Source organism: Erythrolamprus reginae, chromosome 3 (assembly GCF_031021105.1).
Source record: "Erythrolamprus reginae isolate rEryReg1 chromosome 3, rEryReg1.hap1, whole genome shotgun sequence".
NCBI lineage: Eukaryota > Metazoa > Chordata > Lepidosauria > Squamata > Dipsadidae > Erythrolamprus > Erythrolamprus reginae.
This window is the reverse complement of record NC_091952.1, coordinates 195,500,527-195,572,615: the sequence shown is the minus strand read 5'-3', so window position 1 is coordinate 195,572,615 and position 72,089 is coordinate 195,500,527. Positions and strand designations below refer to the sequence as shown.

Below are 72,089 nucleotides of genomic sequence, written 5' to 3'. Positions count from 1 at the left end.
CATATAATTAAATTAGGTCTTTTGTTTTTTCCAAGTGATAGTAAATAAGTTGCATTTCTCATATCTCTTTGTTAATTCTGTTCTCCATTTTTTTCTTCTTTCAGCTCTGGTGAATGTTCTCATAATACAATTCCAGCCATTTACTAAATCCAGTCTGGGTAGCTCCATTGTTCTATTCAGACATTTTCTGATAGACCACTCATTTTCATGACATTTTGTAGGAAATATATCCATAGTTGGATATATTTCCAACTGGAAAGTCCTTGTGCTATCTTGAAACAGATCAATCACTACACTATCATTTCTTCTCTTTGTATGGATGAATGGAAATTAGACTTGCAATACTGATGCATTATTAAATTTGCTTGATAGAAACAATTACATTTCTGTTTAAAATAATAGGGATGGAGAAGGGGAGATGAGGTGCATAGAAATTGCTCTGCAATATTCCTTTGAAATATATGAAACTCTTATTCAATAATACTTGTGTTTAAAATGAATTGCATCCCTCCCTTTCTGGGGGTAGCCAAATGTACTTGTTCCACAAGATGTTGCAGTAAAATCAATAGATTTTTAATATTTTGTTTATAACAGCTACCTTTCATGCTTGGTCAATTTAAACATAGGTTTATAATGTACTCCAATAGATGAGTCATGGATTTAATTAATAGAAAAAACTGTTAAGAATGCCTGTTTATTTTTGACGACTTGGGGGAATTTAGCTTTTCACTGCAGAAGCATTTTTTAGTGTGCATTAATTATTTCACCTGAAGTCAAAATCCTATTATTTCATCTTTGTGATATATGTTCTCTTCTTATCTAATTTCTTTTCTTTGGGTAGTGTCAGATTTGTCTCACTGTTCAGAGACTCTTTATACATTAACGTTGGCTGAATTGTTTTGATTCAAGCTTTTTCATTCAGGATTTTTTCTTTTCTTATATAATTCAATCTTGGTATGCATGTAATCGTTACTTCCTAGTTCAATGTATAGATGTTAAAATCATTTGGTAAAATTAGTGTCCTTTAAAGAAATCAGATTACTATAACCTGAAAAAACTTCCAATATAATTTCATGTCTGTCATTTTGAAAAGTGTACGCTCTCTATTACTTAAAAGGTAGTATAGTCTAGGTCAAAGTCTAGCAAAGTTGGCTCTTCTATGACTTGTGGACTTAAACTCCCAGAATTCCTGAGCCAATCATGGCTCATAGACAATTGCACCTGGTCTAGGTGCAATGCTCTATGGTTTGAAAAGGAACAATGTGAATTTCCTCTTTTGGATAGATTTGAGGGAATTAATATTTGACTAGATAGATAAGTGATGACTTGTTTTCTGTATAAAAACCACCTTCTGAAATATTAAATATTAAATAAATGAAACAAGACCCTTATCAAGGGTGTTACAAAAAAGTACACAATTTAATCCACCTTAAAGACATTCATATGAAGATAAAGACCATTATTAACAGCATATTTTGAATTTGCAATAGAAGAAGAACTTTAAAAAAAATTAAAATTAGTTTTATTTCACTTTGAAGCTAAAGTCAAACAACAGAAATACCTGGGTGCTATTAAAAAGAATTCCCATTAAAAGGATGGAAGGGCTTATACCTTTGGAGAAGGTCAATGACTTCAAAAATTAAATTCATATTTGAAATTATCTTGTTCATCTTTTGTCCCTTTCCAATTATGCTTAACAGTTTTGATGAACAATTTCTCCATCAGGTCACTGAAAATACCTAGATAATTTTTGCTATTTTTCTGATTATTAACAATGCTGTTTTGACTTATATTTCTTTGGGAGAAAAAAGACATAAGAGGGAGAATCAATGTCAAACTGAAAAAAGTGATAAGGCTAGAAATGAATGAATACATCATTTTGTTGTGTAAAAATATATTTTAGGCATATACTTTGGAGAGAAAGGGAAATGGAAGCCAAAGGAAATGAAAGATGCAGTATCTTGAGTATCAAATCAATAGTAAATATTGTCTGTTCTCATTTTGTCCCTTGAGGATTAAACTATTTCAGAGTTATTTGTTTTGTTTTCCTAATAAAGTTTTTTTTATTACTTTGTTCTATGATCCAGAAGCACATTTCTAAAATTTGATGTCTTTATTTCCATTAAATACTTTGCTAAATTTATCTTAAGATTTTTATATTCCTTAAATAACTTGCAATCCTTCGTTTGAGAGTTCTTTTTTTACCTACATTATTGAAACATGAACTTTGCATTATATCTATGATATTTATAATAAATTCTGAACTTTATAAGTGATGTCTCTGCCCATCTACTACATTATTAATTTACAGTAGACTGGCATACCCAGAAGGAAAATGGCCTTCTGTTTGGGAAGTCTTGTGGCAATTCAGTATTTTGGTAAAATGTTCCTTACGCTAAAATCACTTCCAGTCTAAAGTGTTTGAAGTAGGGAAAATGGGAAGTATATTTCCCTTCATTGAGAGGCCACAGATGGAAAGTTAAAGGGGAATATTGAAGGTGAAACCAAGTAATCATGAACTTCAGAATGTCTGTGGAGATTCTCGGTCATCCAGGTCATGGTTGTCAAGGCAACAGAATTTTGTTTCTTCCTTGAAGACATTTGGCTTCTCACCTAAGAAACGTCTTCAATTCTGGAGAAGCTTCTTGGAATTGAAGTGTAATGTCTTCAGAAAAAAGCTTGGATGAGAAGCAAAGCATGGTCAAGGAAAAAGTAAAGTCGTCAGGTTGACTTTTGAAAAAGCTTCTTAGTAATGACCTTTAGAAGTTTTTTTAATTAGAAAATACTTATTTAGAAATTGATATTACATCCTTGAGTGCTAAAAACCTCCATCAGAGAGTTTGGGGCAGAAAGTGCACTGACTGAGCTGACTGTTACAAATGCTTCAGCCCTAAACTTTCTTATTTGGAAGTGAGCCCTGTAAAAATGGGGTGGTGGTGGAGGAGATTTGCCTCCAGGTAATTGGATGGGAAGTGATTCATTGCTATTTTGAGGCTGCTTTGAATAGTTTATGAGATTGTGTGGAGACAATGTGGCATGTGTTAAGGACATTATGGACATTCCTGGGCTTCTTCCTTACGCTCTGCCTTCCCAACCCTTTTTGTGAATTGGCCTCTTATGTTCCTCTGGGGATATTCTACACATTAATGCATGCATGTAGATGAGGATGTACTGGGAAGGATTCTGCATGTTTTCTAGTTTCTAAAGTAACTTAAGAGCCTTTTGCTCAGCAGACAGAGTCCCTCTTCCCCACTGTCTGAATCAACAATGCCCATTGAAGTCAATGAAAAAATTTGAAGGGGTCTTTGTTGTGCCTCATTTAAAATGGTGCACTCTCTCTCTCTCTCTTTTGGTCGCTTATCTCCTCTGCTTTTGATATTTTAGGTGCTCATGAATATATTATGCACATATTCTACCCAATGGGTAGAACAAAATGGAATCCATTTTTAATATTGTAAAATATTCTGCTGCAGAGAAGATAGCTGTTTGAGCACAAAGGGACTTACAACTTGATAAACTGCTTGTGCATGGTTTGTTTGTGTTTTGTAAGAGAATTTGCAATGGAATGCTTTCAGAAAGTGAGAAGTCCAAATATTTTTTATTTTATTACGAAATATCCAAGTGATATAAGGCAAAAGCAAAGCCTGGAACAAACTACTTTCAGCTAATCTATACACAATAATTGATACACGAATCTTTATTTATAAGGAGATTTTTGTGAGTATGTTTATATTGACACTTTTTTAAAAAGTCAATTTTAACTGTGGGTAGCTGCTAGCTTAATTTTTTCCCCTTCTTAATAAAATTGGACCAGTATGCAATCCATTATTTATTATTCCCTATCAATCTCAGAATGGACCAGATCTCATGAGCCATTGTTTTTTAAATACCAACATTTTTAAAAAAACTATATTATGAACCTGGTATGCTGCCCCGAGTCTTCAGAGAGGGGCGGCATACAAATCTAAATAAACTAAATCATCCCTGAAAAATATAAGGTGTATAATTTTACAAAATGAATTTTTTAAAAGATGTCATTTCTACTTTTAAAATTTTCAAAGTGGTGTTTTTAAGGAGTACATGTTTGTATTTGGTGTACATCTTTTTACCTATATACTGAATGTTACAATACATGTAAAAATGCACTCAAAATAACATTCAGCATTCATAGCATCCCTGAAATGATATGTATCTACATTGCCCATTCCATGTATTTGCTGTTTTTTTATTTGATACACAACACTGTCATATTTATGTGTCTTTTCCTATAGTTGTGAGTTTTTTTCAAAAAGTTTGTTCGAATACTTTAAATTAGAATGACTTCTGAAGAACGTGGATTACAATTTTTTTGTATTTCCCTCTTTAGGTTCTCTCATTTCCTGGTTGATGACTTAAATATTATAAATATTATCCTACCGAATCAAAGTTACATATCATATTACATATCAGAAAAACACTATTCTATTTGGCAGATACTGATCTTGGCATGATTGCCTTGGCAGGACATGTTTGCCATCTGTCCATGCCAAGGTCTGTTTTGAGGTCTTATCTAGATGAGCAAAGCAGATAGTTCAGAAAAATAAAGCAGATTTTAACACTGAAAACAACTCAATGTCTTTTTCCCCTTTAAGAAGCTCATTCAATATCCCATGATCCAGCAATGGGAGACCTCTTCATTGAAACATATTTTATTGAACTACTGGTCTTATTTTGAATCTGATTTAACTCGGCAGAACTCTCCTACTCTGCCCATATTTTAAAATGAGTTCCTAGCTGCTACAATTTGGAACCATAAATTAATGAATCAAGCCACACACATACTACTTTTGTCATAATTGGTAGGCTACAATTCCCCCCCCCCCCTCCCCAATACCTATTCATAGTTTGGCCATCTCCTGGATTCAAGTACATCAAATTTTTAAGTACATGTGTTAAGAATAGTAGAATTTGACTGCCATGAACTGAAGTCATCACTCAATTATTTGTGGGAAGGATTGATCTGAAGATGAAATAGTAGATGGTCTTCACAGGGCAATTATCATAGTCAAAGAAGTTCAGAAATATGTTTCTACTCTGTTCTTACTAGATAATCGGTTAGAATTATGGCTGGAAGAGATCAGGCTGGGAAAGTTGTATTGGCTTACCTTAATTTTTATATGTCCTTTCATTAGAGTTTTGCTAATATCCTCATAGGTAGACAGTACTTATGCCCTGCACTAGGTTATTAACTGATATACAGCCCTCCCTGTAGTGAGAAGTTTTCAACTACAAATGGACTGTTCTGTTCCTCTTTTTTTGCACATGTGATGCTATTAGGTTCACCAAAAAGAATCAAATATGCCTAATTGGTATTAATTAAACAGGGAGATGAAATACTAAGTTTTATTGGTTTGATGTATTGCTCAGTTTTGTGTTTATCCTGTATTATGGCAATGCTTTGCACTGTACAGTAAGCTTGGATCTGAGTGAATGTTATGCCAGGTGCCCATTGCGAATTGCAATAACTTTTGCTGTGTATAGCCTGAGGACCAAACAAGATGCTGCTCCTTTCAGAATTGCTAGCCTGTGAAGCCGCAGTGGTGGAAGGCATGACAGAGTGTACTGTTAGAAGTCATTCATATTTTAGGGCAAACGGAAAGATATACATACATTTTTTCAAGGGAAATGGCACCCAAGGCCTATTACACAACAAGCAAAGAGATATTTCAACAGAGTAACCATCGTCTTTATCTCTAGTACAGAAGCAATTTGCACATTGCCAGCCAGTGACTTTTAGGTTTAGTTGACACTGATACAGAAAATGTCATAATATTTACAGCGTCTGTCTATTATCTATTGATTTACTTTCACAAAACAAAAAGGCCTTACATACATTTTTGTGGGAAGGATATTTCTGTAGGAAAGTGGTGGTCAATCTCCATTTAATTCCCCTCCTGCAACGATTGTGTTGCCTCTCCATAAAGTCTCTTAAAGGCATTTTAGATGGCTTAGAGGCTACTAAGAAAAGACAGGATCACGAGCATCTTTCTGCTTCATGCCTTGCTTTCAGCACACTGTTTAGTTACATAGTAATGCTAATTTCCACATCTAATATATAATAGCCCAATGCTGCTTTTCCCCAATGGGTCATATTTCTCTCTCTTTTTAAAATCTACCCTGGTTGCTTGGTATGTATTCAGTTTGTTTCAAGAGTGTGTTTTTTTTAATGACAATAAAGTACAGCACTATTCTTGATATTTAGCCTTTATTTTAAAGTTACATTTTTAAATGTTTTCAAAAGGGAAAATAAGTTGTGGCTTGTATTGCAACTTTGCAAAAGCTTGTTTATGTGAAGTTACTTGATTCTTGCTTTGCTTTAAGAGACTTTCCTTTTAACCCAACTTAATCCCAATCTGGAAACTTCCTGCCTCCGCCCCTCCCCCAAGCTCTTAGCATGGATAACAGGAACTATAGTCAACCTACCTTCAAGGCACAAGATTGGGAAAGCACCTTTTATACTAATCAGATTGCTATTTAATTTTAATGTAACTTGTGGTTATATGCAGAAAAAGACTTTTAACAGTTGTGTACCTGCCTCCTCCTGAATAAATGGTGATGTTTTAATTCCTAGACCTAAGGTCTGTTCTTGCAATACTTTTAAGGGAAAATGTTGCTCTAAGTGCTATTGTTAGTTTTAAATACAAATTTTATGCTTGTTCTTAAGAATCTGTAGTCAAACTGCAGAACAAAACTATTAAAAAATGCAGCATTAATTGGTCTCTTGGTTTTCTTCCCCTCCTTTTTGCTCAAATAGATTATATTGTAAACCAGTCCAGAACCACCTAAGAGTGTTACTGATAAGCATTCCTAGTTCTTGGCTGAGGAATGCCATTGCATTAGGAATAAGAAGGAGGGAAAAAATTGCTTATTTGCAATTTTAAATACAGTATGTATCCCTTCTATTTTCCAGGAATAAGATGGTATACATTATACACTGCTCAAAAAAAATAAAGGGAACACTTAAACAACACAATATAACTCCAAGTAAATCAAACTTCTGTGAAATCAAACTGTCCACTTAGGAAACAACACTGATTGACAATCAATTTCACATGCTGTCGGGCACATTCAACTTTGTACAGAACAAAGTATCCAATGAGAATATTTCATTCATTCAGATCTAGATGAGTGTTCCCTTTATTTTTTTGAGCAGCATATTTTCTCCTCTAATTTCTACATATAAGGTCTCTAATCTAGCAGTTCATGTGGTTTCCAAGAGATGGTGGCCATTGCTGTGTTTCTCAACAATGTAAACTTCCCATGGCGCCCCTGAAGTTTAATTGTGGCACTCTGGGGTACTAAAGTGCACAGTGAAAACTTCGGCCTTAAGCATAATGTGGCAGTCAGCGTTCCAATTAACATCTAAGTTTAAATCAGAGTCCAAGGCAAAGACTTCCTCAAAGTTCCAATTTATTCTTAGAGCCATCTTGGCACGTCCCTGGGGAAACCCGAATCTTATTTCCCCAGGATTTCTACTTCCATTTTACAACTCATTCTCCTGTCCCACACCCACAAGTTCATCACATGGACCACTAATCTTATGCCATCAAAACCGTACGTGCCCATCTTCTTCTGGCCTGGTGCTGACAAAAGATGACCTTGAAATTCTAAAAGGAATTTATTTTGTCTACCTCTAACTCATCATGCAACCACTCTTCCCAATTTCCCACAGCAAGAAAAAGTCCAAAAGAACTTAGCATAAAGTTGCAGGCCAAGACCTCCAAGCATTCTGGATTTGGCCTGATGGGCTTTAGCCAGGTTCACACTGTGGTTGTGGAGGCAAGCCTTGTAATTGCAATGCTGTTGATTTAAGCCTTCCCCAAATTATTATTATTATTATTATTATTATTATTATTATTATTATTATTATTATATTATGTCAGTACAACACAGCAAACGAGATCAGTAAAGCGGCCTTTTGCAATTGACAGATGGAGATTTTGTCAATTCCGATGGTTTTCAAATGTCTGCTGAGATCCTTTGGTACTGCGGCCAGCGTGCCAAGTACCACTGGGACCACTTTCACTGGCTTATGCCAGAGACATTGCAGCTCGATTTTTAGATCTTCGTATTTCACTCATTTCTCTAGCTGCTTCTCCTCAATTCTGCTATCTCCTGGTATTGCGAAGTTGATGATCCATACTTTCTTTTTCTCCACGATCACAATGTCTGGTGTGTTATGCTTCAGAATTCAGTCAGTCTAAAGTCGGAAGTCCCACAGTAGTTTTGCCTGCTCATTTTCGACCACTTTTTCGGGCTTATGATCCCACCAGTTCTTTGCCACTGGTAAATGGTAGTTCCGGCACTATTATTATTATTAATAATATTATTATTATTATTATTATTAATTAGATTTGTATGCCGCCCCTCTCCTAAGTCAACAGCACTTTAATGCAGGGATTGGGATGCTGCCTGCTCGTCTACCATGAGGGAGCCAAAACCTGAACAGCATGGAACAAAATTTGGTTCATGGGAAGAAGATGGCAAAGGGATGACACATAGCCAGAAGATCCACTTTGAAATGGTGAATGAATTCTAGAAGCCATTCACTGCATATGTTACCCTATCTTGCTCCCCTGGGATCTGGGGTGTTGCATAGCCAGTGATGGGCTCCTTGGGGTACTATAAGGTATGCAGAAGCAGTAGAATAATTTTGAATTATTTTCTTTTTTCCCCTCCTGGGCTCTGGGTATCTTTTTTCCTATCGCAGTAAATGAGGTTGAATGTGTATAATTTTAGAAGAGCTCTGTGTGTGTGTGTGTACATGCACATACAGTTTATACAGTAGATAATGTATATTTTTGTGTGCCTGTGTGTAATATGTATGTACACATATGACATATATACATAGAATTAAATAGTATATTTTGGATATTCAGTAATAGTAAATAGGGAAATTTTATCTTTTTGAGGCCAGGCACCCTAACCCAAACCCTTGACGTGAGTGACGACAAGTTACCCATCTTTAAGCCAGTCACACGACCTTTAAGCCACCCCCGGCCACATGATTGTCAAGCCACTCCCATCTGGTCACATGGCTGGCAAGCCACACCCACAAAATAACCCACGCCCACAGTGTGGTAGTAAAATTTTTTTGCAGCCCTTCTGTGCATAACCCTAATGATTTATATTGCACAGAATTGCTGGTGTAAAAATAGCAAAAAACCAAAACAAAACAACCCCCCCACACAATATATCATGAACCGGTTTTTAATTACTAATTCTCCCAAATTTGTCAGGTGTTTCTCAGAGCACCCCTTTTTTCTCCCCTTCTTTCCATTCAAGTTATGGGTGCCATAAAAATTAAAGCTAATTTAAGGGTTGAAAAGCAGCTACTTACAGCTATTTAAAACCCTGGTCCTAAATCCTAGATGCACAAGCGGATCTAAAGCTTAATTTCTGAAAATGATATGATAACTTCTCTCATCCACTTCTGACTGTAATTACTGTTTGTTTGGAAATACGTACCAAAGGTTTGGGATGTTAATACTGCAGGGATTACTAACAATGGCAGACATGTTGCTACAGCTAATCCCAAACCACATGTTTAGATGGACTAATCATGTAAATTTCCATACGTTTAAAAAAAACACACCAGTCTTAATGGCCCCTTTTTCTTTCTGCATCCTTCCTGCTCAGGCTGCTGGGCAAAATGCCAGAATGCGAGAGCTTCTTAGTGACAGACGCACTAGTTTCCCTCCTCCACAACTATAAGCCTCTGCAACATTCAAGAGCTCAAGAAATCCTTGTGAACCAGCTTCATCTCACTCGCAATTAATTTAACTTTGCAAGTTATAAGCAAAACATACACAGCAGACAGCACTTCAGACAGCTTGACCCACATTTAACCCCCTGCGCTTCAAATCTCTTTGTCAAGCTCAGCTAAAATAAACCATGTTCATTCATTGTTGGATTTTTCTGAAGCTTGTGCAGGGAAAGGCATTACCCCTCATGATTTTCCTGTTTCTCGTTCACCAATCGTGCATTTGTTTTCCATTTTCTATCTTGTAAACTAAAATTGATGCACACTACCTCTGCACCGTTCTCCCAATTTTTGTGCACACGCCCTAATTTGAACACTTTTTAACAGCATAATTCAGTTTAGTTTTGCCTGAGATTTTGCTACAACAAAATGTGCACTTATGTAAATGTATACGTTTTGTGTACACTTTGTAGATGCAGACTGCATTACAAAATGGAGACAACTACATATTTTGATATGCAAAGGACTACCTGTGTGGCTCTCTGAACCACACCAGTATGAATCCACCCCTGCTGGTAGGTGAAAACAATGCCCAAACAGGCAAACTAGAAGTGCGTTTTCCGGTTTGTCTGTTGGGGGATTTTTTTTGCCTCTGGGGTTTCAGGGAAGCTTCCCTGAAGCATCCGGAGGACGAAACTGCCTTTCCAAAGGCCAAAATCAGCTGGCCAGCACACACATGCGTGCTGGAGCTGACACGGGACAAAGTCTTGCATGCCCTCCCATATGGCTCAGCGTTCCACCTGTGGCATACGTGCCATAGGTTCACCATCACGATTCTAAGACTTGAACTGCTGGGTCAGAGACAGGAGAAAGGAGGATAATTAGCACAACACCATGTTCCTTACCCCTATTTCTTGAAGCTGGTCCAGAAGATAGACCTGATGTTCAATGGGCTTGAACTCATCCAGATAATCATACAAGACTCAACCCCTGTACCCCTATTATCCCTGCATGAGGCTGGAACGCAATGCAGAGTGAATCCAAGTGACTTTATTCACATATACCTGCCAGCATATTCCTCCCAGCAACCTGAAGACAGACTTCAGAATTACTCCTCTTAGGAAGGGCCAAGCCCTGCATATGGCTATATGCAGATACGAGAAGGCAGAGAAATAATTTATGATTTGCCTCCTTTATTCCATGAAATTGGCTCTAATCATGTCTCTAGCTTAGATCATCTTAGCTTTTTATAGATTGCCAGCACTGGTCTAGATGTCTCTTAACCTAGTTGTTTCTCTTAAGACATTGGATGCTGAACTACTTGGGCTGGTGGTAGTGTCACATAAGTAATTACCATGCCAGAACCTTGTTGGTTATTGGAATTATACAAATCATTTCACCAGCTAAGAACAAATATGGACCATTCACACAGACTCAAGAAAGATCCAAGTGAATGGATCATTTATGGTATCCAGTCTAACTCCAAGTATTTGCAGTTAAACCTATTTAATAGTCCCTACAGTTAGCAAAGTATTTAGATTTAGCCTGATTCAGATCCATTTGCATAAACAAGATTACACAATTATGCAGATAAGCCCTTTAATTTAACTGGGTTGAGCATCATTTGTTATGTTCTCAAAGTCAAAATCTTACTGGACTGTATTTACCAACTGAAAAATAAATGTGATTTATTGTGCCAGTTTAATGCCATCACAATATGGCACTATTTGCATCACAAGGGAAAAGTAATAGCAGCATAGAAACATAGAAGTCTGACGGCAGAAAAAGACCCCATGGTCCATCTAGTCTGCCCTTATACTATTTTCTGTATTTTATCTTAGGATGGATATATGTTTATCCCAGGCATGTTTAAATTCAGTTACTGTGGATTTATCTACCACGTCTGCTGGAAGTTTGTTCCAAGGATCTACTACTCTCTCAGTAAAATAATATTTTCTCATGTTGCTTTTGATCTTTCCCCCAACTAACCTCAGATTGTGTCCCCTTGTTCTTGTGTTCACTTTCCTATTAAAAACACTTCCCTCCTGGACCTTATTTAACCCTTTAATATATTTAAATGTTTCGATCATGTCCCCCCTTTTCCTTCTGTCCTCCAGACTATACAGATTGAGTTCATTAAGTCTTTCCTGATACGTTTTATACTTAAGACCTTCCACCATTCTTGTAGCCCGTCTTTGGACCCGTTCAATTTTGTCAATATCTTTTTGTAGGTGAGGTCTCCAGAACTGAACACAGTATTCCAAATGTGGTCTCACCAGCATTCTATATAGCGGGATCATAATCTCCCTCTTCCTGCTTGTTATACCTCTAGCTATGCAGCCAAGCATCCTACTTGCTTTCCCTACTGCCTGACTGCACTGTTCACCCATTTTGAGACTGTCAGAAATCACTACGCCTAAATCCTTTTCTTTTGAAGTATTTGCTAACACAGAACTGCCAATACAATAGTCAGATTGAGGATTCCTTTTCCCCAAGTGCATTATTTTACATTTGGAAACATTAAACTGCAGTTTCCATTGCTTTGACCATTTATCTAGTAAAGCTAAATCATTTACCATATTGCCGACGCCTCCAGGAATATCAACCCTATTGCACACTTTAGAGTCATCGGCAAATAGGCAAACCTTCCCTACCAGACCTTCCCCTATGTCACTCACAAACATATTAAAAAGAATAGGACCCAGAACAGACCCTTGTGGCACACCGCTTGTAACCTGACTCTGCTCAGAATACTCGCCATTCACAACAACCCTCTGGTGTCTATGCTTCAGCCAGCTGCAAATCCATTGAACTATCCAGGGATTAAGTCCAATCTTCACTAATTTATCTATCAGCTCTTTATGTGGAACCGTATCAAAGGCTTTGCTGAAGTCCAGGTAGGCAATATCCACGGCACCACCTTCATCCAACACCTTTGTGACATAGTCAAAGAAATCAATGAGATTAGTCTGACATGATTTGCCTTCAGTAAAGCCATGCTGATTTGGGTCCAATAATTTATTGTTTTTTAGGTGCTGATTTATCCTCTTTTTCAGTAGAGTCTCCATCATTTTAACGACAACTGATGTCAAGCTAACTGGCCTGTAGTTACCAGCTTCTTCTCTACATTTAATCTGCCTAGCCCTCATATAGTCTAGCTATAATAACTTTCTCTAACTTGTGCTAATTTACATGTTGAATTCCTACCTCTCCCCCAGTAATCTATTTTTAAATCACATTTCACTTATGGGATATAATAAATACTTTGAATGCAACCTCCCAGCGTCATTCTGCTAATTCTATAGGGATAACCTGAGGCTGGTAATTCAGCTTTCTTTAACCGGCCTCTATCCACTATTTCTAGCAGTCTGTTTCACATAAAAAGCTTCCTGTATGATGTTGGAGGGTTTCCCCATTAACTCTTTATTTTATTTAAATATATCCCATCTATGTGTACATGCACATTTTGCCCCCTTAATCACACTTGGTCTACCACTAATTTGCATCTTTTAAATAAACGATTAATTATTATTCCCTCTTCAACTTTGAAAAAGGAAAAAGACACCCAACCTCATATTAGCACACACAATCTCTTGCATTTGTCTGAGTTATTAATTAGTCTGGAAAACATATGCAAAATTACTCTTGTGGCTTTTACAATCAAGATGTGTTATTTCTACTTAAAGAAACAGCTTTATCAAAACTGTCAGATAACTGCTAAAAGTAATTAAGTTGGTGCAATTGTTATTACAGCTGATAGGAAAAATATATCAGAAAGAATGGAGGGTTGTTTTTTTTAAGTAACTAGTGGAGTTGTAAGAGGTGCAAAATATTAAACAAAATGTGATTCTCTGCTCCACCCCTGCCATCATGAGAAGAAAAATATGCAATTTGAAAATGGCAGGGCATGTGATGTGAAGACCTTGGGCATATATTAGACAACATCTTATTATGATGACCTATGGCAGGAATGGTGAACCTCTTCAGAAGAGTGCCTAACCTGGAAGGTGTCCACGTGCATGCCCGTGTGCTGGAGCACCCAAAACCTGAAGACCAACTGACCAGCCATCTGGTCTTTGGGTTTTCAGTGCTCATGAAAACCACCTGTCCGGCATGCATGCACATATTTAAAACCATGCATGGTGGACGTGTCCCGAAGCAAAAAAATACTGGAAAAAAATTGCATAACTGGTTACAGGAAATGACAGCAATTAATATTGAATTCACCCCGGAATTATTTTTTATTAGGGATCATTAAAAAAACCTGTTCAAGAAACATAAAATATCTATTACTTCATATTGTGACAGCAGCGAGAATTGTGTTTGCAGAAAGATGGAACGATTCCAAAATACCAGAGGATAGAGAAATAATTAAGAAAATATATGATTGTGCAGAAATGGATTGGCTAACTATGGCAATAAACGACAAAAAAGATTCAGACTATTATAACATCCGGACATTGTGGTACAAATGGATAGAAAAAAGGAAAATGGACTGTATATGATATTAGAATATAGGTATATGTGTATATATATAGGTATACAGATATACCTATATTCTAATATCATACACATTTTTATAAGTCCATTTTTTAAAATCCATTTGTATCACAATGTCCAGATGTTATAATAGTCTGAATCTTTTTTGTTTTTGCTGAAGTTATATTATGTATATAATCTTATAGCATATGGATAAGAATAAACTAATTTGATGTTAACTTATTAGAAAAATAGCTGGATTTATATTTGTGTTGACGTTTGTTTAAATGCTGTGTTTGTGTTTATTTTTTAATGTATAAAATTCAATAAAAATTATTAAAAGAAACAAAACTAAACCAGAAGAGCAGCTGGGGACAGCGTGCGTGTCCACAGAGGGCTGTGTGTGCCACCTTTGGCATACATGACATAAGGTACATCATCATGGACATATAGGATCAATGGAACATAATATAAATTTAACTTTGACAAGAAAGTCGTAGTACCAAGCTAAACTAGAACTAGATCCATTTTCTCGATTGGCATTTTTCAGAATTCAAGATAAAAATCTTGGTGGATTCTCTCCTCAAAATGTCTTTGACTCAAAAGTTTTCAAAAACTATTGACCACCCTCCAACTTTCCTGTTTTAGGGGAAGGCTGCTATATATTGTATTTCTTCTCTACTATATCCTCTATAACCTTCATTGTGTATTATTGTGTATTAGACAAAATAAATAAATAAATAAATAAATAAATGAATAAATACAAATAAATAAATGCAGCTGAGAATCTCAAAGGAAATATATTATCATTCTAGACCTATTTGTCTGGGATAGGTTCAGAAGTGGGTTTCAGCAGGTTCTGACCAGTTCTGGAGAACTGGTAGCAGAAATTTTGAGTAGTTTGGAGAACTGGCAAATGATTGGCCCCGCTCCCATCTAGTCTCTGCCTCCCGAGTCCCAACTGACCGGGAGGAAATGGGGATTTTGCAAATAATTTAATTCTAAGTTTCATTTTAGCATTCCTCTCTGAGTCCTTCGGGATTGGGTGGAATAGAAGTTGAATTAAACAAACAAACAAACAAACAAACAAACAAACAAACAAACAAGTAAATAAAGGTTTAGAATGTAGTAGATGCTCTGAATCTACTAGGGTAAAAGAAAAATAGCTGAAGTTTTCAAATCACAAAGATGGTAAGTTACCTTTAATAACTGAGTAGCAATATATTTTATAGAGGCAAATCATGGATGTATATTGGCTAAGATAATGTCCAACTTTTATCAAGCAACTCCTTGATAGATCAGAAAATATAAGCTTTTGTGAATACTGTATATTTTTGCAATACTAGAATGGCAATTGGCAGTAAGATTTGCCGAGCACAACATTTATTAAGATTACAAGAAAGCATAATGTACAAAACTTACCTGCATATTAAGCATCCGAAACGTATTTTACAGGAGTAAAACTGTGCTTTTATAATGTATTATAATGTAAATATAGTACGGTTTTATTTCATGGTTTCTTATAAAATTGACTTCATGGGACACAAGAGTGCTCAGCAATGCTATCATAAGAGTATATAACCTCACAACCAATTCTCAAAACCCTATTACACAGGTATTATTTAGTAATATACTGTGCTTTTATGATATTAATCTTAACAATTAATATATATACGGTATATATTCTAAACCAGGAATCTCCAACCCTGGCAACTTTAAGCCTGGCGGACTTCAACTCCCAGAATTCTGGGAATTGATGTCTCCCAGGCTTAAAGTTGCCAAGTTTGAAGACCCCTGTTCTAAACTACTCCTGCTTTATAGATAGGCAAGGTTGATTTTGGTAATTGGCTCCTAGTCATCTCTTGGGTCTCTATCACCTCAATAACCCCTTCATAGAAACATAGAAGACTGACGGCAGAAAAAGACCTCTTGGTCCATCTAGTCTGCCCTTTTACTATTTCCTGTATTTTATCTTAGGATGGATATATGTTTATCCCAGGCATGTTTAAATTCAGTTACTGTGGATTTCCCAACCACGTCTGCTGGAAGTTTGTTCCAAGGATCTACTACTCTTTCAGTAAAATAATATTTTCTCATGTTGCCTTTGATCTTTCCCCCAACTAACTTCAGATTGTGTCCCCTTGTTCTTGTGTTCACTTTCCTGTTAAAAACACTTCCCTCCTGAACCCTATTTAACCCTTTAACATATTTAAATGTTTCGATCATGTCCCCCCTTTTCCTTCTGTCTTCCAGACTATACAGATTGAGTTCATTCAGTCTTTCCTGATACGTTTTATACTTAAGACCTTCCACCATTCTTGTAGCCCGTCTTTGGACTTCTTTATTGCTTCCTGAATAAAGAGTTTCTAAGACTGACTAGTATCAGATATTTTGTTTTAATTTAATAGAACTAAAAGAAGCAAATCAGATAAAAAATATACAGTGCCCAAGTAGCTGAACACCAACAAAGTGTTTGACTTACATTAATGTAAAGCACTTTGAAAGCATGCCTTCAAATCTAAAGGTCTTTTCACTCTGATCTTTTCATCTTTATACTAAGGGTCTCCAAACTTTGCCATTTTAAGACCTGTGGATTCAACTCCAAGAGTTCCTTAGGCAGCAGGAGAATTTTGAGAGTCGAATTCCATGAGTCTTAAAGTTGCCAGGTTTGTAGTTCCTTGCTTATTCTGTTACCTGCCTATGACATCTTCTCATTACGGGAGAAATAGCTGGAATGTCAATGTTCAGAGCTGTGATCAGCAAAACAATACATGGAAATTATAGCCTCTTGATCTCAGCCATCTTCCTCTCCAAATCCCAAACCCCACCTGAGATGAATCTATAGGATTCAATAGTATAATAATGTTGTGTTTAGCTTCTAATAGCAATATTGCAGGATTTTCTCCAAAATTTTATTTATTTATTATTTATTTATTTCATTTATTGGATTTGTATGCCGCCCCTCTCCGGAGACTCGGGGCAATGTTTCTCCCCCCCCAAAAAAATTGGCTAAAATGTTTTAAACATTTATTCCATGAACAAAGATAGATCTATCTCCTTTCTTTTTAAAGCTTTATCAGTAATGTGAAATTTAATACTTATTTTAGCCTAAAGAAGAATCAAAATCCATTTTGCAATATAAATATGCAATTACATTTAGTACCGTGTCATTGAGCCTCACACATCAATTTAAGTCAAGTTTTTATAAAAGGAATATGGAACATAACATAGCTTTCTAATTACCTGATCTTTCTAGAGATAGCAAGATTAATTAATATACAAGTATTGACACAATTTCTAATATTCAAGACACTGTTTACATGAACAAGCCATTTTAATACTTTGTTTTACAACAAGGTGAGTGATGCCAGGTAAGAATATCAGCTTCATCCAACATGCAGAGATTCATTCAAGTCACTGATGGGACGGCCACAGAATATTCTCTAGCAACTGAGCTGTGGAGAAAACTGTTGCATTTACTACATCGTACATTGGAAAATGTTGGATAATTTTTATTAAGGCCAGTGCAAGTCTTAAGCATTATCTTTTTAAGCTTTCAAATGCCTAGTCAGCCTGTAACAAAATAGACATGAACAGTAGCAAGAACAAACATTTCAGATATTGTAAAGGATTAAAAAAATATCACCTCTCACACTAACTTTCCTATTCTTTCTTCTTTATAAATGAAACTTTTTCTTTGGTTTCTTGTATTTTTTCTGTTATTCTCTCTTTTGTTTCTTCCATTTTCTCAGTTAATTTTTCTTTTGTTTCTTCCATTTTGCCACTAATCATGTCTCTTGTTTCCTCCATTTTTCCCGAGAGTCTTTCTTTCGTTTCTTCCATTCGGTCTTGAATATATTCCTTCACTGGAGGTGGTGTGGACATATGTCCCTGCTTGCGAAGATACTTCACAGTGATGGACGTTCCTCCTAATGTCACTGTGTATCTGGCTGGAGTTGCAATCTTGCCAATAAAAAAATAGTGTATGTAAAACATATAAAAACATTTAAAGACTCTAGTGACTTTAAATTCAATTGTCCAATAACATTCACCGGCTTGGCTTTAGCTACAGCTCTTTAGACACTGACTCTGCTAGTGTAGTTAAAGTACTGACATAACCCTAGCAAGGAAGTCCTCCAAGCTATTCAAAGCATTTCCTAAAGAGCTAGAGGCAGATCTATGCATTTTAATAAGTCATTCAATCACTATAAGAACAAGCTGCTCCCATCCGCAACATCTGTGCCTCCCAAAATCTACTCTGAAATGTAGAATACATCATCTGCAAAGTACTTTAGAGAACTGTTGAAGATGAAAAAGCTGAATTTAGTCGCATGGTTAATCTGAATTATTTTATAGCTCTTAAAGCTTTTATAGTTGAGTTCTGCAGTTTCATTTGAATAAAGTTAAAAATAAAATATAATCACAGAAATTGCATTTTCTATGGGGAAACAATGAAAATTTTCTCTAGAAGGATAATTCTTAGAGACCAGATGAAAATATTTAAAGAAAGAAAACATTATTTCTGTATGAATTAAATAGGACATTTATGAAGTTTTTACGTCTGGGCATTTTTGTATTATTTTTAAGAGATGATTTTTAAAATTATGAATAATTACACAAAGCCAGCACTTTCAATGTTGTTAAATGGCATTGATGATGATAGTTTAAAACCACACAGAGTCATAGACTCACAGGCGGATAAGTAAATAAAACAGTATTGCTTTGCAATGAATTTTGCTCTTTTTTATTTATAAAGAAAGGTCAGGATGCATTGCAAACAAAACTATTAACATTCCATTATCATTCCACCGTGTGGCACTAATAAGAGTGCCAGGGTAGTAATGGAGAGACTGATGGGAAAGCAAGTCTTTGCCGTGCCAAAGGCTAATAGAAGGAAGGTTCCTGGATCAACAAATCTAATCTTACAGCACTTGTTAAGGCCTTTTGAATGTTTGAAAAATTAATTAAGTTTGTGACCATCCAGATTGTGCAAAAAGTCACATTTTACTAAACAAGAAGGTATAGTATAAAAGTTATGGAAATATAGAAAATTTAAATGGAATGTTTATTTAGATAATGATACACTATCCAAGAGCTACTGTCAACCCTTGAAACGACTTCAGCCATGCTTACTTTCGTTTCGTTTCTCAGTTGCCACTCTTGGAGGGAGGAGGGAAGTCAGAAGGTATTGGAATGTGGTGCTATAACCTGCTAGACAAAACATCCAGCAGAATCCATGTGAGAGCCAAGGTCACGGCAACGAACATCTGCAGAGACGGAGCGGGAAGCTGCTGACAGACTAATTGGATAACGTAACCTAAGACACCTGAGAGGGGAGGGGAATTTCTATTCTTTTAACTCCCCTAAAGCTCGGGAATTACTGAGAGCTAGATTTAAATTTTTATGTGCCAACACGATGTACTCAATAAAAGGTCTTTTGAGCCTGACTGATTCATTTGGGTTTATTACTTAGAAACATAGAAACATAGAAGACTGACGGCAGAAAAAGACCTCATGGTCCATCTAGTCTGCCCTTATACTATTTCCTGTATTTTATCTTACAATGGATATATGTTTATCCCAGGCATATTTAAATTCAGTTACTGTGGATTTACCAACCACGTCTGCTGGAAGTTTGTTCCAAGGATCTACTACTCCTTCAGTGAAATAATATTTTCTCATGTTGCTTTTGATCTTTCCCCTAACTAACTTCAGATTGTGTCCCCTTGTTCTTGTGTTCACTTTCCTATTAAAAACACTTCCCTCCTGAACCCTATTTAACCCTTTAACATATTTAAATGTTTCGATCATGTCCCCCCTTTTCCTTCTGTCCTCCAGACTATACAGATTGAGTTCATTAAGTCTTTCCTGATACGTTTTATGCTTAAGACCTTCCACCATTCTCGTAGTCCATCTTTGGACCCGTTCAATTTTGTCAATATCTTTTTGTAGGTGAGGTCTCCAGAACTGAACACAGTATTCCAAATGTGGTCTCACCAGCGCTCTATATAATCACTACCCCTAAATCCTTCTCTTCTGAAGTTTTTGCTAACACAGAACTGCCAATGCAATACTCAGATTGAGGATTCCTTTTCCACAAGTGCATTATTTTACATTTGGAAACATTAAACTGCAGTTTCCATTGCTTTGACCATTTATCTAGTAAAGCTAAATCATTTACCATATTACAGACCCCTCCAGGAATATCAACCCTATTGCACACTTTAGAGTCATCGGCAAATAGGCAAACCTTCCCTACCAAACCTTCCCCTATGTCACTCACAAACATATTAACTTATAACAATGACATCCACGCAGCAGAGTCTATTGCAGAAGTGCATTTGGACAATGTGATTTTCTAAGGTTCTCCTCTCGCTGCCTTGCCAGTTGCACCCCAAATCTCCTCTAGAGCAGTGTTTCCCAACCGTGGCAACTTGAAGATATCTGGACTTCAACTCCCAGAATTCCCCAGCCAGCATTCGCTGGCTGGGGAATTCTGGGAGTTGAAGTCCAAATATCTTCAAGTTGCCAAGGTTGGGAAACACTGCTCTAGAGGATCACATGTAGGGAGGAAGGTGGCAATCTGATGAGCAGAATGATGCCACTGAATATACCCAGTGTCTTTTCTTCCCCCCCCCTTTCTTACAAACTGCTTTTAAAATATGTTTACATTCAACTAAATATTTTGTCATAAAACATCACATCATGTAAATGAATTTTAACATATTCTCCTTCGTCACCATATAGAGAATTTATTTTATTAATTATAACATTAGTGTATCTATTCAGAGCCTTCGTGACAGAATTTATTCCTCAGTAATTACATACCCAATTGTCTGCTTTGAATGCAAAATCCCAGAGGCTCATTCGTAATTTTGTAGGGATAGTGTGAGGTTGATGGATTCAATTTTCTTTAATCCACCTCTGTGCAAAAATTCTAGCAGTCTGCCACACACCAGAATACCCCAAATTAAGGTGGTCTAATTATTTAGTGTGATTCTTGGTGCTTTGCTGTTTGCCCTGCTAATATTAGTGAGTGGTGATGGTTTTCCCCAATTCCTTGATTAGAGTACTGTTTTCTGCTTGTTTGTCTGGTGCTAATCCCTGCTTATTAGGGTATTTTTGCTGGAGTGGATGTGTTCTGATCTTTTTATTTTCTTCTTAGCTTTAAAATACAGTGGTACCTCATCTTACGAACACCTCTTCTAATGAACTTTTCAAGATACGAACCCAGTGTTTAAGATTTTTTTGCCTCTTCTTCTGAACTATTTTCACCTTACGAACCCAAGCAGCTGCTGCTGGGATGTTTTCTTTTTTCCCACTTTTTTGAAGAAAGAAAAGGGGGGGGGCAGGTTGGAGGGAGGAAACATTTTGCAGAGAACAATGTGCTTGCAAAGGAACTGAAAGGGTGTCTTTTTAAGAAAAAAAAGGGAGGAGGAAGGGGCAGCTTGGGGGAGGAAAGGTTTTGCAGAGAACAACGTGCTTGCAAAGGAACTGAAAGGGTGTCTTTTGAAGAAAGAAAAGGGAGGGGCGCCCCCCTTGCCTTTCTTCCCACTCACCCTTTAGCCTAGCCTTGCTTCTTCCACCCGCCCCCTTTAGCTGCTCCTCCCTGCCCTCTGTTCGCCTCCCTTCTAAAGTTTGGGATTTTCCTGAAGGATTTGCACGCATTATTTGCTTTTACATTGATTCCTATGGGAAACATTGTTTCATCTTACGAACTTTTCACCTTACGAACCTCCTCCTGGAACCAATTAAGTTCGTATCATGAGGTACCACTGTATTTCTTTTGAATGGTTTGTAAATGTGGTTTATCTATGTGTCTATTGATAGCTTATTTATTTAATGCCAAATTTCCAGGAAATTCCTAGTGTTTTTTTAATTTAGTTTTCTGTAGGATGCTCAGAGTTTTCCAGTTAAAATAATGGTTGAACTGGTCCATGTGTTGTGAGATTAATGAGTTTTCATTGTGTCTTCTAACTGCTAGTTATGTTCATGGATACATACAAATCCCACATTTACTAGTGAGATAATGAAACAATGGCGAGCAAACAATAAAGTTCAGAGAGCATCAAAGACTTTACAGTTTAACTCTGAGCTATGGATATTCTCTTCTATTGTAACTGTACATTAAAATATTCCTGCGAGTAGCGTTAAGAAACTCATGGATCTACTTACCTTGTACAACGCATACGCAGTTAATGCATTTCCGCTTTGAGAATGCTTTAGGATGTTTACAACGCTTTCAGGCAACCCTATGAATTCAAGAAATGGAACGACATTTACTCCCCTGTAAAATGAAAACATATTAAAATAAATTACATCATTCTTAATTGAGTAAACTTTTTTTGAAGAGTTATAATAAAGAAGGATTTTTATATTTGATAATAAATTACTTATTTTCCCCTTAACTAATACAGAGTAATGAATGAATTGTCAATAGGTTATAAGAAGTATATCAAGATATATATGAAGTATATCATGTACAAGATTTCCAGTTTTGAAATTTAATTATATTCTAAAATAATGATTTACAACCTGTGTTCCATGCCCTAGAGATCAGGGATGATACAGCTTTACATGATACAGCTTTCAAATTAAGTGTGTGTGTGTATACTGCTCAAAAAAATAAAGGGAACACTCAAATAACACATCCTAAATCTGAATGAATGAAATGTTCTCATTGAATAATGGAGTTATCTTCTGTTGTTTTAAGTGTTCCCTTTACATCAAATGGAAGGGATCAAGCATACCATAGTATCTGCAGGGGCCAGGTTGATGATCTTTGACTAATACAGTGGTCCCTCGATTTTCGCGGGTTCGAACTTCGCGAAAAGTCTATACCACGGTTTTTCAAAAATATTAATTAAAAAATACTTTGCGGTTTCCCCCCCTATACCACGGTTTTTCCCACCTGATGATGTCATACGTCATCGCCAAACTTTCGTCCACCTTTAATAAATATTTTTTTTAATAAACTTTAATAAATAAACATGGTGAGTAATAATCTAAATGGTTGCTAAGGGAATGGAAAATTGCAGTTTAGGGGTTTAAAGTGTTAAGGGAAGGCTTGTGATACTGTTCATAGCCAAAAATAGTGTATTTACTTCCGCATCTCTACTTCGCGGAAATTCGACTTTCGCGGGAGGTCTCGGAACGCATCCCCCGCAAAAATCGAGGGAACACTGTATAGTGGTCTTCAAAACTGATGATGTAGCGCTATGCATTAAAATGTTAGGATTTATTTCTCTAAGCTATTCAGACATAACTGACTGTTAAGAGTTATTTCACTATTGTCTTTTTTGTGGTAACTCAAGGCCAAGATGAACGAAAGTATTAGTCTTCAGGGCAGACTATATGAATCACATTAAAATAATTTTGGAATGCTTGACTCAACCATAAAAGCTAATATTGAAGTAGTTTTAAAAAAAAATCAAAATTCTATCTGGCATATATCAACATCTTGTCTAAGCAAGCTACACAATTAGTTAATATGTCTTAAGAGAAAAATATAGTAAGGTTCTTCTGAAAACATGAACTAAACATTATTCTGAACATGCAGTCTCCATTAAATTATAACTGAGTATCAAATGTTAAGTTTGGTCCATTTGTACCAATAAACTTTAGCTGATTTCAAACAATATCTTAATCCGTGCCTTGAAGAGTTATTGTTGGAAACTTTACTGGATATAACTCACAATATGAAAAAGTGAAATGTCACAGCCGGACATCTTTCTCTGAGAAGAAATTCAATTACTCTATCTTTAGGGCTTGGTTAAGAAACATTGATCTGTCGACTGGAGAAGTGGGCAGTTCGAAACCCAAGTACTAGGTGATAGGGTGGGCTCCCATTCTTCCCTAGCTCCTGCCAACCTAGCAGACTGAAAGCATGCAAATGTAAGTAGATAAATAGATACAACTTTGGTGGGAAGGTAATAGCATTCTATGTGCCTTGGCATATAGATACGCTGACCACAAGAACACAGAAGTATCTTCATACAACGCTGGCATCCTTGGATAGGAAACACCAAGCCCATAGAGCTGGACACAACTGGGCAGGTCTTCTAGTACGACCACCTGCTTAGGCAGGAAACCCTTCACCACTTTTGATTGGCAGAAAGTTTTCAAGGTCTTGAAACGTGATTTGTTGCGATAGAAACTTATCTGCTGATCTATTTGGAAAGGGTAGTCATTTACTCTAGATAATAGTAAATAAACAGCTAACTAGTCAATTACTGACAATGTCGAAGTGAAGATTTATCCATTTTAAATAGGTTACAATTTGTGGTCTCTCATAGAAGAGGTAGAACAATGATAATTAGTGAGTTAGAAGGACAAATGTCTCTGACATTAAAAAGGTATTATAACTGTTTTAGCTATTCTAACCAGATGGCATTAAGTGCCCTTTCTAAAAGCAATGGGTCTAAATGTCATTCTAAATTTATCCCTTCTCAGGGTAATCAACATCCAAGCTGTTTAAAATTTTGTTTCTAGATATATATTTATCTTCAGATATTAAGAAAAAATAAGTAGCTGGTTTTGTTAGATATTATAGACATTAATTACATTTACTTCTTGATCATGTAGCTTGATAGTTTTAAAGAAATCCAAGGATCTAAATTGGGACTCTAGAATATTAATGTTTTGGATTATTGTTTTTAGTTATCAACAAGATATCGTATTTTAAATCTACATTTCAGATATATTTAGGATCCTTCTTACAGAATTACAAAATTCATACATCACAGAGCCTTTAAAACACATTTAAAGTGCTAGTCTATTCATATGTACATATTAATCCCACTGAACTTTGTCACACTTTTGTGTATATGGCAGGGGTTCCAATTTTGTAACTTAAGCCAGAGATATTTTAAATATTCACTAGTAAGGTTTAGAGCATGTATGAAAGCATGCAGCAGAATTATTGAGCAGAGATTCTATACTATATATTAAGTTCACAGCCCTAAGAAGATATTTTCTTAAATACTAATTAAACCTGTACTAATTATTCTAGCTTCATCATTAGCATTTTTGCATATTACACTATACAAGAAACTGCTCACCTGTTAGGATTAAAACAGAAAATAAAACATCAGAACTGCTATAAACACAAGTATAATTTCCAATTTTATATATAGTCTCCTTCACGCTACTACTTTTTCATGACATCCTATTATCTTATTTTTACAGGTAGTTTTTGATTTATGCTTACAATTGAGCCCAAAATTTCTGTTCCTAAGCAAGATAGTTGTTCACTGAGTTTTGATCGGTTTTACAACCTTTCATCATAGTTGTTCAGTGAATCACTGCAGTTGTTAATAACTCAGTTAAGTGAATCTTGCTTCCCCATTGATTTCGTTTGCCAGTTGCCAAGCATCTGAATTTTGATCATGTGACCACAAGGATGCTGCAATGGGTGTCATAAGTCACTTTTTTCCAGAATTGTTGCTTCCAACTATCACTAAACAAATAGTTTGAAGTCAAAAACTATCTGTAATGCAGTTACCTGTTTTAAAAATGTGATGTTTTATTACACAAAGCAAATAAATACTTAAATGCTGACTTTGCAATTTTTTTTTTTGAAAAGTAATAGATAACCATATTTAAAAGTTGCTGGGTTTTTTTCTTATCTCGTAGGCCAGGAACTAAATTTGGAGCTTTCAATAACCTAACAGAAATTGCATGGAAATAAATTCTACTTCCTGCTAATCAATAAAATGGAACAGAACAAGAGTAAGGGACCTCCAACAGAAAGAACATCACATTTGACAGATTTAGATAAGAAAATCACAATGCAATTTTACAGAATTGTATTAAAATTCCGAGTTCAAAGTACTATTATTAGTATAAACATATAACTTTAGTTAATCAATTTTATTTTAGAGTATGCATAGGCACTTTATGTGTATTTGGGCTTCTTACTCAAAAAAGTTACAACTGCTTGTCTTGTACATCTAAAGCATTTATTTTCTCATACAAAATCAAATGGTTTCATAGCAGTTGTTCAAGTATGATCAGATTCTTGATAAAATTCTAAGATTTTTCTCTAATTTCATATATGATATGCTCCAGGGTCTTTAACTCTACTCTGCTTGGGGAATCTTCTAAGGCTTTCAATAAGCAAAACAGTGTTTGTTAAATTCTCAGTCTTTAATAACTATCCTGTGCTAAAGTTGTTTGCTCCATCCTTCATTGAATGACTCGCCAATTAAGATAATACACATTGTTGTTTTGAAATGATTAAGGTAGCGCTGGCTCTTCCCTTTCTCCAGGTCCATTCTCCCCAAATTTATGTATTTTTTTTTAATAAAAAGTATACAACATGAATTACAAGAGAGAAATTATCATCGGTGTTCTGCATATATAATAGCTCTGCACTTACTTTAAAGCTGCATAGTAAAAAGTTCCAAACCATATGCTGGAGGTCAAAAGATGAACGGGAATCAGAACTTTGCCATACTGTTTAAAAGTTCTCTTGAATCTTTGCACAAGACTAAGGGAGTTATCTTGTAAAGGGTCAATTTCTACAGAATTGGGCTGTATAGGTGTTCCCTTTGCAAAATGACCAGCCGATGTGTTAAGGTTTTCTCTCTTCAGTTCTTTATTTTGAGGGTCCTCAGGTTGGGAAGATGTCTTGCCCACCAAGCCCCCTTCTTTGGAATCCCAAAAAGGAGCGGATGTATGCAGATATTGACTTTGGCAGCTCAGCACCTGGGACATCGTTTTCTGCCTTATTATTGGATGTAAAGATGGTTTCCCTTTTATGCATGGAGAAATACAGGAGTGATAGGATAGCAAACAGGTCCTATATGCCAGCTGAAACGGCTTCTGCATTTTGGTCGATCGTGGCAGCATTGTGCTGATAGTTTTGTATACAGCTCCTAAGAAATATTAAGAGTTGAATTGTTAAGTGAAGTGAAGAATTATCCCTGCTATCATCATTACATAGAAAAATTGTGCCACTGTATTAGTCAAATTGTAAGTTAGTATAATCAAAGCTTAATTTGCAAATCTGATTTATACAAAATTCTCATATAGTAATTTAGTAAGGTGAACAGCTCCTTTCTCCAAGAATTCAGTCTTCCTGCTCTGGGTTGTTCACCAGTTATATAATTCATGTACAAATAATCTAATAATACTACTCTTTGTTCATATTTCATATAGTCCATAATACAAAATCATAGTAAAATAGCTTCAGAATCCATCCAAGCTTTGTAGTGAGAACTAAAACCAGCACATTGATTGAAAAACTTTTGTATATCAAAATCTTTCAGTTCTTTCAGCTATACGAGTGATAAAAGAAGCCCAGGTATTCATAGAATACCAAAAATATTAATTGCATTCTATTGACAAATGCTTATGTTGCACATTAGTTGCACATTAGTATTAGTTGTACATTGGTACAATGCGTTAGACATAGAAATCTGAAGTCATAGCCTGCCCTCTAATGTATCATTTTAGCACTACAAGAAGCGTTGCGAACAACTGATATAACAAACTTTTTCCATGCAAAGATTTTCCAGTGGTCAAATTACAGTATAACTGTGGTTTTGATTTCTCTTTCCTAAATAACAATTGCATAACTTTTTCTGTGAGTTAACTCCATACATAATGAAATATACTAAACACTCCGATCAGTTTATTTAATTAAATAACTTTCAAATTAAAATGATTCCATTTTCTTAAGTGTGGTTTTGTCATATAATACATAAGAAACAGGTGTGGCATGTTTTATCTATTTATCCAATTGGTTGACCAATATCAGTTTATATATGCAATGTGTTTTATGAACTGATCCATAATGACTCTTCACCTGAAATGTTTTCTATTTATAAAATATAAGAAAAAGGGGAGATTTTGATATAATTTTATTACAATGCAGGTTATGTGAAGGAACTATTATTTATCAAATACTGTATACCAAAGCAAAACTCCCAATTTGAACTTTAATTCAGATCAAAGTTATTTCTCAAACTGGATTTAATTTGCTTTATAGACTTGAGCAGTAACAGAATAACAAACTTGAGAAGTAAACTATGACTGGACAGTCAAGTTCAAAACATACAGAAAATTAAAATTAAAATCTTACTGTACCAATAGCACTGTGAAACATTACAATATTATCAGTACAGTATAGGACTTATTATAAGGATTATAGATATTACAAAGACAATTTATAATGTTTATACCAGATCAAAGTCAAATGATTTTTCTGTAATAAATTAACAGCACAACCATATCATTAATGTAGTGGCATACAAAAAAGCCATTTGAACTTCAGAAATATTGCACTATTTCAATCCATTTTTATTAGCTATACATGATTCCAGCTGGTCAAATCACTCACTTTTAAACTTAAGGTTAATACTTAAAGCTTCTTACTGAATTCAAATATGTGATGTTATTTAAGGCTCATTGCCACTGAATGCTTGTTGCCAATACATAAAACACACCAAAAAATCTGTCTTCAATTAGATACCCATAATAATTGTCTCTTTAACAAGGATAACCAATAGAACCACAGAACCTAAAAATAGTTTGTTAATAAGCAGCATCACCTATCATTAAGAATAAGTTTGGAACAAAAATACCATAACTTGAATATTTGAAAATCTTGTGCTCCTGCAAGTAATATTTAACTAGAAAGCATATACATATTCACTTGAAAGAGAACATATGCTATGGTGCTTTTATGTCCAAGTAAGAGTATCAAATAAGTAATCTAACTTGACAACAGTTGTATAAAAGCAGCTATTGTAGTAAGGAGAAAAAAAAATCCTCACCAGTTTACAGCACTCTTGTAACAAATTTGCCACTAGGACAAAACATTACAGATGTATTATACGTTGGAAGAGAATCATGATCAAGTCATTGTCTTCAGGTATGTCATAAAACCTCACAACGAATAGATCTAAATATTCCTCCAAACAAAAGGACCTTTAGCTTCCAGTAAGAACAAAACCTACAAAAAAGATTAGATATTTTAAAAACTGAGACAATAATATCCACAATATTCCTGTAATAAATTAACTACCTTGGCTTACATTATAGATTGAGACAGACTTAATGTCAATTTCTTGGCATTACACAGCATTATATTATGATTATAAGCTAAGATAAAGTGTATTTTTGAAGTTATCCAAAACTTAAATTGTAAACAAAATCTTCATAGTCCTTAAAATAAAGTCTATTCCTTGGAAAGCCTAAGGACTCAATGTAGTTTCAGCTTTGATTCAGTCAAGGATAAGGGGCTGGATGCGATTTTTAATTAAAAAAGAAAGGCTAAGAGGAATTTCCTCTTAGAAGGAATCACGCAGTGATTATTTTTGAATTTAAAATAAAATTTCCTTCCCCTCCACCTACATCTTCCCCTTGCTTATTTTGGAAATTAATTCCAATTAAGATTAACTTTATTGAACATAAGAATCGGGGCATCCAGGGTATCAAACACGTGTTTCTCCTGTAGTAGCAGCAGTAGGAAAGTTTATCCCTTTCCCACAAAGCAACATCTGTATGGATGGTTTACTTTTGTTTGGAACTTCAAAGCTAACTTTAGTGTCATTATCTACCTTCTTGCACTATGCACACTGCATTCTCCCTTTCCTTTAGCGAGATTCCAAAGTGTACCTAAAGATTCTGTACTGCACTGTTCAGCTTGCTACAATCAGGTTGTCTGTGCACCGTGTTTTTGGTTCTTCTGGATATTTGCATTCAGGACACCAGTGAAATAACTATGTTGTCTTCAAAAGCCCCCCCCCCCCCCCAAGTTCAATAACCATTAAGATTTAAAAGCAAGTAGAATATGCATTTGTATCTAAATTCATTATCTTTTGACCCCAAATTCTGTATGGATGGACCACACTTTTGGAATTTTTGATTGTGACCCTGTAAGATATACCTGAATGATCTAAGTTATACATCTTCACCTGTGACAATATTAAAGTGTCTAAAGACTTTTTACAGATCGACCTTCTGTATGGGAATCTGCATTGTAATTCTGTCTATGGTGTATTCTGCTGAAAAGACATTGGATTTTCTGATTTCATTTGTTTGCCTCAGGGTTTTTTTAGTAGAAATTTTCCTGGAGTATGTATTTTGTAATGTGTTCTATCAACCTTGTGATTTATATGTAGGAAGCAAATGATGGTAGCCAAGTAGGGACACTTTGAAGGTGTATAACTTAGATCCAGGCTAGCCCTGTCTTGGATAATTGTCTTTGCTTATGCTATGAGATAAATTAGTTTTGGCAGACAGCCAGGGGATAAACTCTGCAGATAAACCTTTAAATACAGTGGGGAGGAGGGATAATAGGTCACCTTTCTGTGAATGCCTGCATTGTTAGTTTCAGGTATAGATTTTTGTTTATGTCATTGAATCAGTCTTGACTTCTGACCACCACTTGAAGAGAACCTGTAGTTTTCTTCACAAAATTTCAAAAGTAATTAACTATTACTTCCTTTCTAGGGGTGAGAGAGTATGACTGGACCAGAGTCATCCAACTGGCTTCATGCCTAAGGCAAGACTGGAACTCTGATTCCCAATTTTCAGCTTGATGCTTTCACCACTACACAAAGCTGGGTTCTTACATATATATTAGAAAATAAGGTTTATTTTAAATATTTTTTTAAGTAACATTTCAATGGATAATTTAATATATAATGCTAGGGTGTCCTTCTATACTCTGAAAAGAAGCAATTGCTTAAAAGGATTGTGTCTAGAGTGAAAAAATCAAGAACACGTAGTCTGCCAATCTATCTCTCTTCATATTTCATTCAGTTCTATTTCTATATTCTTGGCAAATGGTTTCTTTAAGACTCTAGAGTCCAAGTTCAAGACTAGGGCGAATTCTGACCTGTAAAAATTTAATAACCACTAGGAGGCAGCAGCTCTATTTAATTTATTTGATGTCTTCTAACAGTTATGGAGATTTCTGCAGCTCAAGGGACTTCTTCTAAACCTCAGTGTTTCAGGTCTAAGAATGTTCTGAATGGTCAAATCACCAGATATTTTGTTTCATCTCAATTACTTTTTCTCTTTTATGCATGTTCCTGAAAAATAACCTCCCTCCCCCCCAAATACCCCTAACAGATAATGGTTATTGCAACTCTTTTAAAACAAGCAAAATAAACAGTCATTCTAAAAAACAACAAACCTTGCAATAGGCTAATGATTATGGTATCAAACATGAACAAAACGTTTTGTTGAATTTTTCACCTTACTTGATAATTCCCACAATTTACATGCAACAAATGCTGTACTTTCAAATGGATGCATAAAAATACTTTAGTGCTCTCACACTATATGGGCTACCACAAAGAGAAAAAAACACTAACCTAAGCTATGCCAAACCTTTCAAGAAGGCGTACAAACCGACACTGGAGAGGGCTCGTTGGCTGTCTCTCTCTCACTCACGCACTCTAAAAAAATTCTGCTAGACGTCGACTTACGACCACACTTGAGCCCAAGTTTTCTGTTAGCTGAGACATTCGTTAAGTGAGTTTTGCCCTGTTTTATGACCTTTCTTCCCACAGTTGTTAAAGTGAATCACCACAGTTGTTACCATTAGCGACACACGTTGTTAAGTGAATCCACCTTCTCCATTGACTTTTGCTGGTCAGTAAGTCACCAAAAGGGATCGCATGACAACCCCCCCCCCCCACCATCATAAATATAAGTCAATTGCCAAGCATCTGAATTGCGATCATGTGACCCTTGGGGATGCTGCAAAAAGCCATATGATCCGGCCATAAATGATATGCTTAAGATTTCACGGTTTTATTTTATTTGTTTTTAAACTGTTTTATAGGTTTTTAGTACTATTTAGATGTTACGATTTTGATTGTAGGCCACCCAGAGTCCCTAGGGAGTTGGGCGGCATAAAAATCAATCAATTAGGAGCCAAGGTGGCGCAGTGGGTAGAGTGCAGTCCTGCAGGCCACTAAAGCTGACTGTAGATCTGCAGGTCAGCGGTTCAAATCTCATCCCGTGCTTAAGGTTGACTCAGCCTTCCATCCTTCCGAGGTGGGTAAAATGAGGACCCGGATTGCGGGGGCAATCTGCTGGCTCTGTTAAAAAGTGCTATTGCTAACATGCTGTTATGCCCTTTATTAAAAAGGGCACTAAAAATAAACATTTATTATTATAACCAATCAAATAAATCAAACACACATAAAAAAGGTCCCTTTTTGTTCAATGCCCTTGCAACTTACAAAAAAGATTAGACATTTTCAAAACTGAGACAATATTATCCACAATATATCAGTAAATTAGCTACCTTGGCTCACATTATAGACCAAGACAGACATAATTACTTGGCATTACAGAGCATTATATTATGATTGTATGCTAAGACAAAGTGCATTCTTGAAGTTATCCAAAACTTAAACTGTAAAGAAAATCTTTACAGTCCTCAATCAATCAATCAATCAAACACGCATGAAAAAAAAGTTTCCTTTTTGTTCAATGCCCTTGCAACTTCAAACTGTCACTAAATGAGCTGTTGTAAATCTAGGACTACCAGTACCGGGTCATTCAAACAACAACAACAACAAACCGCAGTCTTCAAGTTCAGGCACTGAAATGCCACCTGGTGCTGCGGCCTTCTCGGAGCAGGTGCGATGCGGGTTTGCAAGTCCCAACTCGCCCACATCCTAGGCTGGGGATTATGGGGACTGGAGTCTCAGCATCCTTGGGCGCTTCGGAGGGGAAAGGCTGACGTAATGCTACAGCAAAGGTCGGCAAGTAGCATTCGCGAAGGTTAAGGCGACCCCTTCCCCGCAGCTTTCCAGACAGGGGCGCCCCCCGACCCCCAATCCCGACCCTTCCCCGGGTGGCTTCCTCCGGGCGCAGCCAAGACGAATCTCGCCTGCTCTATTCGGACTGTTCGATACCTTTCTGAAGAACTCTTCCTTCCCCTCGGCAGGTGCGGGAGAGGAACCGCCAGGAGAGCCACCGGGCCCACAACCTCCCTCCCGGCTGCGCCGCTCGACCCACTCAGGCGGCCCACGTGCCTTCGGACGTCCCGACCCTCGGGGCGCGCGTTTCCCTGCCCCTCCCCCTCCCCCACGCCCCGCGCAGGAGCCCTTCTAGGAGCTTTTCCGCTTCCCGCCCCGCCCCCTTTCCCCTGACCTTCCCGAAGAGGAAGTGGCCGGGGCGACCCCGGATGGAAAACTGGGGAAAGTGGCGCGGCGCCTCGTTTTTTTTTTCCCCCTCAGAGCGGGAGGACGCCGCCACCGCCGCCGCCGCCGCTTCGGTGAACCAAAGAGGGTGAGCTTGCGCTGGGCTTCGGGCGCACGTGGGAAGGCGCCGTTTGCGACCCCGCGGCCTCAGTTTGGGCCCGAGAGCGGGGCCTGCTTCTTCTCTTGCCGTGAAGGTTTTGTTTTGTTTTAAGTGTCGCGCCAGGGAAAGCGGGGCCGGGCTTCTCCGTTAACGTTGGGACGCTTCTCTCTTCTATTTCCTCCCTCCCTCCCTCCTTCCTTCCTTTCTTTTCCCTCCCCCCCGGTCGCGTCTCCTGGAGGTCCCGGAGATGGAGCGGCCACCTCGGGTCAGTGAAGGATCCGAGGCGCAATAAGAACTGTTGGCAGTGAATCAATTGGAGGCCAGTGTTGGGGATTACAGGTAATCCTCGACGTTACAACAATTCGTTTAGTGAGGTTCAGTCATAACGGCACTGAAAAAAAAAATACACAGCTTGCGACCGTCTTTTAAAAAAAATAATTTATTTGACTTCTATGCCGCCCAATCCCAGTGGGACTCAGGGCGGCTTACAATGATAAATAGTACATACAATAAACAAGTCAAATAATTAGTAATAAGGATATTAAGAAAAACCATAGTAAACCAAAAAAGAATAACCAATAGAACCCACAATTATACAGAACAATTGCAATCATAGAAACATAGAAGATTGACCTCATGGTCCTTCTACTCTGCCCTTATACTATTTCCTGTATTTTACTGTACTTATTGTATTTTATCTCAGTCAGATGTGATAAGATGTTACATTCATTGCCCCCAGGCCTGGCCACAAAGCCAGGTCTTCACAGCCTTTCAGAAGGATAGTAGGGTGGGAGCAGTGTGGGCATTGGGTGTAGTTGGTTCCATAAAGTGGGGGCAGCCAAAGAGAATGCTTTTCTGCACAGGAGCATCAACTTGCATTGTTTAGTTGATAGGACCTGGAGGAGGCTAATTCCTGGTGATCTAAATCAGGGGTCTCCAACCTTGGCAACTTTAAGACTTGTGGACTTCAACTCCCAGAGTTCCTCAGCCAGCAAAGCTAGTGCAGCATGCAGAGTGTTATATTGGTATATTGGGGAACATATGTTATATGGGTATATCGAGGAACACCCATGACAGCTCATGTGGCTGCATTCTGGACTATCTGTAGTCTCCGAACACTCTTCAAGGGTAGCTCTTGTAGAGCACATTGCAATAATCTAGATGGGAGATAATGAGGACCTGAGTGACTGTGCGCAGAGCCCCCTGGTCCACAGTTAATGACCTTTGCAGCATTCCCCATGGTCATGCGATCCAAATTGAGATCCTTTTGCAACTGGTTTGCGTTTATGACTGTTGCTGTGTCCCAAGGTCATGTGATCTCCTTTTGTGACCTGACAATGGGGAAGCCAGATTCACTTAACGACTGGGTTTCGGGAGTTGCTTAACAACTGTGGCAAAAACGTCACAAAGTAGGGCAAAACACACTTGGCGTATGTCTCACGACAACAGAAAATTGGGACCTGATTGTGGTCGTAAGTTGAAGACTACTTGTATTGCATGTTTCTCCCCTCCTTTTAACACAAAAGGCCATGCTTATTTTCCTCGGAACAACAACCTGTGATATCATTTGTGTGCCAAAGTGTTAGGGTCCCAAGTCACCCAGCTGGGTTTCATACCAAGAAAGGCTAAGGACTCCTAGTCTTCGCACCATCATCAGAATAACATCAGGATCAGAATCGACCTGGAAGGGACCTTGGAGGTCTTCATATCCATCCCACTGCTCAAGTACAAGAGCCTATACCCGTGATGGCCAACCTATGGCACAAGTGCCACAAGTGGCACATGGAGCCATATCGGAGGACATGTGAGACTTTGCCCTGTGTCAGCTCCAGCGTGCATGTGTGCACTGGCCAGCTTGGGAAAGGCCGTTTCGCCCTCCGGACGCTTTCCCTGGAGGCAAAAAAAAATCCTCCAATGAACAAACCGGAAGTTTGAAAAAGAGCACTTCTGTTTTGCCGTTGTGTTGTTTTTTGAACTCCAGAGGATTCAGGGAAGCTTCCTAAAACCTCCGGAGTGCAAAAAACAGCATAATGGCAAAACTGAAGTGCGCATTTTCGAACTTCCGGTTTGCCTATTGTACTGTTTTTGCACCCTGGAGCTTTAGGAAGCTTCCCCGAACCCTCCAGAGTGCAAAAAACAGCACAGTGACAAAATGGAAGTTTGTTTTCCCAAACTTCCAATTTGCCCATTTGGGCATTTTTTTCATGTACCAGGCTTCAGTAAGGTCTGCGCGCATGCGCAGGTGCAGCGCAGGGTGATGTGCATGCATGGGGAAGGAGGGAAAGGGTGTGGGCATGTGCACGCATGCTAACACATCCACACACACTCCTTTTGGCACGCAAACCAAAAAAGGTTTATCACTGGCCTATACCATTTCAGATAAGTTTATTGTTCAGTCTCTTAAAACTCTTTAAAAACTTTTTAAAAATCCTTTGAAAACTCATTAGCATCTTAGCTCAGCACCTTAACGGCTAATGGGCTCTCAGGTTCCTTGCTTTCACCTCTTTCTCAGCCCAATTAGCCAGGAACAACTTTTCAAGATCTTTCTAAAATCCTAGTTAAAGTAAGTCATAAGAATTTTTCCTGTGTAGTTTATGCTATTTTGTTCTGTGTGGCTACCAGGATAAGAAGTGCATGTGCTTAAGGCATCAAGCCAAAACGTAGAAGACTGTGAGTTCTACTTCCCACCGTAAGGCACAAAAACCAACTGACCTTAGGCCAGTCACTGCCTCAGCCCTAGAAAAGAAGCAATGGCAATCCATTTCCAAAATCTTACCCAAAAAAATGCAAGGACTTAAACAGGCAGTTTTTAGGAGTCAAATCTGACTTGAAGGCACAAAAAACCTCCTTGAGATGAGAATGCCCTTAATGTGATGGCTAAATAAAGCATATGTAAAGAGTGTGATGAGTGCAAAACAAGAGGAAGACCAGGCTTTAGACAGACCTTGCCATTCCAATAATTCAATGCTCTGACATAATTCTTGTATTTGGAAAAATTAGTTCCCCAAAAGTAAAATACGGTAGTTCATTTATGAGTATTTGAAAGAGTGCAGCTGAAATTCTTTTGATAAGGTAGTTGTTGTGATGAGACCTCTTACTGTATTTATTCTTTTCCTGACTTGTGCCATTGCATAACTTTTCTACTCTCCAAGACTTACTTACCATGAAGGAAAAGTAGGCTACGGCACTCTGCCTACCTAATTGATGTGAAGAAAATGAAATGAAAGACAGTTTAGTTATTAAAAGCTAGCACGGTGCAAAGCATTTGAAATTGTTTTGCAATTTACAATGAATGAAGAACCTCTTCAAACTAACAAAACTGTCTTTTTTCAAGATTAATGAAGCTGCTTCAAAATCTACCCTATGTTCTTTATGTGCATGCGCAGGTGACATTTTTTCTGGATTTACCAGTAAAAATAGGATTAAGAATAAATCTAGTTTGGATTGAAGTGCTTAGAGAGGAGGCATGTGAGAAAAAAAATCAGTTAGAATCAGTTGTATTGTAATAGGATATCCTAGAAAGGTATATGGATCAGCTTAGTGTGCATGATTTGATTGATAAAGCAGAGCCTGCCTACTGCCTTTACTTTCCAGAATAAGCAAAAAACCTCATTGCGGTAGAAGTTGATATGGATGTAAATAAATTGATTATACAGCTTTAAGATTATATCAGTACATGTTGCTTTAAATATATTTTAGTACCAATTTCTTTGACTTGTATTTAAAATACTTAATAAACATTTAGTAAGAAATACAAGTAGTTCTCGACTTACAGCAGTTCATTTAGTGATAGTTCAAAATCACAACTTCAGTGAAAAATGTGACTTAAGTAAGTTTTTCATAGTCACAACATTTACAGCATCTCCATGATTATGTGATCAAAATTCAGATGCTTCGCAACTGGTTCACATTTCTGACCATTAATATGTCCCAAGGTCATATTAATGACCTTGGGACATATTAATGGTCTGGCTTGTGAGGTCTTTTGCGGCCTCACAAGCAAAGTCAATGAGGAAGCCAGATTCACTTAACAACTTGGTAACTAACTTAGCAACTGCAATGATTCACTTAACAACTGTGGCAAGAAAGATGGTAAAATGGGGCAAAACCTACGTAACAAATGTCTCACTTAACAAATTTGGGGCTCAGTTGTGGTCATAAGTCAAGGATTGCCTGTATAAGGGTGATTATTTGAATAGCATAGATCTTGTGGCTCAAAATTAGTTTGCGTGAATATGAACTTGTTTTAAAGATCAATTCAAATATGCAAATTCAAATTTAACACAATTCTTTAACAGCACCATTAATATGCTATCATAATTAAAGTTAAGTTCAAGATTTGTTATTTCCCAGTTGTTTGGAACACTATGTCCCAGTAGACATCAGTTTATCAGAATGGTTTGTCAACAAGATCTTGTTTAATAATAGAAAATATTTTTTTTTATTTGCAGCTGTAACAAGCTCTTCAGCTAATATGGCTGAAGTAGAAGAGAGTAAAAAGCGAAAGAGAAAGTCCGATGAAGAACCTGATAGCATAAGCACCAAACACCCACATAGGGATTCACCTGTTGAAAATGATGATAAAACTGCAAATAAGTGTGATGAAGGTCAAACAGGAGATGGAAGCACTCTTCATCATGAAACAGAATCTGAAGAGTTTCCTAAAAAGAAAACGGTGAGTGTTTCAAATATTAATTTTTAAATTTTTAAAGAAGTCAAATTCTTCCAAACTTTTTCCCTATGTTTGAGGTTACTTTATTTTTCGCACTATAAGATGCACTGCTTCCCAAAAAAGTGGGTGGAAACACACTGTGTGTCTTATAGAGTGAATATTGCTGAAGCCCTGTCCAGCTGCCAGCCCCCACATGCCTGCTGTTTTTTTGGCCTCCACGCATCCCATATTTGACCTCTGTGGGCCCTGTTTTTGGCCTCTACGCACCCTGTTTTTGGCATGTTCCAGCTATAGGCAATGGCAGTGATGGTGACAATCGCCGCCTGTAATGGGCTACTAATAGTGCAAGCAGAGGCCAAAAATGGAATAACCAGAGGCCAAAAACTGTACACGTGGAGACTGAAAACAGGACTGTGGAGGTGGTATTAGGCAGCAATGGTGATGGGAGGTGGCGATCTCTGCAGCCTGGGAATATCCGATTGGTGGTATTCCGGTATTCCAACCACCAATCATCTGCTTGTGGTAAATCAGGCTGTGATAACGTGCTAAAGCTGTCCAGGCTGTTTGGTGTTTGTTGTGAGGACACTAGCCAGATGAATACTGATGGATGCTGGGAGGCAGAGGCAGATTTTTTCTTTGTTGCTTTTCTCTTCAAAAGCTAGGGGCTAATGATCTGGATATTTCAGGAAAGCATTTAACAAAATACTTCATGATATCTAATGATATGTCTGTTTGGCAGATACATAGCTGATTAATCAAAAAGTGCTTAGTTCTCATTGAATTAGAATGGAATATTAAGTAGCAATGGTTCAGAATATTCTCCAAAAATGTCATTGATGATTTGGATGAAGAAGTAGTGGGAATGCTTATCAAATTAACAAAAATTGAGTAAGATAAGAAGCAAGAACAAATTTTAAGTTGAACGGGATTTCCATCTTCGTGTATAAAACACAAGAGCAAAAGATTTGCTTTTAACTAATAATATGAGGAACCATAATAATACATAAAATACTTGGAAGAGAAATCCTTTGCATGCAAGCAAGTAATTTGTGATGCCACAATTCAAGCAGACAAGCATCTGCCACATAATCTCCCAAACTTAATTGTTGGTAAGAGAAACAGAAAAGCAAATAGTGGACAGGCCAGTATCTGGAGATAGAGACAGAGGAAAATGAACCGTAGAAGATCACAACATACAAACTTGCAAATAAAAGTAATACCAATAGTAATAGCATCTTGAATGAAATCCTAAAATAACTGTAACCCTAGTGAACTCCATGGGCATTAACATTAATCAACATCAATCAGTTGCAGAAGACTCTCTTATTTGGAACTGTGACAGTATCTTTAACAGCATCAGACAATATCTGTCTATCCCAGGCCCTTGGGAAGGACTTGATAGGTAGATAAAAATGCCAAATCCAGTCTGAACATCTGGCTGACTGTGCCTTTGGTGTTGCAAATATATATCAACTTCACGTTCCCCTTTATTTGTAATATATCAGGAGAGAAAGAGTATGAAGTTTGCAAACCTTTTGTTTATACTACTGAATTATTACAATACAATGATGGCTCACCTTTTTCTCATTTTGTGCCGGCACCCATAATTCAATGTGCGCATGACATTCCGTGCCCCTGTGGATGCACACATGACCCCTGCATTCCCATTGCATGTGTGCACGCATCCCCTCCATACATGGGCTCCTGCACATGTACACATGACCCCTGCGCTCCCCCATGCACCCCTGTGCATACACATATGAATCCCCTGTGCTCCCCCTGCCCCATGCATTCACATCTCTTGCGTGTGCTTCCATGCCTTCCATGCATACACATGTGACCCTCACATTCCTCCCATATGCGCTTGATTTCCCCACCTCGTTTTGGGCCTAGCAGGCCTCCCTGCAACCTCTTGGGATTAAAAATCCCCCCCCCCCCGCACACCATACTGTCGCATGCACGTGCAATTCCCCCATCCCTGCACATGTGCAGCAGATATCCAAAAATCAGCTGGCCGGTGGCAGACATGCACACATGCATGGTAGAGCTGCGCTGGGTGGTGGCTTAAGTGCCTGCACAGAGGGCTCTGCATGCAACCTGTGGACCACATCCTAAAGGTTCGCCATCATGGCTTGTATTCATTATTTTAATTATTAGATTTGTTACACTGTATATTGTATTGCTGTTATGTTGTGAGCCGCCCCGAGTCTACGGAGAGGGGCGGCATACAAATCTAATTAATAATAATAATAATAATAATTATTATTATTATTTTGGCGATAGTGCATTTTATCAAAGGTAACTTGTGAAGAATATATGGAACTTCACCTCATTCAAAATGCAATAGGAAAATTCATTGAAAATACATTGCTTAATATTCATGTTTTATGTAATATTTTTCATATTTCCTTTACTCAACAAAGGAAGGTCCTCCTTTTTTTCTTGTGTTGTTATTTGTTTTCTTTTGCTTCTTTAGTGGGTTGGAAAGAATTTGTCAGGAAATATACACTCTGTAAGCATGTAATTTTTAAATATGAACCCGATTGCTATAAAAAGGAATGCACCAATTAAAGAATAATGTTGGAATTTAGATATCACCTACATATAAATATTTACATACTATACTAAATCATTTATTTTATGTAGCATTCAGAAGATGTAGCAGCACATTATAATAAGCTTGAAGAGGTTGGATTGGAACAACGTAGCACGAGTCGCATCTTCTATCTCCGAAACTTTAATAATTGGATAAAGAGCGTGCTAATAGGTATGTATGCACGTTAAAAACACAGTTAAAAATATCTATAATGCACACATCCACTTTTTGGGATAGTTGCTATGAGGAACAAATCTCAAACAATTTTTAAATTCCAAATATTAGTTTATATATTGGAAAATTAATATTTTGATTGCACAAAAAATATGATTGGACTCTCATTGTTGGTTGCATTGTTGGTCAATGCAAGTATTGTACATATTTGTAAGATCATTTTTCTGTTTATTGTTTTTGTCCAAAAACGTATGATTATATCAACCTTCCATCCTTCCGAGGTGGGTAAAATGAGGACCCGGATGTGTTGGGGGCACTATGCTGATTCTGTAAACCACTTAGAGTGGGCTGTAAAAGCACTATGAAGCTTTATATAAGTGTAAATGCTATTGCTATAGTCAGATATATTATGAAATAAAAATGATACTTTTTGTCAAAAGTACACCTCAGTCCAGACTAGTCATCCTTGGATATTATAAAATTAATTATTGAAATTCTGGGAATTCAATGATGAAATTAACTTTCCTAGGATTTAGCACATGAAATTGAAACAATTTGAAGTGAATTAAGTTTTCATGTGGGGCAATCCTGTACGCTTAACTACGAATACATTCCATTTAGCAGAGTGAAACTAACTTCTGAAATGAAAACTCAGGGTCGATGCAAGTGACTGATTATTTTCTTTTAATCTCATGCGTCTCAACGTAGGAACAATAGGCTGTAGCTCTAAAGCTCTCAAAATAATTACAAAGCTATATTCTAATATAGGGAACACATTTCATTTTCTCACAATTATTATTTTTTCTTTTAGGTGAATTCCTTGATAAGGTACGACAAAGAAAACAAAACATTACAGTGTTAGACTTGGGATGTGGTAAAGGTGGAGACGTGTTGAAGTGGAGAAAAGGCCGAATAAGTAAACTTATATGTACAGGTAAGAACAGCAAATTAATTTGATATGGGGATCATGTTAAATTGTAAATAACATAGAAAAGGAACTTTGAGATATCTTTAATTTTTATTCTGCAAATATAATTTGTAAAAATAGTAAGAAAATACTTTAATTTCATGTATAGGATTAGCTACCTTAATACTACCTGACTCTGGTAGGATGACCGAGGAAAGAAAAATTTCCATTTTTTGATTGATTGATTGGATTTATATGCTTCTCCTCTCCGAGGACTCAAGGCTGTTTACAACATATAAAAACAATAGAATACAATAGTTAAATCCAATTGATTAAAACTAAACAAACATCTAAAATCCCCAGTTATGCTAAAAATCAGTCATACCCATTCAAACAACAACCATACAAACATTTGTTGGCCAGGGGGCTGAGATCTAATCGCCCCAAACCTGGCGGCATAAATTAGTGTTAAGAGTCTTGCAAAATGTGAGGAGGATGGGGGTGGTGCAAATCTCCGGGTGGAGCTGATTTCAAAGGGCCGGGGCCCCCACAGAGAAGGCTCTTCCCCTAGGTCCTGCCAAATGACATTGTCTAGTTGACGAGACCTGGAGAAGGCCAACTCTCTGGGACTTAACTAGTTGCTGGGACTCAAAGCGACAGAAGGCGGTCCTGCAAGTAATCTGGCCCAATGCCAGGTAGGGCATTATAGGTCATTAACAACACTTTGAATTGTGTCCGGAAACCAATCAGCAGCCAATGCAGTCCATGGAGTGTTGGAGAAACATGGGCATACCTAGGGAGGCCCATGACTGCTCGCACGGCTGCATTTTGCATGATTTGTAGTTTCCGAACAGCCTTCAAAAGTAGCCCCATATAGAGAGCATGGCAGAAGTCAAACCTTGAGGTGACAAGGGCATGAGTGACTGTTTGTAGAGACTCCCTGTCCAAATAGGGCCGCAACTGGTGCACAAGGTGAACCTGGGCAAACGTCCCCCTCACCATAGCCAAAAGATGATGGTCCAAAGTCATCTGTGGATCGAGAACACCAAAGTTGTGGACCCTCTCTGAGGGGGTCAGAAGCTTCCCCCCTCAAGTAATGGACGGACAGATGAACGTGACCTTTGGAGGCAGAACCCACAGCCACTCCATCTTGTCGGGGTTTGCGTCTGAGCCTATTAACACCCATCCAGACCCCAACAGCCTCCAGACACCATTACATTACTTCCACTGCTTCACTGAGTGGATACAGAGTGGAGATGTATAGCTGAGTATCATGATCTCACCCAGCAGTTTCATGTAGATATTAAACAGCGGGGGGAAAGGACCGACCCCTGAGGAATTCCGCAAGGGAGGAATCTAGGAGTTGACCTCTGACCTGCTAACACCAACTGTGACCGACAAGAGAGGTAGGAGCAGAACCACTGTAAAACAGTGCCTCTCACTCCCAACCCCTCCAGCCAACGCAGAAGGATACCATGGTTGATGGTATTGAAATCCTCTAAGAAATCAAGAAGCACCATGATAGAGGATAAACTCCTATCCCGGGCCCGGCAGAGATCATCCATCAGAACAATCAAAATAGTTTCCATGCTATAGCCGGGCCTGAACCTGACTGCTGATGGCCCAGATAATCGGCTTCGTCCAAGGACTGTTGGAGCTGGAGTGATACCACCTTTTCGACAACCTTCCCCATAAAGGGAAGGTTGGAGACCGGATGATAGTTATTAAATACAGCTGGGTCCAGGGAAGGCTTCTTGAGGAAGGGGCCATATAGCCATATTATGGATAGAAAATATATATGGAGTATGTTCAGTATACTCAAATTTCCTAATAGTGAAAACAAACAATTTTGAAATTAAACAAAACTTGGATATTGTACAGATAAAGAAGAATAAAATCTAGAACACTAGAATCTAGGATCACTGATTTTAGTCTCAGTATTTAATAGTATCTTCTAGAAGGGATGTTTTAAATATTGCACAAATAGTACACAAACTATGGAAGAGAGTTAGATGAAGTTGGCTGACGTTTCTTGTACAGTGGTACCTCATTTTACGAACTTAATTCATTCCGTGTTGAGGTTGATAAGTAGAAAAGTTAGTAAGATGAAACTATGTTTCCCATAGGAATCAATGTAAAAGCAAATAATGTGTGGAAACCCATTAGGAAAATCCAAACTTTAAGGCTTAAAAAAAAAGCGGCGGGCGGACAAAGTGAAGGCTAACGGAGTGGAAACGGACAGTGAGGAGAAGCGAGGAATGGAGGTCCTAACGAAGGCTAACGCCGCCCCAAATTGCTTCCAAAATCACCACTACAAAAGCTTCTTATGCCACCCCATTGCTCCCAAAATCACCCCTTCAAAAGCTTCCTACGTTGCCCCAAATCACTCCTAAAATTGTCCCTCCAAAACCTTCCTACGTTGCCCCAAATCACCCCTCCAAAAGCTTCTATGTTGCCCCAAATCACTCCTAAAATCGCCCATCAAAAACCTTCCTACCTACATTGCCCCAAATCGCTGCTAAAATCACCCCCCACCCAGCCGCATTTTGAAAGGAGAGGTGATTTTGGAAGACTTTGGAAGCGATTTGGGGTGGCAGAGGAAGTTTGGGGGGGGAACGATTTTGGAGGCAATTTGGGGGTGGCATAGGGAGCATCTGAAGGAATGATTTTGGGAGCAATTTGGAGCGTTGTAGGAAGCTTTTGGAGGGGTGATTTTGGAGGCGATTTGGGGCTTCATAGGAAGCTTTTGGAGGGGTGATTTTAGCAGCGAGATGGGGCAAAGGAAGCGGTAGGCTAGGGGGGATTTTGGCAGCGGGATGGGGCAGCTGCGGGGAGCAGAGGAAGCGGAGGGTTAGAGGGGAAAGTTTATTTATTTTATTTATTTAATTTTATTTATTTAATTTTTATGCCGCCCTTCTCCTTAGATTCAGGGCAGCTTACAACATGTTAGCAATAGCACTTTTTAACACAGCCAGCCTATTGCCCCCACAATCCGGGTCCTCATTTTACCCACCTCGGAAGGATGGAAGGCTGAATCAACCTTGAGCCAGTGATGAGATTTGAACCGCTGACCTTCAGATCTACAGTCAGCTTCAGTGGCCTGCAGTACTGCACTCTACCTGCTGCGCCACCCTGGCTCAACAATTTACAAGGAAATGGGGCAGCTCTGGCGTTCCCCGCCTCGGGACTGCAGTTGCAAGCAAAAGGAGGCGGGGAATCCCGGCGGGGGCAGCAAGCAAATGGGAAATCCTGGCGGTGGCAGTCACAAGGCAGGGGATCCCTGCGGCAGTAAGAGAGTTTACTCGCAGTAAGAGAGCCCACACACCCAGGCTCGGGTGAAAATGGTTCTTAAGAAGAGGCAAACAAATCTTAAACACCGGGTTCGTATCTCAAAAAGTTTGTATGAAGAGGTGTTCGTAAGATGAGGTATCACTGTATTTGACTAATTTTACATCCAAAATTCTATTTATGCCGCCCCAAGTCTATAGAGAGGGGCAGCATACAAATCTAATAAATAAATTTATCATGCCAACCTGCTAGATTCCTATCTAGAATTGTAAGGTGCATTATTGTCCTTACAAAAATGTACTTATGTCAGCTATGTATGCAATAAATATGTATTACATTATGTGACTGAAATGCTTTCTAATTGTTCTTTAACTGAAACTCTTCGATGAACACTCTTTAACTGCACTATCTTATATTGTATTAATTGCAAATAATTGTGTTAAACATTTCCCAAAGGTCTTACTTGTAGGTTTGATTTAATATTTTTTCTGAATACACCTGATGTACTGTATTATAAATCAGAAGTATTTGGCATTCGTTTGAGTTAAGCCTCCATTTTTGCTAAATCTCACAAATGAGTGATATTTCAGCCTTTCTTAAAAAATAGATATTGCTGATGTATCTGTACAACAGTGTGAACAGCGTTACCAAGATATGAAAAATCGTGGTCGCCAGAATGACAGATTTTTCAGTGCAGAATTTATAACTGCGGATAGCACCAAGGTATAGTTGTTTCATATACTTATCTTCTTTTTATTACTTTGAGATTTTTTATTCGTTTGGTAAAATGTGGAAAGTAGTCAATATGACTGAAGCAAAACTTTAGAAAAAGTTGTTAAACTCTTAGAAAGATAATTGCATATTTTATAGACTGAATAATTAATCTAATCTTGTTGGCAGAGGGAGTTAGAAATTAGTCTTAATCATTCCCTCTCTAAAACTAAAAGATTTGTGTTACTGTATTTCAATAAGACAAATACACATTTGTCATTTATGCCATGTGGAATCGTATGTTCAGATATTCACAATGTTATGTAACAATTTTTCTATACAGTAGTACCCCTAGATACGAGCATAATTCATTCCAGAAGGGAGCTTGTATGTTGAGGCAACTCGTATCTGGAACAAATAACTTTTAGACGTTGTTTTTCCCCTCCGAGATAACCAAAAGCAAGGATTCTTGCGCCACCTAGTGGACGCTCGGCTCGTATCCCAAATTTGAGCTCGGGACTAGAACAGAAATGTCTCTCCCCTCGTGGCTCATATCTTGAAATAGTCGCATGTAGAGCAGCTCGTATCTAGAGGTACTACTGTATACTGTTATGTCCCAAATCTACATATGGTTTGCCTAAAAACGTTCTCTTCATTATTTTATTCCCCCGGGAAAAAACCTCCACATATTTTTTCCATAAAATTCAGTTCATCAAGATATAAGAGATATTGATATACTAAATATAAAAAGGTAATTTTAGTTAGGTTTTTGAAAAGCTTTATAGTTAGGATGCTACAATAATGTGTTTATTTTTATTTCCCATTTTTATTAATTTCAGGAACTTTTGTCCAAAAAGTACAGGGATAGCAGTATGTACTTTGACATTTGCAGCTGTCAGTTTGTGTATCATTATTCATTTGAAACCTATGAACAAGCAGATATGATGCTTAAAAATGCTTGTGAGCAACTTTCCCCTGGAGGATACTTCATTGGCACAACTCCAGATAGTTACGAACTTGTGTAAGTTGATTAGAATGAATTATGTGAGAACATATAAATAAAATACTTTTTAAGTCAGATATTTTCAAATACCATGTTTTTTGGAATTGATTGGACAAAGTATTGCCATAACAAAGTACTGCCATAACATTGATGAATATAATTATTAATATCTGCTCATATTATTCACCTTGACTGTTTCATTTGCTTGCCTTCCTGGCACATAAACAAATCAATCCAGCTCTGGTCTGTGGATTTTGGGACTATAATCTAAAGTAAATGTATAATATAAATATCTTGTAAATTAGAAATATTGTATGTCTGGTTTGATTCAGTATTTTATTAGTCCACAGGATTCCTAACACTTTAAAATTTCCAGACTCCCTCTTAAAAAGCACCCTACCCTCTTAAGATATAGAAAAGCATTTTCTGTTCATTAAAATATCAAATTTTCACTTTTCCAAACAATGAATATGAAACCATGAGATAATGGATAATTGCAGCCAAAGATGGAAAATACAATTATTAAGTTGGCTGTGTGGAATTTTGGATTTAAAATCAAGAATATGGCAGCTGAACCTAGGAAGGCAAAAGTTCTTTGGTTTAAGAAAAATGGTATTTTTGCATGTGCCCATGTTCTGAAACACCATTTTGCTTTTAATTTGAAGCCTTCCACAGCCATTAGACTTTGATTATCCTCTGTTAATTAAGTTATTCAGGATATCCAAAGTCATGCAGCCACCACTTTTCTGAGTGTGCCTGTTGAAAAGTCATTTCCCCCAACATGTTGAGGTAAATCTGATGCTCCTTACTGAAGTGTCAAGGCTGTTCCATTTTCCATAGCTGCCTCACTATGCCATCAATCTTGGTAGGAGTAATTTCCACATGTACAAAATGTTCAGATAGTCTTCAAAAGGTCCTCTGAGCAGCTGCACCAAGTTTTTTGTAAGATGTTGATGCCTCACTGTTTTAAAGATACTTTGTTCTGTCCAAAAGGATTTTGGCTTTATTTAACTTCTTAGTGTTTTTTAAATTGGCTGTAACTCTTCTTAAGTGCAACCAAATGTTGTAATTGCCCTTTTAAATGTTTCCGTATAGAAAACGCCTTGAATCTTCAGAAACGAATTCATTTGGGAATGAAATATATAATGTAAAGTTTCAGAAAAAGGGAGAGTATCCTTTGTTTGGTTGCAAATATGACTTCCACTTAGAAGGAGTAGTTGATGTTCCAGAATTCCTGGTTTATTTCCCACTGCTGGAAGAGTAAGTTCTTGCCTAATCTTATTTTTTACATGTTAGTTTAGTTTTATTTCTTTTCAGACTCTTTGCTTTATGTTTTAAATATTGTCTGCTACTTTGAGTAATTGACAGAAAAGTAGGTTATAAAACAACAAAAATACTGTGTTTTATTTAAATGTTTGCCAGAGTTGTTCATAAGTTGGTTTTGCCTATTTTAAGTTTTTCTATGTTAAGGTTACATTTCCTTGAGGAATAACAGAGCCAGGGATAGTTGAATTCGAACAAACTTACTTTTTGTCCACAATTTGGAATTATATAGTAGTCCTCAGGTTACACCTGTATATTTAATGACCGTACAAAGATATGATGATGCTGAAAAATGGACAAGATTGGGCCTAACATTTTCTTGCCCAAATTTCGTAGTGTCCACCTGGGAATTCTCCCTGCCACAGTACCCATCCTCCCATCTGTAGTTTCCACCTGCGGCTGTTACCTGTTTGCCTGGAATTTCTGATTCTTCCCATGGTAATATGAGGTCTTCACTTAACAATCCACATCATTCTGGAGTTATGATGGCAACTGGTATTGCCATTGTTAAGTGATGCAGTTTTAGGATATGGCACTTTATAACTGTACTACAGTAATACCTCATGATACGAACTTAATTGGTGCAAGGAGGAGGTTCGTAAGACGAAAGGTTCGTAAGACGAAACATTGTTTCCCATAGGAAACAATGTAAAGTCAATTAATTCGTGCAACCAAAAAAACCCCCGCAAAAAAACGGCTTTCGGCGACTGCTGGGAAGCCACGTGGCTGTTTTAAAAGGTGACAGCTGGCCTGGGGGGCTTCCCAGCACCCCCCCGAACCCGGGTTCGGGGTTCGGGGGATGCTGGGAAGCCCCCCAGGCCGGCTGCGACCTTTTAAAACAGCCGCGCCGCTTCCCAGCTGTCTCCTGAAGCCGAACGGGGAAGTTCGGCTTTGGCGTTCGGCTTCAGGAGACAGCTGGGAAGCGGTGCGACTGTTTTAAAAGGTCGCAGCCGGCCTGGGGGGCTTGCCAGCACCCCCCCGAACCCGGGTTCGGGGGGGGTGCTGGAAAGCCCCCCAGGCTGGCTGCGACCTTTTAAAACAGGCGCGCCGCTTCCCAGCTGTCTCCCGAAGCCGAACGCGGAAGTTCGGCTTTAGCGTTCAGCTTCAGGAGACAGCTGGGAAGCAGCGCGCCTGTTTTAAAAGGTGACAGCCGGGCTGGGGGGCTTCCCAGCAACCTTCCGAACCGAACCCGGGGTTCAGAAAAAATTTGCCTCTTCTTACGAACTTTGTTCGAGTTACGAACCGGCGTTCAGGAGGCTTCTGGGAAGCCCCGCCGCCCGGCTGTCACCTTTTAAAACAGCCGCGCGGCTTCCCAGCAGTCTCCGAATGCCGGTTTGTAACTCGAAAAAAGTTCGTAAGAAGAGGCAAAATTTTTCTGAACCCTGGGTTCGTATCACAAGTTGTTCGTAAGACGAGGGGTTCGTATCTTGAGGTACCACTGTATTTAACTTTGACAATTGCAGATAACCTGAGGACTAGCTGTAGCTTTTTTCTTTATTCCTTCTTTACATCCTCTTTCAAACAGACAGAATTAGCACTGATTAAAATGAATGGATTTGGTCTTATAGTATTAATATTGCATGCCAACTTTCTTTCCAGTGTTCATAGAATTAGCAGGATGTTGTGTCTGGAAAAAAGGCAAATGTAATTTAAGGCTGCTTGCATAAAAATGCAATTTCCAAAATCATGTAAAATAATTGTTCCTCTCCATTAGTTGTACTTTAACTTAAGTATTGCTTCTAGCACTGGATGCAGTATTTTTTAAAAATGGAGGCAATTTTAAAAAGTGTAAGATACGCCTTTTCAAGTACTAGAATAAGTGACAAACAAAAGAATGCTGCAACATTGCCACAAAGATGCTTTTTGAAAAGGCAACTGGACTTTCCTTTGTTCTGTTTTTTGAATATATTTTGCTTCTAGCCCTGGATTCAGGTGACCCTGAGGGAATAGATAAACCCCAAATGATCTCAAGGACTCTTAGAAAGAGTGTTAATGACCAGTTGACTGCAAGGAATATAAATCATCCTCTCCCGGCTCGTCACCCCCCTCCTCCGTTCAGAATTGAGGAAGCTTTTTGGATGAGAAGCGAAACATCTTCAAGGAAAAAAACAGAAAAGTCCAGTTGCCTTTTGAAAAAGTACCTTTGGGACAACCATGACCTGAATGACTTGAGAATCTTCATAGACAATGCCACAACATGTTCTCTGTAGTTTCAGACTCAGAAAATAGAATAAAGGTATTATGTGAAAGTAGATTCTAATTAAAGTGTTTAATAAATTTCTGTACAGTTAAAATAGTTATTACTCGAGATAGTGAATTGAATGTCTTCGAAAATAATTTAGAGAGACAGATACTTTAATTTTGATTTCCACATTGAGCACAGTGTTGGGCTTGTTGATTTAAATAATTCCTCCTTATCATATATTGCATGTTGTGGTAAATTTACTATTTGAAAACTTAGTATTTTGAGGATTAATAATTTCATGATATGCTATTAAATTTACTTTGCAGAATGGCAAGGAAGTATAAAATGAAAGTAGTCTACAAAAAAACCTTTCGGGAATTTTATGAAGATAAAGTGAAGAACATGGAACATAAAATGCTTCTGCAACAAATGATGGCATTGGAGGTAACTGCTTGATATAGATATAGATATGTATTATCCTAAATTGTTGGTCTGGTCAAGGATTAGGTATTTTTTGAATAATGTATTGTCATTGGATTAAAAGGGAATTTTATAATAGTTTCCATGTTTATTTGCATTTGAATCAAGTGCTTTTAAGGTTTTGACGTTTGTTACTGGCTACTCACTTCTGTAATAAACATTAAAAGGTATTATTTAAAATTTAATTGATGATATTTTGTCTGAAGTAATCTAGGGTCTCCTGCCCAAGAAGGGGGTTGGACTAGAAGATTACTTCCAAGGTTACTTCCAACTCTGTTGTTGTTGTTGTTGTTGTTGTTATTATTATTATTGTTATTATATATGTAAACAATGGGAGTAACTTATAATAATTTGTTTTAAATTTGTTATTGCTATTGACTTTCCTCATTTGTGGAAATCATCAGCCATCAGTCAGGCACACTGGGAATTATGAGAAATGCAGTTCCAACACATTTGGACAGCATCTGATTGCAGAAGGTTAATCAGAGATGTGGGGTGGTATAAATATAGTATCATGTCAAAGCTAAGTAGTTCTTATTCTGTAAAGAGCTTGAATACAAACCACTTCTGTAATTCTGTAATGGGTGGAAGGAGGTATATAAGTTGTGGTGTATAACAAGTACATTTTTTGTGGAGATAATTACCTGCTCATATAATTTTTAGTTTGCTGTCCATGAGTTATATTTGCACTAATTCTACCTAACCTATTTTTCAGAAATACCCTGCTGATGAAGGTTCCAGGTTAGTCTCACAAATAAAAGAGGATTACGAGCATGCCGAGATGTTTAAGAAGGATGGAAAAGCAAAACTACCTTTTGTAAGTATTGGCAGAATTTTATTTATCTGCCTGAAACATTAAGAATTAGTCATTTATGTCAGTGTGAACACAGCAATCTGTGTCAACCAGATCAGTTTGGTTGAAGTCTTGCAATTTAAGATATTTTACTTCACTCTGTTGAATAGGCTTAGGTCTCTATATTAGATCACCTATAGCACATATTCTTTCTGTTCTGGTGCCATTGTGAAGGAAGAAAGTTTTCTTAGGTTGCTGACTTGATATAGATTGTGAAATCAGTCTGCCTCATTGCCCAAATGTCAGGGAGAGATCCCCCTCCCTTCTTAATTTCTGTACAAGGGTGAAACTATTCATATTTTATTATTGGTTTCTGTTTGCAGAAAGGGCAAGAAAGTACTGAAGTTTTGTGTGTGTGTCATGTTAATATTAGGTTTGCTTGTCTAGCAAATTGCTTTTTAAAACAGTCATTATTTGAAATTTCTGAGCCTTAGAAAGAAAAAAATATGTAGTGTAGTCACAGTTGTTTGTTTTAAAGTATGATATTGGCACATAATAACTTACAGAGATATGTTTATATATAACCAGGGCTGTTCATAAACATCAGTCTTGTAGATACATTCATGAAAATTGTTACTTTAATTAACTTGTCTACCTGCTCAGAACATAGTAATTTAAGAGAGTTCAGCTATTGTTTGAAAATACAAATAACGTAGAAATGAATTGACAAAATCCTTTATGTTTTTATTCTTGAAAGTGTTTTTTGCTCCACATAACAAATAGTTATTTTCAAATAAATTGCTATCCTTGTTTGCTTGTGTATGCTTTATTGTGTATGCAGACAATATTTTTCTAAGAGAATAGAGGTAGTCATTATTTACTGATGGTTGAAAATTACAGCGATGGTGAAAAAGTAACTGTATAACCAATCCTTACATTTATGACCTTCACAAGAATAAAGCAAAAGAAAGCTGAAGTAAGATAATAAATACAGATGTGGTTTCATTAGTGACTGCTTCACTAAACTACTGGATTACTGTTCCCAATTGTAGCTGAAATAATAAAGACTACTAATAGTAATATTAAGAAATTGGGAAATAGTGTTATTTCCTAGGTAAAAAAAGCAATTTCTCTAGGCAGATAAATAGTTATAGCCAAGTTAGTTCCTTTCTTTGCTTGCCACAGTATACTGTAATGTATGTGAAAAGTTGCAGAGAAGCTCAGGGGTTTTAAACTGGGGGCCTGTGGGTCGGATGTGTCATGTGCAGGCTACCCCCACTTCAGCTCCGCAAATAGGAAAAAAACATAGCGAAATGTCACATGATGGTAATGTGATGACACAAGTTTGACACCTGTGCAATAGAATAGGTGGATAAAATGCCCAAATCATATCTCAATAACATTGCCGCCACCACAGAAAATAATATTTGCATCTTCCATCCCTCTAATTTCACAGAAATGGGAGGCTTCTTCTGAGAGCTTATCTTTAGATGGCTTAAAATTGAAAACTGGCCAAAAGGAGAGTGAAATGCTCCTAGTTTGCTTGTGCCTGTTGGTTGTTGGGAGAGCCAGTCACGAAGGCAGCGTGAGGCTCCGCCTATTCACCTGGATGTCACCATTTGGGTTCTTTTACCTTCTGTGCATGCACAAAGCGTTCTGTGCATGCGCAGAGGGTAAAAGAACCCAAATGGCAGTGTCAGGGTGGATGGGCGGAGCCTTGTTCTGTTATCGCGACCAGCTCTGTGACAACTGACAGGCACATTGGGGTGAACCTGGAGCATTTCACTGCTGGCAGTAAGTTTTTATATATTTTTAAAGTATGAGATCTTTGTATTAATCCAATGTTCAGCTTCTAACTGCTTAAGGCCAAAGAAGATGCTATTATAGTATTATAATATTGTAGAATTCGGTTTAGCTTTCTAAAGTATAGGAGAACTTCAGAAAAAAATAATCTTTTAAATTTCTTTCTCTTTCCTTTTAGGGAACAATTAGTAAACCTGAATGGGAAGCAACAAGTATGTATTGCAAGCAGTGTTTGAAAATTCCTGGAATAGTTATAAAATATTTGTTTTATGTTTGCTTAGCAACATTTCTGCATTTGTCTTGCTATTGTCGGCCGAAACATGGCCTCCAGGAAGGACGTCTTCGTGACGTCAAAGCTCCGCCCATGGAATTCCCTATTGGGATTCCCCACTTCCGTTTCAGCCTCCAGATCGGCCGAAAATGCCGCCGCCGATTGCAAAAACGGTGCCCTGCCGGGCGGCAGCACCCAACTATAACCTTCTGAAACAGCTGGGCGCTTCTCGGCAGCCTCTAGAACTTGAACCTGAACTTTTGCCGAACCTCTGGGTTAGGCGTTCGGGAGAACACCGAGAAGCCCCCCAGCTGTTTCAGAAGGTGACAGGCAGGCGTCGGCTCTTCTCAGCGTCCTCCTGAACCCGAACCCGAAAAGTTCGGCAAAAGTTCGTGTTCGGGAGAATGCCGAGAGAGCCCCCTGGCTGTTTTAAAAGGTGACAGCCGGGCGGTGGCGCCCAGCGGAGCGCCATTTTGCAATTCTCCCCCCCCCCTTGCATGCATTAATCACTTTTACATTGTTTCCTATGGGAAACATTGTTTCGTCTTACGAACCTCCTTCCGAAACCAATTAAGTTCGTAAGACGAGGTATTACTGTATATATAAAGGAAGCTGTCTGTTTCTCCCATGGCCAATTCTATGTCTCATGCTCCAGAGTTAGTTCAACGGACAGCCTGGTCATCCTCCAACTAGACAGCAAAACCAGGAATGTTGTTTACAGGGAGGTCCTGAGCAATTAATCTGAGGGATGTATTGAAAGTTTATGCTATGCACATAATGTCATCATCTGTAGCAGAAATGTAGCTTATCATCTCTAATGAAATATTTTTGGATGCAACTCAGCATTCTTCCTCCTCCAAACACAATGAGTTGTGTTTCTACCAAACAGTTCCTCTTTGGTTTCATCTGACCATATGACATTCTCCCAATACTCTTCTGGATCATCCAAATGCTCTCTAGCAAACTTCAGATGGGCCCAGATATGTACTGGCTTAAGCAGGGGGACACGTCTGGCACTGCAGAATCTTGAGTCCCTGGTGGCGTAGTGTGTTACTGATGGTAGCCTTTGTTACGTTAGTCCCAGCTCTCTGCAGGTCATTCACTAGGTTCCCCCATGTGGGTCTGGGATTTTGGTTCACCGTTCTTGTGATCATTTTGACCCCACAGGATGAGATCTTGCGTATAGTCCCAGATCAAGGGAGATTATTATATGTCTTCCATTTTCTAATTATTGTTCCCAGAGTTGATTTCTTCACACCAAGCTGCTTGCCTATTGCCTTCCCAGCCTGGTGCAGGGATACAATTTTGTTTCTGGTGTCCTTTGACAGCTCAGTGGTCTTCACCATAGTGGAGTTTGGAGTGTGATGATTTGAGGTGTTGGACAGGTGTCTTTTAAACTGATAACAAATTCAAACAGGTGCCATTACTACAGGTAATGAGTGGAGGACAGAGGAGCCTCTTAAAGAAGAAGTTACAGGTCTGTGAGAGCCAGAAATCTTGCCAGAAATCTTGCTTGTTTGTAGATGACCAAATACTTATTTTCCACCATAATTTGCAAAGAAATTCGTTAAAAATCAGACAATGTGATTTTCTGGATGTGTTTTATCATGTTGTCTCTCATAGTTGAGGTCTACCTATGATGTCAATTACAGGCCTCTCTCATCTTTTTAAGTGGGGGAACTTGCACAATTGGTGTCTGACTAAATACTTCCCCCCCCAATGTAAATTACTTATTAATCTACAATAGTTCTTTTGATGACCGTTCAAAGTTATAATCACAGTGAAAAAAGTCACATAATCATTGCAGCAATTCCATGGTCATGTGATCAAAATTTGGGAGCTTGGCAATTGGTTCATATTTATGACAGTTGCAGTGTCCTGGAGTCATGTCACAACGGGGAAGCCAGATTCACTTAAACAACTCTTATTAACAACTGCAATGATTCACCAACTGTAGCTAGAAAGATTGTAAAATGGAGCAAAACCCACTTAACAAATGAGTGACTTAACAGCAACAAATTTTGGGTTCATTTGAGGTTGTAAATCGAGGACTACTTTTATTTTTAAAAAATAATGATCTTTTAAGTAAAGGGAACACTCAAATAATGATAATGATCTCTTAAATAAAGTGAACACTAAAATAACATCCTAGATCTGAATGAATGAAATATTCTCATTGAATACATTGTTCTGTACAAAGTTGAATGTGTACAACAGCATGTGAAATTGATTGTCAATCAGTGTTGCTTCCTAAGTGGACAGTTTCATTTCACAGAAGTTTGATTTACTTGGAGTTATATTGTGTTGTTTAAGTGTTCCCTTTATTTTTTTGACCAGTGTATAACAACAAGTACATGTGCTTTCTGTATATACACATTAGAAGTAGTTCAGGCTATATTATGAATGATAATGATAATAATTTAGTATATATGAATAGAACTTACATAGTTTCAGGTTTGTATATGTACAAAAAGAAATGAGTATTGGGAACATCTTAATTGTGAGAACATTTTTGACATGAGATCAGGCTGTTAATATTTTACTTCTTTCTCTCCCAGGTCTGTACTTGATTTTTGCATTTGAAAAATTTTAAAAGGAAGAAGAGAACAATGAAATACAGATGACGTGATCAAGCATCGAAACTGACAGCTATTTTATATTTTTATGTTTAAGTGTGTGCAGGAAGCAACCATGCTTATATTTGAGTTATGGCTGCCTGTCTGTGACAGATGGATTTTTGTTGCTATTTGTATGTGGTGTATATACATTATATGTGTTATGCCTTTTACTTTTTGTGTGGTATGGCTAGGTTCCTACTTTTGACGAAAGATGAGTTTTCTGGAATACTCAGGGTGTTTTCAGGTACAGATTGTCACATTGACTCCTTAAAGTTGTATTGTGACAGTTGTCACAGTACTGTATGAAGATCTGATCATAATGTACTAATACAATATTGTAACTGCTGCCAATTAAAACATTTAAGGAATAAAGAATTTGGTAATTATATTGTTACAAATTATAAGACTACAAATTACATTGCCAAGGACCACAAGTCTACTTACTGTTACACTTGTTGCAAAATAAATTTCCAAGGATTATCGTTTGAGATCTGCTGCAAGATGCTGTTGGGTGGTATAAAGTTGTAGACTAGTAAATTTGTAAGCACTGAAATGAGTCTGGATCAGTATTTGCTGCAATCATTAGAAATGTTACCCTGTTTTGAAACCTGTATTAGTGGGCATTTTCTTTAGAAAACCTTGTGAAGAGCTTACATGATTCAACAGCTCTTTCATGTGTATGGGTTCTGTGTGTGTTGGAATACCAGAACTTCATTATTAATGGCTTGGATTTTCTATTTCACAGTGGAGTATTTTCACTGTTAAATTAATTGTGGTTGGTATGTAGGCATGGGTAATATTTGGAGAAATACTGTACTGTTTGTATTCCTTAGATTGTAATTTCTTTTTAAATAGGTAATGAAAATTAAAAATATTTCTCTTCTTATCAACTTACGTGTATCTGAGAAGTTGGAATTCCTAACTACAGTAGTCCCTCGCTATATCGCGCTTCACCTACTGCGGCTTCACTTCATCGCGGGTTTTCAAAAAATATTAATGAGAAAAATCATTCGCGGATCTTCGCTGGTTCGCGGGTTTCTGAGGAAGTTGATCGGCAGATTTAAACAGCCCGCGGAACTCGATCGGCAGGTTTTTCAAAAAAAATATATCTAAAATTTTGTAAGAGTGTGGGAAGGGTTTATAAACACTTAAAACAATGAAAACTTACCAAACAATTACAATATAAATACTTAAATAAGTACTATCAGTCGATAAATTCCCCATCGCGGATTTCACCTATCGCGGCCGGGTCTGGAACGTAACGCCAGCGATAGGTGAGGGACTACTGTATATGGTTGTTCATGCTGTATATATTCTTTGAAAAGTTGTAATAAGTAGCAAAAGTCATTGCCATAAGAATTTTTTTTTAAACTTTTTACAAACACTATGTTTACACAGATAGAATTGTCCTACAAGTTATGATTTTTCTGAGCTGGATTTAATTGGATATACATTTTTAAGTGAATAAAGTGTAGATCAACACTACAGTAAATGTACACACTAAATGATGATAGGGTCTTGCAGGAATGTGGATTGTCTGGCTGCGGTGTTCTGGATGAAATAGGCCAATTTTATAACATCCAAAACACTAATTCTATTTTTTGTGGAGAGGTTTAACTTCTGGAAAACTCTGGAACAATGGCTTAGCTAAGCATAGTCTGGAGAACAGGGATTTTGTGAAGCTCGTGGAATCATAAGTTTTGCACTTATCTACATGATTACATATGTAAAAGCAGTTTGTGGCATACTGTACGTTTCCAATATGTGAGGGATATATGAAGAGATGAGATTTCCTTTTTTGAAATAAAAAGATTTCTTAGTATTTTTCACTAAATTCTGCATATATAGATTTTTATTGTAACCGTAGCTTTAAATTGTAGTCTTAAAAATGAATTTACCACTCAGTTGCTACATGATACATTGATAGGAGATAACTCGTATGACTTAACCTGTACGAACAATCTTAAATGAACAATTTCTCTCATTTTAAATGAACAACTACTTGATCACACCAAGCTTACATATTTGTTCTTGGTTCCATTTTCATTCTCCATATTTTGCCAACTGGTCAATTCTCATAATGAAGCTATTTACATATAAAGGTGGTTCTATTATCTGACTCAAAGAAAATCAATCTGACTTAAAGAAAATCTTGTAGACATGCTTTGGAACAAGAAAGAACCTATACAAAACATCTATTTGGGAAACTTCCAGGCTGTTTCTACATTGATGTGTAGCTAGTTTTCTTCCCTGGCAAATATTTTCTGTGTTCCATCTGTCTGGGAGGAGTTTGACCTGGTGACACCTGATGAAGTGGACAAGGCCATTGGAGCTGTGAGTTCCGCCACCTGTTCACTGGATCCATGTCCCTCGGCTGGTTTCGGCCAGCAGAGAGGTGAATAAGTCCTGCCTCCCTGCAGAAAGGAGCAGCAAATCTCAGGGCCACCAGGGCATAGTCTGACCCTGACAGAGCTGATAATGACCGATCCATGACCAGGTCACATTGCTGCTGCTCGAGTAAGATACCCAGAGTGTGACTGCATTCATTAATTGGGCCATAGATGATTTGCATAGGCCAACGATGGTGAACCTTTTTTGGTTTGCGTGCCAAAAGAGTGTGTGTACACGTGCGCATGTGCCCCCACCCATTCCCTCAACCCCATGCATGTGCACCACCTGTACTGCCCCTGTGCATGCACACAACCCTCCTTAATCTTAACATGCGCACAGGCCTCACTTAAGCCTGACACAGTGAACAAACAGCCCAACGACAAACCAGACGTTTGGAAAAATGGACTTCCAGTTTGCCCATTGTGCTGTTTTTCACACTCTGGAGGTTTCCGTCTGCTTTTCTGAACTTCCGGTTTGCTCTTTGGGCTGTTTTTGGTACTATGGGGCTTCAGGAAGCTTTCCTGAAGCTACAGAATGCAAAAAACAGCACAAGGGGCAAACTGGAAGTCTGTTTTTCCAAACATCCGATTTGTCTGTTGGGCTGTTTTTCACACTTCAAGGCAGCTTCCCTGAAGTCTCTGGAGGGCATAACAGCTTCCCTAAGGCCGAAAATCATCTGGCCAGTGCCCACATATGAGCTGGAGCTGACATTGGGCAAAGCCACGTGTGCCCTCCGATATGGCTCACGGTGCCACCTTTGGCACATGTTCCATAGGTTCACCATCACTGGCATATGCCCCTGGGTGCCACAGTGGCCCTGAACTCCTAAAGCTGTTTCCAAGGTCAGCGTTCCAATTAGCATCCGAGAAATAAATCAGAGTCTAAACCTTGGCCTTCTTCCAAGTTCCAATTTATTAACAGCAATGTTGGTTACCAACTGTAGTCAACCCGATACTAACTTTTTCTACAGTTCTCCACCCAGATTAAGGCTCATCCCTCGTCCCCACACCCACAAGTTCATCACATGAACCACTCCCGTTCTCTCAACATTCACAGTCCTCCCTTGTATCTCTGGCTGGTGCTAAACAAAGGATGATATTAAATCTCTGGAAAGAATTGATTATGGCTAGTACAGTGGTACCTCATCATATAAACTTAATTGGTTCCAGGAGGAGGTTCGTAAGGTGAAAAGTTTGTAAGATGAAACAATGTTTCCCATAGGAATCAATGTAAAAGCAAATAATGCGTGCAAATCCTTCAGGAAAATCCCAAACTTTAGAAGGGAGGCGAACAGAGGACAGGGAGGAGCAGCTAAAGGGGGCGGGTGGAAGAAGCAAGGCTAGGCTAAAGGGTGAGTGGGAAGGAAGAAAGGCAAGGGGGGCGCCCCTCCCTTTTCTTTCTTAAAAAGACACCGTTTCAGTGCCTTTGCAAGCATGTTGTTCTCTGCAAAATCTTTCCTCCAAGCTGCCCCTCCCTTTTCTTTCTTAAAAAGACACCCTTTCAGTGCCTTTGCAAGCACATTGTTCTCTGCAAAATCTTTCCTACTTGGAGTAGCACCAAAATCTTTCCTACTCCAAGCAGCCCCTCCCTTTTCTTTCTTCAAAAAAGGGGAAAAAAAAGAAACCCCTTCATCCCAGCAGCAGCTGCTTGGGTTTGTAAGGTGAAAATAGTTCGGAAGAAGAGGCAAAAAAATCTTAAACACCGGGTTCGTATCTTGAAAAGTTCGTTAGAAGAGGCGTTCGTAAGATTAGATTTATTGGATTTATATGCCGCCCCTCTCCGCAAACTTGGATGAGGTACCACTGTATTTTTCCCTCTCACGCAACCACCCCTCTCCAATTCCCACAGTACTATTCTACTTGTGGCAGGCCAAAGTCTCCAACTCAAAATGATGGCTTCGGCCTAACAGATGGCAGATTAAAATCTCAAGACCTCTCAACATGAGCAACTCCACTGTCAATCCTGAGATGGCCTCTAGCAGCTCAGGCAAGGTGGTTGCTGTGCAGCAGGAAAGGTGGTACAGCAGTAACACTGCCAACTGATCCCCTTCAGGAACTAGCACTTAGCAGAATGGGCTCTAGCATTTAAGCCTTGTTCCTATGCAAAAAGACAAAGGACAAAATCATGGAAGCACGTTATATTCCAGTTCTTTTTCTGCTGTACTGGATTTCTTGGCAATTATTACTATTTTTTTAAACAGTAAAATTGATGTAATCAGAGCTTTTCTAACATGTTGACATCTCATGCTTAGTGGCAGGTGTATATGGTTTTCATCCTTAATAGAGTTTTATAGATTGATAGAAGGCATGTGGGCAATAAAGAGACCAGATGTTCAGTATGAGTCACTACTGTGCTACAGATATAAAGCAAAGTCTAAATCTATTGCATATTTTTCATGACAAAACTAATGAAGTAGATGTGAGATACTATTTTGTGGCATGTTCCATGGGCTACTTTGGTTTTTTTTTTCAGATATCAACTTTAAATCTTAATTGAAATCAATGTGAAATGATGGAAAATTTCTAACTACAAAAAGTTTTATCTAGTGATAGTTACATATTGTTTGGATTGTTGTAGTCAACACTAGATTCTCACTAAGTGCAGGAACTGAATTTGATGCCAAAAGCAGCAACCAAAAAACTTCTTATGAACTTTGTGCTGAAAATGGAAAACAATGCATTAGTGGTGTATGGATATGCTGTTTAAAAAGGATTGGATGTGGAAGAAGAGAACCTTGTAATATAATATTAAAGAGGGAAAGAGATTGTAAGTTTGTAACTGGTTAAAAAAAATCAAAATTAATTTATGTATAAAGAAATCACTTCGTTATATATCTTTCCCCCTCTTTTTCGTAGTTCTACTTTAAAATCTTTAGGTTATTTTCATGTTCATGTTTAACTTTTATAAATCTTTCTCTTTCTCTCTCTAAATAAAAATGAAATATGTCCATAGGTTGTTAACTGCTCCAGAGATTAGGAGCACATTAACCTACACTGGTGGAACATCCATTGCCACATGTTTTACAGATACAATTTAAGGTAGTATTTAATGTATGAAACTTTAAATAGTTTGGGATTGATTATCTCAGGGACCATGCCTCTTACTATGATGATAGACCATGCTTCAATTATCAAAAAGCTTCCTGCTATTAAAAAACCATTATTAGTGATTTAGGAGAACGAAACAATAATTTTGTAGAGATGGAGTAGTTATATGCAAAAAACCAAGGCTAAGAAAAAATGAACCAATTTAACTATGGAATAGATTAAATGTGCTTCTTTGAGTACATGTTATTTTGCACACATGAATTACGAAGTCTAATCATTGTAACTGAAAACTAAGGAAATGTGTAGTAAAATGACTAATGAAATACACTGTATAATCTTGGTATATTTCCTGGAAATATAACTTGTAAAAAACAGCTAATCATAAATTTTGATCTGGGCATGTAAAAAGACAAACCTTTAATTTTCTTTTTTACAAAGTCATACCCTCTGCTACATAACTTTTCTAGATGAGATAGCACTCATGTTAACAGACCCTCCTGCAAATCCATAGAGAACGCCTGATTTTTTTGAAAGTATTTTTCAAAAAGTTACAATTGTTCTAATTCAAGGACCATTTTTTAAATATTCCAGTACCTGATGTAATATTTATCATGAACTAGTTTTATAAATGCTTTACAGAGAAGTTTCCCTTAAATGAATTTACTAACGAGATTCTTAAATTTTATCATTAAGAATTGGTATTTCTGATTTAGAGGTACAACTTCCTATTACTAAACTCTGTTCAGCAACTTGCCCGTTTTCTGCAAAAATCAAAGTTTCATTGTTCTATACTTGGCAACTGAATCTGTAATTCTTCAATAGAATAAACCCTATCAAATCTATTGATTACAGGACTGCTGAGACTATAGAGAGTAATTGAATTCCATTGTTAAGGTAAAATATACTGAAGGGACATAATACTGTAGTAGAATGGGTAGAATTACTGGAACATAATAATAACTTGCTATTTTGCTTCTATAAGAATTGCTTTTATCCTGTAAGAATTAGAATTGTCTCTGCTGTTTGCGTCTATCAGTGATCTAACTTCTGTTATCTTGTTTTTTGTACAACTGTGTGCCTAGTGAATATCTCAAGAAGCGGGGTATGTCATGATTTAGCAGGGTTACATAGGGCACTCGGCTCCCCCTGTTTCTTGCTGCACAGCCAATGCAGGGGTATAAGGAAGGCATGGGTAAAGCGGCCAGAATTGGGTACTAAGCTGATTAAAGGTATAAAAGGACACCAAAGGGGTGTGTGTGTGTGTCTTTGTATGTTGTGGAATGGTCTACTCAGTTTTTCTTTGTACAAATAAAAGCTGTTATCTTTTCCAAACCTCTTCTTGGATCTCTCTCTTTGGCATTCCAGTGACTCAAGTACATTTTGGGTCTTTACAACCGGGGTGGGCAGCAGGCAGAAATGAAGCTGCATGCGCAGCTCCAGCTGACTGGTGGCAGTCACTTCCTGGATTACCAGTCTCAGCTCAGCTCTCCTTCCCCCCCCCCCCCCCCCCGCTGTTGCTGCTGCTGCGTGCTCCTCACTTTTTTCTTCTTTCCTCCTTCCTGGCCTCAGATGAACTTCCCTCTCTCCTGCCCGGCTCCCCTCTAGCCTCACGCAGCCACCTCCTGAGGCTGAGTTGAGTTTTTTTTAGAGCCATTTTGTTGTCGTGGTTTATATTTTGACCTAGAAACCTAGGCACTATGAGACTAGTCTTGCCTTAGGCATGAAAGAGTAACATTGAGTAAATCACATCTCAGCCCAACACACCTGACAGGATGGTTGTTATGGGGAAAATAGGAGGAAGAAGGATTATTATATACAGTATGCTTGCTGCCTTAAGTTATTTATTAAAAATAATAATAATACAAGTGGGATAAAATTCTAATCAATAACTATTCCCATACCTTTTCACTTTGTGCAATTATACAAAGCAAAACACTCTGAAAAATAGATCACAGATATCAAATATATTCTTTTGACCTTTCCAATTCAGTGAAGTATTTTAGGATAGATATAATTTAAATACACTGCTCAAAAAAATAAAGGAAACACATAAAAACAACATAACTCCAAGTTATGGATTTCCTGCTTGGACAGGGGGTTGGACTTGATGACCTGCAAAGTCCCTTTCAACTCTAAACAAATAAGTAAATAAAGTATTCAATGGGAATATTTCATTCAGATCTAGGATATGTTATTTGAGTGTTCCCTTTATTAAATAAAGGGAACACTTAAACAACCGAATACAACTCTACGTATTCAATGAGAATATTTCATTCATTCAGATTTAGGATGTGTTATTTCCTGAGTTTATGTCTCTTCCAACAGTACATTGAAATGACTTCCTTAAGTAGCTATGGTATGTGACCTGTAGGAAGCTCATCGTAAATGTTGTAGGAGATTTGCAAAATGGAGCTTAGGAGCTTTGTTAGCTTTAATACATTAGGCAATAATTCCACTTGTCTAAATCAGACACAATGCTTGTCATACATATTTTAGAATTGTGCTTACAGAAGAATGAACAATTGCAGGGATTCCTTCCATCTTTTAGTTCTTTCCTTGTTTTAGACACTAGTTAATACAACTGCAGGTTTTTCTAGTTTCTCCAGGGAATCTAATTGTCATAATAGTCTTATTGTTTTACATTCTAGACATGATAGTTATCATCCGATCATTATACTACGGAACTTAAATGCATTTAACAATTTCTGAATCTTTTTCAGAAGAAACAGATAAAAATATGCTGAGATACAATACATTTTCTGTGCACATATACAATACTGATGTGTGTACTTTGTCATCACTTCTTCTCTTTTAAGAAATATTTTACTATTTCCTGAAAACAGGGCAAGAAATCGCTGTCAAGATGGCTAAAATGCTGTATTTGTGTTAACTATTATTGTGTTTTAATGAATTCATATAAAGTAAAATATTATAGTTTCTTTCAAACAAGAAAAAGATTAATAAAGGTTTCAGTTAAAAAAATTAAATTATAATAGACTGCAAAGAGTTCCGGAAAAATTGTTACATTAAAATTGTTAAATCTGATCAAACAAAAAAAAAGAAGTAGGAATTAAATACTATGACTATTCCTTAAAAGAGCACAGGCTATCTCTGATTGAAAGGTTTTGTCCAAATGGAAATGGTACTGCTTTTAGAGGATGTAGGTCAGTGATGGGTTCTAAATCCCATCCATGCGCACAACACTTCTGCGTATGCGTGGAAGTGGCCAGGGAAGGTGGGTGGAGCATCCCGCTGCCACTGCTACCAGTTCATAGAACCGAACCGTATTGGTAGCAACCTACTACTGATGTGGGTGTACAGAATTAGGATTAAGAATGATGAATAAGCATAAAACAAAACAAAACAGTACCTCCAGGAGCCAGAAGAAAATGGCAAATAAAACATTAGATTCATTCAATTTAAAGTAAATTAATTTAATGTAAACTTAATGGAAAATGCTGCCCTGTAAAATACATTCCAAAAGCCTTGGGTATGCCATAATGAAATAGCACTGTATCTGTATAACCAAGATAATGGTACTCAAGGATAGATTTTAATTTGATTGCAGTGAAAAAGAATTAAAAGCTCAGCTGGATTAATTGTTTTTCTCTCTCTCCCAGACATTTTTAATGACAGCAGTCTTGGGACTAGATAAATAAAGCATTTCATGTATTATTACATCCTAATCAGGAAGCTGAAGTTCTCTGTCTCAAATGATTTCATAGGATAGGGTCACCTTAATCCATGAATCATGATGGGAGAAGATTGACAGAGTAAAGAGAACAAATATGTTGTTTTGGGAAAGAAGACCCTCTCCTAGGAAAGTGTTAAAATGACATAAAAGTAGGAAGATTGAAGATTATGAAGCAGTAATTGAAGATCCAGTGCAGTGTAGTGATTAAAGGGAATAAGATAGGAATTGGAGTAGGAATGGGGAGAATCAAATTCTGGTGTATTCCTAGCCATGGAAATAATTGTTTCTTAGTCTAACAGGGAGAAAAAGGCCCTTGTGATGCACTTTGAAAAAAATGCTTATTTATTTTTATCCCTTTGTATCCCTTTTGACTCATGGTGATCACCTAGAAAAGTCTCTGTAATTGCCTTTATAGCTTCTTCAGAAATGATGGGTTCCTTTCAGTGCTGAGTACAAAAAGAAGTCTGCTGGGGCAACGTAAGGACTTTAGGGGTGGGGATGGGGCAGTGTTGGCACCTGGTGTTTGGCCAGGAACTCGCAGACTCGTGCATTGTGGCCAGGCAAGTTTTTCATCCATAGAAGAGATCCAATCAGCCGTGACAAAGACCTTGCAAGAGATCCCTGAAGACGCCTTCCAGGGCGTGTACCGGTCATGGCAGAGTCGCTGGAAAAAATGTGTAGAGGCCCAAGGACAGTTCTTTGAAGAATTTTAAGTGTTTGTGCAAATCTGTTCAATAAATTATTTAAAAAATAATAATTGCATTACTTTTGGAGTGCACTCTGTATTCAGAGAATATGTTTGCAAAGAGAATTCAATTCTCATCCATCTCCATTCAGGTTAGGCTAAAGGTTTTTTTGTAAATGGTTCACTCCAATGAGCATCAGATCAGTGCAGTAAATTTTGAACACTCTAGCTTAGTCATTCATAGATGCTAAATTCCAGAGTTTTCCAGCAAAGCTCCACCTGTTCTGAGGTTGATCACTGAGGCATTCTGTATATGCTCAGAAGCTGACGCACTTTTGTAGATGTAGAAAAGAGCCTCAAAGCTGCAAACATACTGGGGCTAAAGATTTGAGAACTTGATTCAAATTAAACCCTGCAGATTATATATGAGAAAGACTGTTTTTAAAAACAGAAAACCCAGTTCATTAAAAAAAAGCCTACAGCTCGAGATAGGAAAAATGGGAACAATATTATAGGGATGGTTTGTAATAACCCAGCAGACCTGGGAGAAGAAGTAGTTGCATCACTAATAGCAGCCATGAGGTGGCACTAAGGACTCGAGTCTGCATCTTTGGTAAGTCCTTGCGAAGTTAGGTAAAAGGAGGAGTATAGGAGGAGCTGAAGCATTGAAATCATTTCACTCTTGAGACTATAAAAAGGCAAGACCTCAGTAACTAATTTATAACAGCAGCAACCCTGTCTTTTTGGATATGCATTTCTCTTGACATGACACCTATACCTGCAAGTAACCTCAGAAGCTTTGATGATGTAAGAAGCAGGGCAAGATAAACTTCTGACTGACATCCAAACATACGAGAGCTAAAGAGAAACAGGATCACAACAAATAACAGGACTTGGTAAATAGCTAAAATTCTTATCTACTTGCAAATTAAGCCTTTGGGGAATACTGGGATTCTTTGAATATTATTGCTTAGGCTAAGAATATAAATATGTTGTCAACCTGAATGGCTGTTTTGATAATATTCCTGCTGTGCCAAAGAAATTTGAACTCAAACACCCATAGTTTGAGGCTAAAATTCTGATCAAACTCATGCATTTTGTTAAAGAACAAGAAAAGCTATATAATACACATTTGAATGTCAATACATTATTAGAAGGTATGAGATTTGCTGCGAGGAAGCTGACATACAGCTGTATGTATCCTTCTTTCATACATTGAAAGATAAAGGAAAATACTATTTAAACTTTTTGCTTTATGGTTTAGTAGACAATTGAAAAGAAAATCACACTATGTATAATTTAGAAGAGCGGAGTAGAATACTGATCAATTATACAGTATTATTTGTTAAACTAGAAATGTTAGCATATTAATATTCCCTCAGATCCATAAAAAAACCCCATCAGTTGAAAATAGCTGGATTTAGGGGCAAGGAAGGAAATCTTTTGAGGGGAAGGGATAGATGAGTGGGGAGCAATATTGACCACCATTGCCTTTGGATTCTTGTATTCCATATTTATTCCTTTCTTCCTAGCCTTAAACTCAGAAGCAATGTCTTGAGAGTCCACTTCCTCTCTTGGTATCAAATTACTTTTGGTCCTTCTCTTTGCAGGAACTTCCGCATTTCTGGAAATTGCCTTTCAAAGATTATGTTCTGACAAGCCTCTCAGATTGAAAAGACCACCGTAAAAAGGGCATAATTACTAACAGAAATGAATTTATCCAACCATCCCAACATGTTAGACTCCAACTTCACTGCTCTTGGGAGCACCTTGGCCATCCCCAGCACTGGGACCAATCCATCAACATGTGACCAGGTGGTTATAGCAGCTGAAGTGTTTCTCACACTGGGCATAGTTAGCCTTCTTGAAAACATCCTTGTCATCTGTGCCATATTTAAGAACAAGAACTTACACTCTCCTATGTATTTCTTTGTATGTAGCTTAGCGGTTGCTGACATGTTGGTCAGTGTGTCAAATGCCTGGGAGACGATAACTATATATTTGCTAAACAACCGGCATCTTATTATCGAAGATGTCTTTGTACGCCACATAGATAATGTTTTTGATTCAATGATCTGCATATCTGTGGTGGCTTCCATGTGCAGTTTGCTAGCTATCGCCGTTGACAGGTACATCACCATCTTTTATGCCCTCCGTTATCACAATATCATGACTGTGAGAAGATCAGGACTCATCATTGCATGCATATGGATTTTCTGCACTGGCTGTGGAATCATCTTCATCCTTTATTATGAATCAAAGTACGTAATCGTGTGTCTCATCACAATGTTTTTCATCATGTTGTTTCTCATGGTTTCTCTCTACATACACATGTTTCTTTTGGCTCGTACTCATGTTAAGAGGATAGCAGCTTTGCCAGGCTATAATTCTGTCCATCAAAGGACAAGCATGAAAGGAGCTATCACTTTGACAATACTACTGGGCATCTTCATCGTATGCTGGGCTCCCTTTTTCCTCCACCTCATCCTGATGATCTCCTGCCCTCAGAACCTCTACTGTGTTTGCTTCATGTCCCATTTCAACATGTACCTCATTCTCATAATGTGCAATTCAGTGATTGATCCCTTGATCTATGCTTTTCGGAGCCAGGAAATGTGGAAGACTTTTAAGGAGATCATATGCTGCTATAGCATAAACACGGTCTGTGGATTACCCAGCAAGTATTAGAAAACAGATATGAATCCTATACTGTAAGAACTTTTAAAGAAATAATACTTAGCCTAAATTCAGTTACCCGAAAGCTCATTTAGTGGTGCTTATTTGTGAGTAAACATGCATATGATTGTGTGTTAGTTTACAAGCTAAATTACTGATTTTATCTTGTGCTGCTACACTTCTAACTTGTGATCCTTGTTGACAGTCTGTATGAGAAATGAGCATTTTTTTCTTGTATGTATTGCCATTTTTGGATGATTTGATCTTCCTTGAGCAAGCGTGAATATGATATGTGTTAATTATTTATAGAGATACAAACAGTTATTTGGTTTGATAGCATATATAATAAATTGTCTTTGTACTGCTAGCAATCCAGATAAGTCTGGATTGCTAGCAGTTATTTAAATCTGGATTGCTAGCAGTTATTTAAATCTTTTAAATAACCAATACTTAAGAATCACAAAATTTATTTGCTGAACTCTATGTATGAATGCAATTTGCTTATAATTTATGCATATAATTTATGCTCAGTTCTTCATGGGAAAAGAAGCCAAAGTATAAGAAAAGCACAACAGATTACTCAGTATAGTAATTTCATATTTGTTTAACATTTTTAAAGATACCCAACTCTATGATCCAGGCTCATGTAAGTTATTTGATATTTACTGATATATCTTCTATTGTGTCTTTTTCTTTTTCTTTGAAAAATAGCTAAGAATAACTTGCCCTCTAATATTTATAGGATAGGTGTGAACAGTGAGGGTTAAATGGGAATGAATGATGCAAGTGGTCTTTGACTTGACCGTATGTATTTACACCCCGTCCTGCGATATTGCTGTTTCTCCTGCATGAACCACGATGGCACAGAGGTTAGAATGCAGTATAGCAGGCTAATTCACATCACTGCCAGAGGTCAATCCTGACCGACTCAAGGTTGACTCAGCCTTCCATTGTTCTGAAGTTGGTCAAATAAGGATTCAGATTGTCAATATGTTGACTCTGTAAACCACTTAGAGAGGGCTGTAAAGCACTGTGAAACAGTATATAAGTCTACGTGCTATTGCTAAGTCTTATGTCATTGGTCTGGAACAGACAGCATAGGACAAAAATTATCGAAGTCCATTGAGGTATCTTAAAGGTTCTTCATTGCTTTAGCAAGGAGCATCAGATTGTTTATATGCTGCTGTTTATTCATTGTAAATCCCTAACATTATTACTATTTTCAAAAGCAACAATTTATAATCATGCTAAAATAAGATGCACCTTTAATTTATCATTCAGCAGTCAAGTTATGCATAATTGGCCCAATGACTATTATCAGACATATTTTTAAATGTGCATTTCCTACTAATTTGATGTGGGTTTCTTGAGCCAACATTTACATACATGAATTAATTTTGTTTGAAAATAAATACATTTTGAATATGCAAAGTGTTGAACCTTTTCCAAGTTTATGCATACACTAGAAACAGATAGGTATGAACTGTTCCAAAATCAGAAAGGGAAGTATACTATATTGGGAAAAGTGCTAAGTATCGGCAAGTATCTAGTTGCAAAAACTATACATTTTATTGGAGATGATGGCAAAGTCTGAATGATGTTGAGATCCAGCATGATTTATATTATTTCCCCTAAAAACATATATGTATGTGTGTGTGTGTGTTTGTGTATGTTTTTATAGATTTTCACAGGTATAGGTATGTAGGTCTTGGCATATTTGGGTCTTTTTCCATGTAAGGTTGATAGAATCCTGGCAACATTTTGACAAGGTCCCACTTATTATCTTCAGGTTGGTGCTTTTGGCTTTGTGCTTTCCTGACCTTACATGGGAAAAGACGCAAATATGCCAAGACCATCACACACACACGCACACACACACACACACACACACACACACACACACACACACACACAGAGTCACGTTTAGAATACCTAAGTTATGATTAAAGTGAAGCATTTTAATAGTTCTGCTAATTTCAGTGATAAAATTAAACATATGGTGATATCTGTAACAAATTTGATTGGATTTAATGTTGGCTGGATTAATATCCCAGATTTTGAGTTGCTCAAGGAAGACGATTTTAAAATCCATTTTCCTATCTATCAGCATGCATTTCACAATCAGCTTAACTGACTAGGATGTTCCAAGGTCAATGTTCAGATATAATAAGCAATGTTTTCTTCTAAAAAATGTACAGCAAGTTCCACAGTTACTCTTGGACATCATTTCAGAAAAAGAGGGGTCAACAACTTGTAGAATTAATATTTACCTTGAATAAGTGACAAATGTTTTTCCATAAAAAACAATGTACTAGTTGCCAGATGTTGACATGGCAAATAAATCTTATCTAATAATTATTTAGTAGGTTGTGGGAATGTGTAGATATAACACATGTTGTTTAGTATTCCAAGACATTAATTAGCAAGCTAATTAATTATGGGATAATATGACAATAAATTAATGCCTTCACTGGTTATGTTCAAGCAGCAGTTTGACAATAATACATTCTTCTTCTTGTGCCGTAGCCATCATTGGACATTGGTGATTTTATTTTTATCAACAGCTTCATGAGAGAGTGCTGTTCAGTTTTGTCCAAACTAGTCCCTGATAATAATACATTAGTCTGCTTTAATTCTGATTCCTATGTGAGGAGAGGGCAATATAGGGTAAAGCAAGGGTCCCCAAACTTGGCAACTTTAAAACTTGTGGACTTCAACTCCCAGAATTCTCCAGCCAGCATAGCTGGCTGGAGAATTCTGGAAATTGAAGTCCACAAGTCTTAAAGTTGCCAAGTTTCAAGACCTCTGGGGTAAAGAGTCACCCAAGTCTATGATTCTACTTTTTGCTGAAAATACACCAAGTCCTGTAGGAAATGTAATATATCTGTAATATATTTTTCTGATTATAAATTTTAAAGTAACCAATTATCTATTTTATCATTTGTATTTGAATTATTCTTTTAGTTTTAATGTTGCAAGGCAAATTAGTTTAGAAGAAAGTTTTGCAGCTCTTATTAGAAACTTTTATTGAAATCTTCTTTCAATGAAACTTTTGGTTGAAAACAAAAAAAAATGAATGAAATGTTACCAAAAAGACTTGCAATTTAATTGTACTCAAATGAGCAAATAAATCCAATGTTTTAACAGTATATATAGTAGATTCACTCAGTTTCAGTAACTTTTTATGTACTGTATGTCTCCTAATGTGTTTGTGATTCTGAAATGCGATAGAAGCAGGTGAATTACAGTCTATTCATATTTTCAGCCTCAGGGCCA

At 37.5% G+C, this 72,089-nt stretch overlaps 3 protein-coding genes across 5 annotated transcripts; 2 read left to right on the top strand and 1 right to left on the bottom strand.

Annotated features, from left to right (window-relative positions):
- Positions 1–17,237: 17,237 nt before the first annotated feature.
- Positions 17,238–33,358, bottom strand: FAM210A (family with sequence similarity 210 member A). 2 transcript variants are annotated; one of them, XM_070747469.1, is made up of 5 exons: positions 33,109–33,358; positions 29,002–29,180; positions 26,601–27,099; positions 22,397–22,508; positions 17,238–18,184 (listed from the first exon to the last, which is right to left on the bottom strand). In XM_070747469.1, the coding sequence occupies exons 3-5, from the start codon at positions 27,071–27,073 to the stop codon at positions 17,885–17,887; spliced, it is 885 nt and encodes a 294-aa protein (XP_070603570.1). In that variant the 5' UTR covers positions 27,074–27,099; positions 29,002–29,180; positions 33,109–33,358; the 3' UTR covers positions 17,238–17,884. The 2 variants fall into 2 exon arrangements, with proteins under 2 accessions (XP_070603570.1, XP_070603571.1); XM_070747470.1 differs by lacking the exon at positions 29,002–29,180 and having other exon boundaries at positions 33,109–33,352.
- Positions 32,951–57,210, top strand: RNMT (RNA guanine-7 methyltransferase). Of its 2 annotated transcripts, none has more exons than XM_070747467.1 (11): positions 32,951–33,484; positions 37,948–38,171; positions 40,815–40,935; positions 41,750–41,872; positions 45,741–45,856; positions 46,684–46,865; positions 47,943–48,107; positions 50,682–50,799; positions 51,551–51,652; positions 53,610–53,643; positions 56,261–57,210. In XM_070747467.1, the coding sequence occupies exons 2-11, from the start codon at positions 37,971–37,973 to the stop codon at positions 56,293–56,295; spliced, it is 1,197 nt and encodes a 398-aa protein (XP_070603568.1). In that variant the 5' UTR covers positions 32,951–33,484; positions 37,948–37,970; the 3' UTR covers positions 56,296–57,210. The 2 variants fall into 2 exon arrangements, with proteins under 2 accessions (XP_070603568.1, XP_070603569.1); XM_070747468.1 differs by having other exon boundaries at positions 33,353–33,835.
- Positions 57,211–67,780: 10,570 nt separating this feature from the next.
- MC5R (melanocortin 5 receptor) lies at positions 67,781–68,846 on the top strand. Its single transcript, XM_070749143.1, has one exon. It carries the CDS (start codon positions 67,848–67,850, stop codon positions 68,823–68,825), a length of 978 nt encoding a protein of 325 aa, XP_070605244.1. The 5' UTR covers positions 67,781–67,847; the 3' UTR covers positions 68,826–68,846.
- The last annotated feature ends 3,243 nt before the right edge of the window (positions 68,847–72,089 follow it).

Coding starts and splice junctions, on each gene's coding strand:
- FAM210A (XM_070747469.1), bottom strand. CDS start 27,073: ATGCTGCCACGATCGACCAAAATGCAGAAGCCGTTTCAGCTGGCATAT. Junction 22,509..26,600: donor TTTTACTATGCAGCTTTAAA/GTAAGTGCAGAG, acceptor TTCATTTTACAG/GGGAGTAAATGTCGTTCCAT. Junction 18,185..22,396: donor CTGCGTATGCGTTGTACAAG/GTAAGTAGATCC, acceptor TTTATTGGCAAG/ATTGCAACTCCAGCCAGATA.
- MC5R (XM_070749143.1), top strand. CDS start 67,848: ATGAATTTATCCAACCATCCCAACATGTTAGACTCCAACTTCACTGCT.
- RNMT (XM_070747467.1), top strand. CDS start 37,971: ATGGCTGAAGTAGAAGAGAGTAAAAAGCGAAAGAGAAAGTCCGATGAA. Junction 38,172..40,814: donor AGTTTCCTAAAAAGAAAACG/GTGAGTGTTTCA, acceptor TATTTTATGTAG/CATTCAGAAGATGTAGCAGC. Junction 48,108..50,681: donor TATTTCCCACTGCTGGAAGA/GTAAGTTCTTGC, acceptor TTTACTTTGCAG/AATGGCAAGGAAGTATAAAA.